The sequence below is a fragment of the Montipora capricornis genome, chromosome 3 (assembly GCF_036669925.1).
Source record: "Montipora capricornis isolate CH-2021 chromosome 3, ASM3666992v2, whole genome shotgun sequence".
Lineage (NCBI taxonomy): Eukaryota > Metazoa > Cnidaria > Anthozoa > Scleractinia > Acroporidae > Montipora > Montipora capricornis.
The window spans coordinates 38236793-38299292 of record NC_090885.1 but is presented as its reverse complement, the minus strand read 5'-3'; the positions used below and the strand labels follow the sequence as shown (position 1 = coordinate 38299292).

Below are 62500 nucleotides of genomic sequence, written 5' to 3'. Positions count from 1 at the left end.
CGGGAATTTGAACTTTGGATCGTTCAAATTCCCGCCCCCTAGGGCTAAAATGGTGTTCAAATGCCCTACCCTGTTATCGGATACCCTACTAAAGAACAATGGTCGTCGGTTCCTCCTGTCTTTAATAAAGACCTTTTAAAGACCTTTTTTGTAAGCCAATCGGTCACAAATGCTACCTCTCTTCCTTCAAACTATTCCATCTCGGCCAAACACGTGTTTGATAGCTGTTAGCAACTTCGGCGCCCGAAAAAAAAATCATATGAAACCTGATACTTCCGGTTTAATTTTCCCCGGTTCAAGACTTTCTCGGAAAGACCTCAAACTCGGTTAAAATGTAGTTAAGAATCATTTACGTTGTTTTTCGAGAAAACGCTAATCGAGAACTGTGAACTTCCACGAAAAAATGATGAGCGAGGATCAATTTTCGAGTTTGGATTATTTCATCGCGCGCTCTTCTCGTTCCATCCAAATTCCTTCGCCGTGAAAGGAAGAGGAGAGACAAATCGAGGTTGGTCAGTCCGGCCAATGTTTATTGTGCTAAATTTGAATAATACAGTAAATTCAAGTGACGTCCACGATATCATTTCAAATGATGTCTCAATTTTTAAAGAGAAATTCTTCCAATCACTACCAAAATACCTACGTAGAACAATTTGAAGCGAAAAGAGCACGCTAATTGTCAAAACAGCATGGTTTTTAAAGTGCCACTATGACGAAAATGCCATCTTTTCTATCGAAGCCATTTTAAGACATAAATAAGTAGCCTGCATGAGAGGAAAAATGCTCTTTACTATTTTCAAATATCTCTTTTTGTTCCAGAGATATTCAAGTTTTTAAAATATGCAAATTAGTCAAGGGATGGCGTCATATTCTCAACCAAATTTTGATCAAATATGATGAAAAAGGATATCTCGGCCAATTTGCATCAGAAATGTTTGATTCTTTGTAGTAAGATGCTACTAAAAGATGCTACTTCAAGGTAAAAATTTGATCATAGTGGCACTTTAAGCCAATAAAGTAAACAACAACTCCGCAATCCTAAGACCCAGGGGTTGCGGTTAGGGACTTCTGCCATCAATCAATCAATTTCCCTTATTTTTACCGGTCAAGTGGACACCAAAGGAATCTCAAGACACAACACCCAAGCGATGCTCATCAGCAAATTTCGCGTTCAAAACACGGATACCTTTATGCTTGTGTTTTAAGCTGCCGACTTCTCTCTTTCCCGAACAAACTGATCTGTCGAATTCCTCTTCTCGGCGTCTCTCCCCTATGAGGACAATAAACATAGACGGAAGTCTCGCCACTAAATTTAGATCTGCATCCCACCATTGGATGCAGCTGTGCGAGTACCTCGGTCGACATCTATGACTGAAAGTTATTTCACGGCAGAATCCTAATTTTCTTTAATAAATTTTAGCAGCCATGCTGAATGCTTTGCAGTATAGTGATATAGTGGGGGAATTGAATGGCCCAGTGGTAGAGCATTGAACTAGAAGGTTCGTACGTTCGACTCCTGCAAAGCAGCGCTCGGATTTTTTTTATTTTATTTTACTTGACTTCGTCCCAACAAATGTGGGGCAGGGAAGCCACAACAGCATAACCAATTACTGTGGTCCCAATATTCCCGTCTCAACAAGGAAAAAATATATCCTTAAATTTTAGCGAACGTGTTGGCATACATGATGTTATCGAACAATTTCGTATTCCGGTAACTTCAGTAAACACTTCCCATAAGGAAAAACACCAAATTATCGTTATATCTATATTTGTCGATAGCCCTTGTTATGCTGAACGCTCCATTTTCAACGAATACACAGGAACTCTTAAAGTCAAGTCGTGCTATTCAAGTTTGGATCGGTTTTGGGCTGCATTGAACTTCGATTAGGCCTTGAAAAATAAAAGAAAGAACTCGCTAAATACAGATGGCTTTCTGTTTCTGGCAAATTTATCAATCACCAAGTACAAACAAGAAAACAGCTCCTTGAGCTGGCATGCGTATTTTTTCCGCTATTCTCTACATTTCTTTGTTGTTATGTTTCTCGTTATGTAACCTTCTTTTCGTTTTCAGGCAAATTTGGCCAAATTCTTAATGCTTCGCTGGGGTTGCCCTTTATCCACAGAGAAGAAAATAACATGAATCAAAATACAATGCAGGTTATTAAATAACAACAAGAATATTAAGGAACTGCTCTCTGCTCACGCTCACAATACGGGAATTAATGAATCAGCTGTGGTTATGGCGTAAAGTGCGCTGCAACACGTACTGTTATTTTCACTTCCCGTTTCAAAAATACACATCTCATTAACTCCCTTTCGGGATTCAAAAATTTCGGCGCGAAAACCTCGCAGAAAAAGTTGTTTCGACGATAACCGTGTTAAACTTAAAACATTCTCACCGTGAACGCCGAAAAAGTTAGCCGGTTTTATTCGATTATATTCTGCGTTTTAGACATCTACCCAAATGAAAGACAAGCACTGAGATGGCCGGATAAACTTGAAAATTTCTTCTTTACTGTATTTAAAATAATGTCTTTAGTCATATATCTGGTGAAAATAGTAAGTTTATGAATAAATTGTTTTCAAGGAAAGCAAAGCAAACAACAGCTAAATACAAATGTAAATGACGAGCCCGATATACTGATTTGACAAAACGCAACGCTTTTCGCAACACAAGGAGACACACACAATGTTTGACATGATATTTGACAATACAAAGAAATTTGCAAATTCATTTTTTATGTACAAAAAGATCTGCTAGTTTATGGATATCGTCATTTGCGAAGTCTATCGGGTGATCAAGAAGAACACGAATGACCGTCTCTTTGTCAAGCTCAAAAACTTCCTCCAACTTTTCAACTATAGAGTCAAATTGTTCGTCGATTGTGCAACTCTCCTCCGACTTAGTGCCACTGTCCACTTGATCCCGAGGTCTCAGGCCTTTAAAATTATCATATGGACCTTGTGCAGGTTCATAATACGCTCCTCTGTAACTGCACTGTCCCGTACCCGCGAAATATCCCGTACCGACAGGTGGAAGAATCTGATGTTGAGGATATGGCAGCCATTGGGCGGGTGGAAGTGGAGGAAACTGGGTTAACTCAGGACGGTATACGTGATCCTGATACTGCAAGTGCCTGGTCGAGTAATCTGAAGCAACTGGGTGGGAGTAGTCGCTGTAAACATTTCCACCAAAATAAGCCGGGTAATACGGTTCGCCACTGAACTGAGGAGTGCGAGAGTCGTACGACGAACCAGTTGCGCCAACTTGGCCTCTTCCACGGGCAACAATGTCGTGAGGCCTGGTATGATGGTCAAAACGCGACTGGTAAGTCGGGATGGAAACCCTAGGATCTCTTACGTGACGGTTTGGAGTATTCTCATGCAATGAAGCTGTTTTTGGTGAGTTTGATGAGTTACTGATGGTGGAAACAACATCCAAAGGTGGCTGCTCAACTTGAGGTTGCGAGGAAACTCTAGGGTCTCTTACAGAGTTCAAATGCGAGTTGCTTGGCGACTGACTCAGGGATGTCTTCACACCAACTCCAGCAGAGCAAGTGGAAGAGGGTTCGGAATTCTCGGGGGAGTTCCTCATCGGGGATTTCTCGCGTTGGTGTTGCGTGTCTCGCTCAGGGTGGTAGTACCTGCACTTGTTACCAAACGTACAGTTTTTTAAGTGGGGACAGATAAATGGATGCGTAACAGAACCCCTTCTAAGAAAATCATCCAAAGAGGGTCCCCATCGTCCTAGAGGATCATCCGCAGGCATGAAGAGATCTCCACAAAATATGTAGCCCAGAGTCCTCTGATCGATAGTTTCTCTCCATAGGGGATTCTTACTGTGTAAATCGCGAAAACTGTCATTGGATACAACGATCCCTTTGTTCTTTTCGGCTAATCCGACTATAAAGTTGTCGTCGTAGCACACGATATGGCGATTTCCACTCCACCGAGAAGGTGTGAATTTGAGAATGTCTCGTCTAGCAAGGTCTTCCAGGATTTCTTGTTCCGTTATGGGACTTTCAGGACGAGGCTTTTCTCTTCTCCACATGGGAACGAAGACGGTTATGTCATTATGTCCTCTTGCTAAGAAGAACTCAACACATATCTTTATCCCACGACAGGAAAATATCTGCTGATTTCCATGATGCATAGCCACGTTGCTTCCATCGATCACGATAGGTCGCAAATTATCAGCTTGGAGCGGCTTCACGTGCTGGTCTGCTAATTCGCGAAGTTCACAGTTTCGAGCCGATACCGACTGCGAAACACCTCTTGTGACCAAGTTTCGACGCGAGGGATAACTTCCGCGTGCGATTGGAAGCATGCTCGCGTCCTCTAAAGAAGGACTGAGCTGATGAGTCGATGCGGAATATTTAACAAGTTCGTTGAGAAGTTTATTAAAATTGATTTCCGTTCCAAAAGTTTTTATGACTGCGTCAATTTCTTCATCTTTGTACAAGAGTTTGCGCGCTAATCCCCTCATGGAAGGTGGGATGTCTCTTGTGTCACAGGTCGAACCTTCGGCAGAGTTCTCAGCATCGTGTTCAACATCATCGCTTCCTGTGGGTTGCGCCGAAGTCTCGCTTTGTTGCTTCTGTTCGCCGAAAGCAGCGATTTTATGTTCAATTTCAGAAAGTGCCAAGGCAATTGGAATGTCCTCACCTTGCAAGAAAGGTTTCGAGTCGTCGAACGACAACACGGCACCAGAGTTTTTCTCGATGTCGCTGCGTCCACTACCGTTTTTCAGGTCTTCAAAAACACTCGGTGGTATATCACAATCGACACAGCGTTTCGGTTTACTGGTGCAAAGCGAAGTTACATAAGTCTTTGCTTTTTCACGAAGTTCTTTAGTAGCGCCTGCAAGACAAACCCACTGATTTCTGTCATGTGGATTAACATGCCCAGTCAGTGATACCTCAACCCCAAACAAAGTACGCACTCTTGCAACATTCTCCTTTAAAATGCTGATTTTTTCGGCTGAGATGACGAATTCTACCGTACTTTGATGATTGGCCATTAACGAAGGCGATTTATTTGCTTCTTCACGATTTTGTTTTAGGTGACATCCGCGGACGTTCTGCTCCTTTCAATTCGACTTTCAAAACTCACAACAAGGAAGTTTTTGCGCTTTATGTTATTTATAGCAGTAACCAATCGAAGTACAGCAACTCCAACGGGGTTTTCCCGAGGTTAAGTCTTCCGGTGTTTTCCAATCAATCAATCAGCCGCAAAGGGCAAGTTTCAACTTGCCATATGCAAATTACCACCGCTTTAAACTGCAACACGATTAAATCAGCCTTTCTTGATCGCAAAGTACGAATAACTTGACAATGCAAGCGAAACAGCAAGTTAAAAATAAGTTAATGAAAAATGAAGCCTCTTATCATAACAATTTTCTTGGAAGAAATACAAACTCGTGATATTTTCCGAGAACGGCTAAAACTGGAATTTTACTTAAGATTTAAAAGCGTTGTCAATAGGCGTGTTCTGCGAAAAAGTCTGGAAAGTGAAGTTCATTTCTCTCGGCTCACACGAGGTCTGGTCACCAATAAACATAGTAACAGAGTTGTTTATCATGAATCATCATAATCTGGCAAAGGTAACGCAATCCAACGGGGAACTTATTTCTATTTTTAACCGACATCAATGCTTTCTTTGTATTGACTATCCACATTTATAGCTCTGATTAACGAGCGCGGAAAAGGAAACCGAAAATCTACAGTTCATTTATTCCGGCCATAACATTGTTCCCTGTGTTTTCATACATCGCAAGTGTTGAAAAAGACTGAACGACTCGATCGGCTGCGATTTTTTTTTTTTTCTCAATCGTTTTTCTTCGCCAAGCCTTATTCACACCATTTCATTGCCAATCTGCCTTTATCACTGCAAAATGTTAGCTACCTTCTAAAAGACATAAAACAGTGTGGTAAAAAGAACTGAAACCCTATCGACCGTCCAAAATATCGATGAAAACAAAGGTACGCCTATCAGTTTCTACGTTGTTAAGGAACTGAAGACAAAATATGTGCAAATCTGTGTTTAGATCAAAATCAGTTTGTCGTTGCTTTTTCCTTTTTTGGAGAGGTGGGGGAGGGAAGCAGGGAGCTGGAGGCGGGGGGGTTTGGTTTTTCACAGACGCTAAAAATGAGATCCAATGGAAGGAATTCCGTGGTTGGGCTTGAGTCAAAGCCAGCATTGTTGAGAAAGAGCACACATCGACACCGATAAAATCGGAATCTGTTTTATTAATGACACGGGTTATCTGTTTAGAGATAATAGACGCTTGAGACGCTTTGTCACCATAATTTGATTAACCGTAATCCACCATACAAACCAAACAAAAGATGAAAATGGATTTGGAAAAAACTATTAAAGGTGATTTGAAACCACCTACAGCGGGATACTATTTGAGCTCGCTCGTAATCGCACAGCGCACATCCCGTTCACTGATTAAGCCGTGATTCGTTTAGGCTAACATGCAAAGTTGCTTAGCAAACTTCGATAGGGCTTCCAAACTTTTGCTTCATGTTCATTCCGAAGTTCAAATATATGGCATTTTATATGCTCTAAATTCATTCAAAGGTGATTTGCTTACTTTCTTGAAGACCTGGCACCAACTTGAAAATAATATCTTCAAACATTTGATCAGACCTACGGGTACAAATGGAGCAAAAAGACATAAATGGTGTGAAAAGAAATCGCGGAATCTGCCAGATTCCGTAAGCAGCAAAACGGTTTTGCTGCTTACGTAGGGAAGGAGAAAAAGTTAAATAATTTATCAGTGCTTTCCTCCTGAAGACATAAGCAGTTCCTCTTCTCTCGCTTAGATGGGTAATCAATATTCCAAATGGGGCTCTCGCGGCTGTAATAAATATTGATCTCTGTATTCGACCGCCATTAATACCTTCCACTCGACCGCTAAACCATCAAAGGCCTTGAAACCATCTCATCTGCTGCTTTAATTTTGTATTTTACTGCAAAACGATGGCACTATCTCGCAGACTATGAACGGATACTCTAAAAAATGTGCAGGGAAACTACTAACGCCAATGCTGTGCACATCAAAAATAATTTTCCGCTTTCCCGCCAAATACTGCGATTTTTGCGGAAATATAATTATGTAGGAACTTTCGACAATATTTGATCAAAATAGATATGGGTGTATTTCGAACACTGTCGTGCATAACGCTAATTACTAATTACAGCGTTGGGAGCGGCCAAGAAGCCATTTCCACCGTGATCAAGGTTTTTTTTTTCCTGTTGTTTTCAAATTCGATTGACGGTTTCTATTAAAAAAGAACTGGCGAGATACCAAACAAAAATAATTTTAAGATTTCAATTTAGAGTCCTTTATTACTCGTGTCACGGGAATATTCTGTCGTCAACCAAGCTCAGTCTCATCAGCGAATGTTATTTTATATGTGGGTGGGGGCGACGTCGTATAAACGGTGTTCCTTGAAGCAGCTGTTTAAAGCAATGATTTTACCCGTATTATATCGGGAAACAATCGTTATTAGTCAATTTGAGTTGGATTTCGCTTGACCTTGCAGGGGCACCCAACGAGAATATAGTTCAAAACCACTTAAACATAGCCTTGTTAAACGCATTTTAGTATTTAAACGACAGATATAGCCATATTTTTATCCGCTAAAATTTTTTCATCTGTTCGGATTCCCTAGCTGAAAGTCAAGTGATCCGAAAATTATAGGGATCAAAACTTACCTTTTCGAAAATTTCAGCCAGGGAAAAGGCTCCCGAAAATTCTAGGTGACCTTTTTAGGGTAAAAATCCGTTAAAAATGGGCAATTATGCCATGTTTTAGATGTTCGAAAATCCTAGGACAGGCAGGCAAGCAAGGAATTTTACAACAAATGTTCCGAAAATTCTAGATCTCAAATCGTCTTCCGAACAGATATTTTCCGACAATTGACGTTGGGTGCCCCTGACATTGGAAAGTTTACGCATTTGAGGGTAAAAGTTTGGTAAATTTACGGGATCAATTCCTAGTGGAACTCGATTGTGTTTCGAGTTAGCGAGAGAAAAGTAACTAAGGGTTGAACTGTTTGAACCGGCTCCCTGGTTCATAGGCACTTTGTTAGGGTTAGGGTTAGGGATTTTGTGAGTCAAAATCCACGAGTGTTATACAAACCAAGTAAGAGCTTTCCATGTACTGATATTTGTTTCATCGTACAGTTTGTTTTCTTCAGTTTAAATGAAACTCTAACCAACTGGTTACTTCCTGATGGCTGCTGCTGAACAAGGCTGGAACCAGCCTTAAAAGGCAATTTCAGAAAGCGTTACGAAAGTCATTAAGTGCGTGAAGAGGGGTTTCCCTTCACTGTAAGATGACGTCACTATGACACGCGTGCTTAACATTCCTTAAATTACAAGGTGTAAAACAGACCGCTATTATTGAAGTATCCGTGTTTTACCTACCGTAGCATCTCAAAAGGGTTTGTTTCATGAATAACTGTGGAGCATTGTGGACAGATATTTTCTTCGCTGTCTTGTAAAAACTGTACAATGCAACTTCTACAGACTGAAGAAAAAGGATAAAAGTTACGGACTACCGCAGCGGCTACTTAAATAAATAACCTTGCAGCCCTTCATGATAGATTGTATATAATTTAGTGTTTTCCTAAGTATTTCGCAATCATTCTATGTTGTTCATGTTGTATCCACTGTTCCCACGTGGTTATCAAAAACTTGAATCTATTGCCGAAGATGTGATTAAAATGCGCTCTCCACATTGAGGCATTGCCTTTATGATTGCTGTATCAGTAGCTGTTTTCTACACTCCCTATCATCCCAACACACTTTTAGTTGTGCAGCCCCCTTTGGCAATGTGGCGGCTTTTTAATTCGGCGTTTGTTTGGTCTGTACGTCTCTCAAAGTAGATCTTTATCAATCCCGCACAAAGGACGCCTCGTTAATTACGCGGTGCATTCTCTAAAAATAAACAACCTATGAAGCAAGCGTTCCAGTGCGAGAGGAGTGCTCCGCCGGAAGAGACTTTCTAGCGGGGCATCAATTTTCTCACGAGCCGCATTGTGGAAAAAAGCCTTCGCAGGGAAACGTGGGCTACGACGACTATATTATAAACTCTTCGCGCAAGCGATAAAACTTCCTAAGTACAACCGCCAACAATGTAGTTGCATAACACTTGGAGTGGTACGGTGCTACGCTTCCACGGACATCATTAGCCCATCATTAGCCCACCTCATACAACAAACAGAAAGAACTTGGGGAGCTTGTGGCTTTTGAGGAGCATGAATACTCGACATATATTTTATTACAAACTCTCAGTAATATATAGGTTTTCATGACTTAACACAATATTCCCAACTCTAAATGAGGCAGAAAAGTTCAAAATACTGCCCAGCAAAATGGAAATCGGAACCAATTTTAAAGAAAGGACGCGTGTTTTGAGTAAAAGGAGCCTCCGATAGCGGTGACGGGAGAACGTTGTTAAAGGAGCTTTCCCCTATGGCACTAACATTGTCAGGAAGACAATTGCTGTAATCCATTATGTCCGTCGATACTTTTCCGTTTGACACAAAACAAAGATTGTTGGCTAGAAATCTCGTAGATTTCCGCTGTCTCATGGATCAGTATCCGAAATAGTTAACAATTATTCGCCGACGACGAGGTGAATATCGTGAATAAAAACCTTTTTTTCAAACTTCATAAGAAGTTTATTTTCTCCAAATTACGTATTGTAAATTACAATATTATATATATATATATATACTTTTTTGTATTAATTCTCTCCATTAATTCTCTCTTTTTCCTTTTTTTTTCCTCTTTCTCTATCCCTTTTTATTCTTTTTAGGAATGGAGCTGGCCCCCTGAAATAACCTACAGGCTAGCGAAATCAGGGAGCCAAGACGAGACGAAGTCGAGGTTTTCACCGAGCCTGAGGTGAATAATTGTTTTAGCATAATTTCACAGGGAATTATTTGAAAAATATACATTTTCTTTAAAAGAATTAATTTCTTCGTCTGTCACCTCGACAAAAGGGCTTGTGGCCATTTTGAAAAACCGCTAGGTGATTATCCCGTAATAATCACCTGAACGGCAGCCAATCAGCGCAGAGAATTTTCAATAATCACCCGTGTAATTATACTAAAATAATATATTGTTCATTGACACGTTTTCAGCAACACACCTTTTTCCAAATGGCTGCCATTTAAATATTCTTTTGTTTTTATTCAAATTAGATCTTGATGCCTCGTTCAAAGCAAAATAGTCTTTTGAATTTTTAGCTTAAGAACGAGGCATCAAGGGCTAACTTGAATAAAAACAAAAGAATATTTAAATGGAGGCCATTTTCGAAAAAGGTGTATGGAAATCCAGCGAAAAAAATTATGAATATGCACGTCACAGAGCAAAAATGCTAAAAGTACTATTGAAAAAGGTTTCAACTCGACAATAGCGAAAAACTTCTCTACAATCCAGAACGTCAGATAACTCATAAATAACTTTTAAGTTAAACAGAAACTAACTCGCAACTTTGGTAATTTGCCAGGCATAGAACTTTTATCCTCAGCTATGCTTTCAATGCATGGTTTTCCTTGCTCAGTAATTTACAATTTTCTGAACCTAACGATCCAAACTGGTTTAAAAGTATTTCTCAAATACATAACTCGCCGTCAACTTATTTACATTTTGGGGATATCTCAAGATTGGAGCACCACATGATACAAAACGTCCCTGACATTTGACAAAACTCCGCTTTGCCATTTTTGTGTAGAGGAAGAGGTTGCGTTTGGACAATTTAGAGATTTTAAAGACAAGGAGGCCACAACAGAGAAAAATACCTTACCACGGGAAAGTCGGGCTAAACCTATTTGATTCGCTTCTGTTTCCATCTTTTTAAAATGCAACAACAAAAAAGCACAGGTTTACCCCAAGGCTAACTGCAATAGCGATGTTTCTTGTGACGTCATCCATTGTTATATATGCCAACGAGAACCTAAAAGCTGTTGAAACAATGACTTCTTTTGTTCCTTGGATGGTAATTGGAATATCAAAGAGATGTAAATGTTTGTAAACAAGAAATATCGCTATAAGCGAGTTCAGCGTTTCAAAAAACGTTCGGGATTCTGGTTAAAACTGAGCAAGGACATATTTTAAACTAGGGGTTCCCTATTGGAAGTGAAGTGCTACCCCATGTGGAGAACGATTGTGGACGTGAGACATGAAGATATCACATGGTGTTGGAGATGGTTCGATAAAAATAGTAAATTAATGTCGTAGAAATAAGCAAGTTTGAAGTGGAATTCTTTTGTAGTTTTTATTTAAGCCTTGTTTTTTATCTTGACGTATGCGTTTTTAAAACTTCGCAAACAAGAGTAATATTGATTTGAACGATTTATTTTTACTGGTACATTTGATTTTTTTTTTTTTCACTCATTGTAGATTTCTATTACTTGCAATAAATTCTGATGAAATCATTATCAACAATAATTATTCTTCTCATAAACTGCTATAAAAACGTGATTAAACGTTCGCTACCATGATGAATACTTCCCGAAATACTTAAATTTACACCTGATATGACAAGCTACCGAGTAACTTACCGTTTTTAAGAAAAAGCTTCCCTTCGAACGCTTCCCTTTGCACCAATGAGTTAATATATAACACTCCCTTCAAACGCTTCCTTTCACATCAACGAATGTACTCAAACACAACATTATGAGCAATCGCAGACTCAAGTCTGTCAAACATAACACTGAGTTCACCAATCGCAGACTTTGTACGCAGTGGGGTCTGGGACGCGAGATATCAGGGCAGAAATAGGAGGATGCCCTGTGCGGGCAGCAAAAACCAAAAGATTCCTAATGCAAATTCTTGTAGCTATTTACAAGAACAAAAAAGACAATTAGAAGCTTTTTTTATCCCGACGCGCACATTCGTTTCTTGAAACTCTGAGCTGGTTTATAGGACACTGACCCTTCCCAAAATGAATAATGAAGAGTGCTATGCGAGGATTACTCACGCTTTGTGGCCTAGGCGGCTAGACGAAAGGCCAACGCGACATTTCATATACCATCAACAAACATGCAACATGGCTAGACCTTAATGTATCACCAAAAAACATTAACTGAATCGATATTCAACCGTTAACGTTAGCATGCCACAATTCTTAACAGCTGGCCTAACCTTGGCTTCTCTATTTACTACAGTGCCCCATTTTGTTCCCAGCTATAATGCGAGGATTTAGAAGTCATATCCATCTATCATACTTAAATTCCCGTCAGACAAAAGATAAGTCTGGGAGGTTTAATCCATTTGACCTGGAGGCTAAGTCCTCCTGATATTCAAGTCCGACCAGGAGTGATAGCCCGCCGTCAGCAGCTATAATGAAAAAAAACGCATGATGTGGATCTTTCATTATATTTCTTTCACAGGTCAACTGCTCGCTCAATGTTTTCTGCGGATTTTGAGTAAAACGTCCTGAAAAAATTCCACCGTGAAGTAAATCAGTCTTTTTACAATCTAAGAAGGTATTTATACATGAGACCGGGTCGAAGTCAGTCCGGTATGAACTTGTGCCGGCATAAAATTTTTGTAGCTGTTTACATGAAACCGGGACGAGATGCTTGGTGCCTGGTTTCGGGATGAGACGATATGTTTTTTTTTTTGTAATAAGTATAAGACTGATCCAAAAGCATACTGGCTTCAGTGAAATTTCTGGACCCGGTACGAATTCAGACCGGGATGAGAATTACTCGTCTCGGTTCAGCAACGGAGACAAAGTCAGTCCGGTCTCAGAGTTCATTGTCAGGCCAGTCTCATGTAAACGCATAAAAAGAAATGTTTGGAGGCCTATACAAACTCATGCTGATCTGACTTCGTCTCAGTCTCATGTAAATACGCCCTAAGTCGTTCCGGTTTCAAGTCTCCCCAAGAAAAGCCGCTTCTTCGCCAAGTGAATCGTTCAATTTTTGCATCAGTTGTCTAATAATTTATTTATGTATATGTGTGTATGAACTTAATTGATCGCTCCCCTAATTTTCATGGCCAATGAAACCAAAGAAAAAGTACTCAACACTCTGTGTAAAAAGCAATTGCACTGTTGAATGCAAAATTGTTTGACACAAAGTCCTTTCATCCGAGCAATCAACATGTCACATAGATAAAAGCAATTAAACAGTAATTTATCCGTAATTCACGAGTTCAGTGTCGACAAAAAGACGAAAAAAAAAGACAAACTTTTTTTCACATTCGGCGTGTCCGACATGTAGTCGAAAGATCGCGATTTCAAGGAACATTTATCAAAAACGTCTATAGCAATGAGTGTGTTACCCTGTTTCGGCAAATGGTGCCGTCGAGACTCCATTAAACATAATCTGCGGTTTTAAAATTAGTAATCTGATAAAGAGATAAGTTCTTGTTTGAAGAGATTAGCAAAACGCTTTGGTTGATTAAACACATACCATTCTTTCATCTCTATCCCGCAAGAAAATCCATGCAAAATTCACAGCAAACTGATGTTCCTATAGGATTAGTGTTGCTTCAATCTTCGCAGAACTTTGCCATGTTATTTCAGAAATACGTCACGACAGAAAATACCGAATAAAGAGGAATAGATAAATCTCAACCCCAAAGGTTAAATTTTTTACATTCATACGAGATTAAAGTTAAACTTTGGAATTCAAACTCAAAGATTGAAGATTAGAATATGCAAAGCCCACTTAAAGGTATTGAAAACCATTGACACACTTCAATTGAATTTACGAGGTTCAGCGTCTCTGAATTTGTAGCTAATCACGACGGGTTTTATAAAGATGTTCGCTTTTCAAATTACAACATTTTTGTCGACTAACCCTTTCCATCGAATTATCAAGATTTGAAGAAAAGCGATGATCTTGTGAGTACATGTTGTTTACATTTATGATAAAGTTATCTCACTGTGTAATCGCCTTGTTCCGAAAGCTGACAACGTGTTTTCTTGTTTTGACTCGTAACAAGAAGAAAGCACAGCAGGGAAGATAGATTACAACAAAAAATTGATTCTCGATTCAAAACAGGCGAACTTTCTTTTGTCTTACAATGTGGATTAAACACATTTGCGCGAATGAATAAAGGCTTACATACTCTTCAATGCTTGGATTATAGCACAAACAAGTTCGTAACCGCAGGGCACCATTATATTGTGCAATTTTGTCTCCCCGGGGCTGGTACTCCATTCAAATAGCGCTACAACTTAATCCATTCACGATGTTATTTAAGAGCCCCAAATAAACCCAAAAAGCGGTAGAAATGCGCCCAGAACTGCTGAGAATAAGACGAAGAAACAGTCCATCTAATTTGTATGCAAAACGGAGCAACATATACAAAACGAAAAACTTTATAGAAAGTAATTAAATTTAATCACACTTCGCTGAAGTGCGAAAGATATCACTTGTAGCTGTCAAAATCCAGCCTGGGGTATGTACAAAAGCGATAATCGATTTTCAAAGAAGACCAATCCCTGGTTGTTTTCGCGGGCAAAGTTCTTGCAAATGATAAAGGTGTGAGGAGAAAGATTACACAAAGCCTCTTCACATTGTCTACGCGCGTGCCACACAAAATGACAGCTTTCGAGCGTGTTATTTGTAGGCGTCTGTACGCATGGCGTCTGTGATAACTTAAACTAATAACAAAATAAATAGCCTGTGACGATTGTGCATAATAAATGAACATCTGTCACTTTGCCTTGGGGCACAACATCTCGACTGCGAGAACCAACGCGACCGTGCCCGTTTTTTTTCCATTAATTTCCCCAATTTTCTGCGCCTTGGGGTCCTAACGAACCAGAGGCGTGAAACGTTTGGGATCACTTTCACAGTCCGTCACAAACTTTTATGGCTCTTACGGTATCAGTACCTACATGTATGCAAACATTCAGCAATTGTTGTTGGCTTGATCAAATACCCCTTGCAAAGTTCACACGTTATGAACGGGTTGAGGTCTTCAAGCTTGATTCTTTGCTCCTTGTTTGACTACAAAACACAGATTGTTTAGCGGGATTTTCCGAAAGACATGACAACATTACTGATTTGTCCCAATTGCCGTCACCTTTCACACGAGAATCACACTTTCCTAAGAAAATACTCAGTTCTCTTTTGGTCAACATTAAAGATCTTAGAGTGAATTGTTGTAAGCCCGAATAAACTCATTCGAAAATTTGTGTCAACATCTAGATGATCTTACTTGAGTAACGGATAATGAGCAATCTTAATTGGCTTTTTCTTAGGCATGTTGCAACCGATTCACGTTAAATACTAAACTGATAGGAATCGACTATCTTCGGTGATTGAATTCAGTTCGCAGATTCTCTTGATCACAGCTCTGCTCTGTTCACAATTCACACCTTGTTATCGCTTCTTTGACTGAAAGAGGATTTCTCTTCATTCCAAGGAAATGCCAGTGAAGTTCCTGACTAAAACCAACAAGGGTCTAGAGCATGCATTTGATGTTCAAAGCCTTATATTACATAATTAAAAACCAGCCTAGTTTCTTCAAGCCAAATGGCATTATTTATAAGCTATACCCTGTCCTTTAGCTTTTCCGCTAGGTGAAAATTTGCCCGCATGATTAACGCATGACCAATCTAGACAGAGTGTAACATTGGCAGCTTTAAAACGATGCGCAGACAAGCCAAACGGCTAAGTTTGTTTGCGCTCGCTCACAGTCACAGATTCATTTTCACGGGAAGGAAGTCTGCGAACATTGTTCTGCATACAAAGATTCTTGAAAAGGGATGAATGATTGGCAGATTCAGGGAATACTTACCCGTAAAATTGCCATTTCCGAATGGTGGAGTTTCAGGCCTACCACGATGAAGATTCAGTGCTATTGACAAACCTTGATCGCGCATTGTGGATTGCGGTTTCCTGTGACAGAGAATCCCGGATGAACAGCCGAGTTCGTATTTGTCAGGAAATCAAGGAAAAAGGAAGTGCGTATTTAAAGAAAAATCGCCCACGGCGTTCTAAAAGGTCTCTTTACGAGTAACGTTCGCAACAAATCGTCTCAAAATTCTTGCTCGCTTGGTGAAGAATAACGGAGACCTCGACATTAATTTACATCTCTCCGCTGTTAAAACGAAAATAGGATAACTTCCCGTCACAAATTTTGACAAATGGTTTATGACAATGATGATCGTCCTTTAATTCAACGCGTCTCTTACTTTTACCGATAAACTTATAATTAAAACAAGTAGCAATGACCAGCAATGCAACCGGCCGCTGAATATGCAAGTCGGCTTGACATTCTATTGTTTGATTTCAAGTTTATCCAGCAAATGTTTCATTTAGAGTCTTCAAGTAACAGAAGAAATATTCTACAATAAAGACAAATTACAGATAAAATATATCTAAATTGTTAGCGAAGGAAATTAATCATCATACAAAACTATGGCTAAACTGGCTTCACAGGAACACTAAAACTGTCTCAATCCTCAGCGTAAATGTAAATCATTCTTACCGAAATTAATATAACGTTGAGTTGACAAAGAGAAAGGTTTCCTGAAACAAAATCATAACTGTATAATCATTTGTAAAACGAAACGTGAACACCTCCTCACGGGAAAATGAGGTCTTTTTCAAATTACCGTTTCTTTACACAGGAGTTGTGATTCGCCGTTCGATAATAAAAAATGCCCAACAGACGCGAGTTTTGTTATGAAAATATTCTCACGAAAAAAAGCCACACGAGACCAGTTTGAACTAAATAGATCTATGTACCACGCGTTTCTTCAAGCTATGCTGTAGCCCCGTAAGAAAAAAGAGCGTAACACAGCGTGAAAAATTGGTCATTAAACACCTCCCGGCTTTGCTTTATATTCCCGCTGCGGAAGTCAGCAGCCAACGTTTTATTTTGTTGTATTCAGTGGCGACCATTCCAGAGGATTAACGAGTTTACGCAAGGACGACGACTAGGCCAAAGAGAAAGACGTCTAATATTATTTCCCGTTATTGTAATAACTTCGTTATAACCCCAAGTCGTTCGGAATGGAAGGTGTGTATCAACATTACAGGAATAAAATTGGCATGAATTGTGTGGTTGTTTGGGGAGAAAATTAAAAATGTCTCGCCATGTCAGTTCTCTCGTCATAGCACTACAACCCGAAATTTGGTCAATTCACGTCGTTGTCAGGACGAGGACAGCAAAGAAATGTAGCAAAATGAAAAATGCACGTGCAGTGCGTGCAGAGCTTTTGTTTTTGCTCTTTAAGAGCTATTGTTTTGTGGCGTTCTCGCAGCCTTCGTCGTCGTCCTTGCGTGGTCGATTAGTCGAGATAAAAACACAATTTAATCGAGTTTTGACCGCAATATAAAAAGTAGACCTTCGGTGAGATATTTGCATTGAATACAAAAGTTCAAACGATATGCTTATGGCGTGTTGAGTACGTCAGAAATTTGGCACATGTAGCTACATATGTTTTCCCTGACGCCCGCTAGGAAAATGTCTACGATATGATCTCGTGAGGGTGAATCTACTTCTAGGGTCCAAGATACTGCCACAGGTGCTGTCGGCATAAAATGACATTTGATTGATGGCTATTCATGTTTAGCGGAAACAATGTGCGAAGTTTGCCATTAACATTGTCTTCGTGCGGCTTCTAGCTGTATCAAATGTACCGCTTTTCGTAAACTGATTTAAACGTGAATTTGAATTCCTTGTTTATTTTGTCATGTAAGCAGTTTGGCAAAAAGGTCAGTTCGTCTGTAATGTATGAAAACAAAAGTCTGGTAGCGACAAACGATAATTTAAAGACAGATTCTCAAACGGTACCAATGTTACTTACACAGAAAACGAGTTGTATGCAAATCAGAACACCGCTACAAACGTGATCGGCACAAAAAATATATTCTGCCACGACTAATTTGACAAATTACGCCTTCTGTAAGAGCATAGTGCGAGATCTTGCAGCAGTGCAAAGAGGGGTGAGCACCTTAAAAAGCGCTGTGCTTCCTTGTTGTAAATGCATGCAAGGCATTTTGAAATAAAAGAAGTTGTTGGAAAAAGAATGAAGAATACTTATTAAAGCGGTGGTGTGGATACAGGAGGAGTGAAAAATTCTATTTAGCTGGAGTTAATTAACCGTTCACCGTTTATGCATTGATTTTCACGTTTAGTTCGTCGCCGCCATGTTGGTGAACGAAAAAAAAATCTCTCATTTATTCCTTTTGTTCGTCCACCTGCAATTGTACATTTTTACACAGCATTGTTATCTGTCTCTCTGGAGATTGGTTGCAAGCCGTGAATAGATCCAGTTTTGGTAATATATGAATCAGATCTTAGTGTTCGGTGAAAGATGTTTTTGTAAAAGGAAAAAGTTATTTTCTGATTGTACTGAAGTCTCTGCTTTCTCCCTGTCGATGAATCGCACTGTTCTCTGAGTGTTTTTCATGGATAGGGCGCCTTGATGGAAATACTGAGGAATAATTTGTAGTTTTTTAGCACAGTTTCCACCCTGCGAGCAGAGCCTCCTTTTGTCTTTTTCTTTAACGCCAAAATCGAGCAAGCAAAAGAAAGGCTCTGCTAGCAGGGTGCACAGTTCCATTTTGACTTCAAGATTTCCTCAGTCCCAAAATGTCATAGAATGCGATCGGAGGAATTTAATCTCATGCTGAAAATCCTTTGTTTCCCTTTTACACATTGATGTCAGCTTGCAGTGAACTTGTTGCTGCTCAGGTGGAGCATCAACCGAAAAAATGCGATTTTTTTCAATTCAGTCCCTTATGCAAGAGAAATTTTGAAAAGTTTCGATAAATTCTCTCGTGTATGTATTTTCAAGCTCTTTGAAAGCTCACAAGGCATTATTCTCAGGAAAGAGTTTTTCAATTTTTTAGTACAAGAGAGTACAACTGAAACGGGAGAAGACAATGTTGTTCATAAAGACGGTGGGAAGGATTTCAGCTCTGAACAGTAGTAAATCTTTATCATGCAGGTTCACCACTGAACAGTTTACGGCAACTGCAAAGAACAAGCAAACTAATAATTTAGCACGCTCTCGTGTCCACTGAACAGACTCTTTCATTTGGATCGGACTCCTTCTCTCGCTCTCTCTTGGTAATAAAATAAACTAACTCGGGAGGGACAATGAAAATATGTATTGACGCAGTTCTTAGCGGAGATGGGGAAAGACCCAAAAAAAAGTGTTATTTTACGTTAACAGAAAAGTATGAATCGAAAGAAATAGAGCTATGCAAACAGATATGGCGGCATTGAAGAGTACAGGTGACAGACGAGAAAAAGCCTCAGGAACCGTTTTAAGAATAATCATTTCCTGACTATTATTGGCGAAGCTGCCCCGGTTGACTGACCCCTTCGTAAGTTTTCTTGTTTACAGTCTCAAAACAATGCGCTAAATCGTCACTGATTTCATGGACGTGTGACTTGTTGGAAGTCAGTCATAGTTTCTAAAACAAAAAACGAGGATTTTTATCCTCTATGTAATAATATGCAATCACTTCATTTAATTCTGAAGCGTATAGAGCCGTGCACATGCACAAGTGGTCAGCTAACTGGTGAAAGTGTAAAGCAATCAAATAAAAGGGTTTACTGATATGAGAGGGGAAAACCGGAGTAGGGGGAGAAAAGTCTCTCTGGGCAGAGAAACTCGGCTCTTACATGACGCCGAGCATGAGCAAACCATTACTAATCTTTGAGGGAGCAAATGGTAGAGGAATCATCAGTTGTCGTTGAAAACAAAAGAGATTGTTATATACCTAACCTTTCACTCAACAAAACGAGCACTGTGATTGGTTGGTTCTTGCATTGGTCACATGCCCCTTATCAAATTCAGATGTATCCTGATCGGGATACAATTCCACAGTTGTTGCCCGCTCCGGATGTTTTGCTGCGATTGTTGACGGAAACGTCTAAATATACAACAAATTAAAGCACTTAATGTCTGGTCCCTCGGGAAACTAGTTAGTTTTGTTTTCCCCCGAGTCCTGATGTCAGGACTCTCGGGAAAACAAAACTAACTGTTTCCCTCGGGACCATACATTAAGTGTATAAGGTTTAGACACTTTTGGAGGTCGGGAAAGATTTAATATGTGGTCTTTTGCAAGGATTTTGGACCATTCTCTCTCTGAATTACGATCTGGTTCATAAAAAGCCAAATGGTACTAAAAATTTAGGCTTTTTTTATATGCAAATTTTATTTGGCTTACCTAAGGTCGTTAACTTGACAAGCAGGCTGCTTCGCGAAAAGTACTACACATTATATTACAACTTTGTTAAAGGGAGGCCAGGCTAACTGAACAAGGCAGCAAATAAGGTACCGGGTTCACTGATGTCTGGTGGACATGTTTCACCGAAAATTGCAATGAAATGAAGTAAGGCTAAACCCGGCGTACGGCTAAGGGTTTTTTTTTTCGTCAGTATTTTACCGACTCCCTATAAAAGCGAGTCTTTGTCCGACAAGGTATTGAAAATCATGTTTAAACTGAAAACCTCAGTCGTACAGCCAGCCCTACTTCATTGAAAACTTCTAAATTGAAGTGTCTTTATTTGACTTCTATCTGTGCTTTTTTATGTTTCATTAAAATTGTTTTTTTTCCCCAGATGAGCAGGTGACTAATTGCATACGCCCATATACGGTTACCTCCGCCCCTAAGTTGCACAGCGACAGGCCCTCATGTCAGACATCCCATCAGTATAATTGAAAACTGTCTTTCGCCTGAATTTAAAAGAGATTTAAGTGCAGCCTCTGCATCTAAGCCAGCCTCGTTCCCAGGTCCAACTCTCAGCGGAAAAAAGCCCTGGGATCGAGGTTGCATTTAAATAACCGCAGATCTTATTAATTCTTCAGTCTGTCTTCTTAATTAATGAACATCTGAGTCAACTCAGTGGCATTACTATCTAACGGTACAAGGATATCAAATTTCATACCCACGGTCAAGGTGCTTAATACTGGTACATTCACAAAAAAATAATTCACGGGAGAATAAGGAATAAGGCACGAGATAATCTTCACGTATGATATTTTAAAAAAGTGACCCTCCTTGCAAAGGGACTACGGCGAACCTCAGCCAGACCAGGGGTGAGGTAAGACAAAATCTCAACTGGAGCACCAGGGACCTTGCAGATTTTGGAATCGAAATCATGTGTACAAAGTGTTTTAACTCCCTTTTTTTTTTTTTTTTAATTTTTATGCTTGACCACGAACGTTTTCGCTGTGTTATCATACCAAACCAAACCAATTAAACCAAAGATTTTAATATTTCCAAATGTCATTTCTAGGAAACTGCTTTCAGATAGGTTTTTCCACTGAGTTTACCAGAAGGAAAAATCTCTGGACACAATTCGTCATTTCTTTATTATCATTTCATTTGACCACGAAAAAGTCCAGTTTCAGATTACAAGCCCGAGGTATCTGCAATGTTCGACCGTTTACTAGCATAAAACAAATAGCGACATTGTGAAAAAGTGAACGTTGTTTTTGTCGAGGATCGACCGGTTTAAGCAGAATCGAAACGGTCTTTGTCGATTAATATAGCCTGAGCTTTTAGTACGAAGTTTCACCTCTTTGCGTTGACTGGAAAGCTGTGTTGACTGTTGAAAACGCAAATACCTTCTCAAAGTTGTTTGCGGAAACCTAAACAAACGCAAAAAGAAAGTGACAGATGTACGTCGTGCTCAGCAGCGTGCGTTGGATATCAGCTGTCTCGCAGTCCACGACTGAGAATCTCACGAGCAGCTCAGTTATGTTGGTATTTAGGACTGAAATATGTGAAAGAATGGCACTCTCTTTGTCGCCCTTTAGAATATGATAGGGTTAATTCCACGGGGTTATTATTTAAGCAGATTCCAGCCCGCGGGGTGATTAATAAAAATAATTAACAATATTTATATAGAGTAACTTTGGCAACTGCAATCAATGTGTTTTAAAAAAAAATGGCAAAACCGGGTTCCAATTAATTCTTATTTTCATTTCAATCCTGTTTATGAAGAGTGTCCATTTTTGAAAATATTGTCGAGAAGGCAAGAGCAAAGGTGAAAAGCGTTTGTCTACTTGAAGCCGGACACTTTCTTCTAGACAATTCTGAAGGTAACTAAAAATGATTTTGGAACTGAACCATAATCAAGGTTTTAGGCTTTTTTCTGTTTTGGTCATAAAGCATGCCTTAGGTGCTGTTACAATCGGAAATTTTTTGTTGCAACAAAATTTCTCACATTGCGAGACAACGCTTCTTGCAACTTGTCTCTCTTTCGATGATCACATGGGGTTATAAGAACACTTTTATTGGCTGGTGCCGCAAAACGTTGCGACACAAGTTGCAGGACAGATGTTACACAGCACTATGCTTGAAAAACTCGTTCCGACGTTGCGCAAAGTAGAACTGAATTGTCTTACAACTTTTTGGCCCGTTGCAAGCCGGTATGATGCATTGGGCAATGTTTCATGCAACTTGTCTCGCCATCATGGCGTTTCGAGACAAGTTGCACGAAAAATTGCACAGAGAACGAACAACTCCTTTAAGCTGAGAGATGTGAAAAATGAAAATGACTCGAATGTTCATCTGCTTTCGGCTTGGTAACCTTGACGTTTTCGAATGAGCTAAAATTTGTTCCCACATGGTCCTGAGATAAGAGGTTTGGAGCCCTAGCGTGCTGCATTCTCTAAGTTTGATCAAGATTGGCTTTTAAATTCTGGCGTTCTCTGAAGTTCTACTAATCTCTTACAGCCTCAGAAATGGTTAACCATGTTTTAAGACTTAATGCTGACAATGATTGATTAGTTATTGTCAGTTTTACAGGCAAATAGATTCAGTTTTTCAGTCCTTCAGCTTGACAATCCGTCAGTAACAACGAATCGTTAAACACCGAAATTGATTTTCGCTGTACAACCGGGGCTTTTGTTCCCGATCAAACAGAAATGCATAAAATTTAAGCCAAGGGGGAATTTATTTCAACAGTGTGGTCTATCAATAGTTCGGCAGGCGGAAATAAAATCCCATAGGCAATGGCTGTTCGAGTTGCTGCTAAAATCATGAAGGTGTTTATCCATCTACACGTATACTTACGGCCCTTCAACAGCAAGAAGGGGAGGTCAGCGGTGCTCCAAGATGGCGGGAGTGCACTTCTTAATCTCCGCAAATTTTGTTCCATCACTCCTAAATTTCTCGTCTTTGGGAGATTTAGTCGATACAAATCTCCTTTCAAACTTCAATGCTATGAAACTTGACGGAAAGATAACTCGGAATGAACTTTTATTGCTTGTTTTCACTCCAAAACTTTCTACGATAAAGTCGCTTCCTTGGATTGTCGGCCATCACAATCGATCTTCTGTTGTCTTCTTCTTCTGCTAAGCGGCAACATCAGCCAAAATCCTGGTCCTAGATGGAAATACCCGTGTATGCTGTGCTAACAACCGGTCAAAATAAACCAGAAAGGAATATTCTGTGACTCGTGCGACCACTTGTTCCACACTAAGTGTCTAAACATGGACGACCGTACATACAATAGATTTTCTACCGTAACACAATTGATAACCGTTCTGGATGATTGGTTCTCCTCTCTGGACAAGCGTACAAGAACTGATGTCCTTCTGCTTGATTTTTCAAGAGCCTTTGATAGTGTCCCTCATCAGAGGTTACTGCATAAGCTCCATTACCTTGGTGTCCCAAATAGGACCTTGGAGTGGATTAAATCATTCCTTCTTGGCCGCTCTCAACGTGTCCAAGTAAATGGTGAAAAATCAGGTTGGGCTGATGTCATATCCGGTGTTCCCCAAGGCACAGTGCTTGGCCCCTTTTTGTTCATCACTTTTCAGTATAAATGACATTGTGCAGTGTGTAACTTAAATTCCAAGATAAAGCTGTTTGCTGATGACGCTGTAATGTATCGTGAAAGGCGGAGCTCTCAGGATGAAGTCATCTTTCCAAATGACATTGACTCTATTACCGACTGGGCCAAAACCTGGCAAATGAGCCCTAATTTTGATAAATGCAATGTTATGTCTATAACTAGATCCAATTCAACGTGCCGCTGCTAGGTTTGTTTCTTCTGATTATTCTAGTTATTCTAGTGTGGCAGGTATGACGCACTGACTCACTGGGCTGGGATAGTTTAGAAAACCGTAGATACGTAGACTCAGTAACTCTGATGTATAAAGTTTTCACAACCTAGTCCTTATACCTCTTCCAAATTCAGTTCAGTCTTCATATTCTAGAACTCGTGCAAAGTTTATGCACATATTTGCAAATTCAAGTGCATACAAGTATTCTTTTTTCCCAAGGGTAATTCCCCTCTGGAACAGCCTGCTTAGGCCGGGATGCTGTCTGTGCAGAATCAATTAGGTCTTTCCAAGCTAAGTTAAGCCCCATGTAGGAACTCCATTAATTTATATAAGTATTTTGCAAGGACGATGATGATAGTCAACCTAAGTATTTTCCAATAACCTTTATATGTCAGGCTCTTATGTAGCCTTTAAATGTACTCCCGTCGGAAACGTTTGACCTTTTAGCATCCTGTATAGTGTCTCTCACTTAAAGGATCAATAAATATGTACGTATGTTTGTAGAACAGTGAGGCATAAGGATTGCGGACCAAACCGAACCCGACGAATAATCATGTAAACTGTATAATACCCCGCCACTTATTTGCACATGAATAACGCGTACTCTTCTTTTTTCAAGTGGAGCCATGATCCTCGCATTTATGAACGCAATAGAGAAGCCTGAAAAATTCAGGACTTCGACAGGGTTTGAGGCCGTGACTTCACGATGCCGGTGCGACGCTCTAACCAACTGAGCTATGAAGCCACTGATGTTGGAAGCTGGTCATTTGTGGGTCAAATATTCCAGTGATGAATGATTTAATGAGTGAAATGATTTCCTATCTCTGAACAATGCGTAGTTACCCCCAATTTTCTTTTTGGATGCTAAGAGCACTTGCTAAGTTTTGCTTTCTCCACATAGTTTTGAGCCGTGCAAAAATATCCCTGTTTTAATAAGCACCAATCATAGGAAATCTCGAGATGCGCAGAACATATGCGCAATAACAATAGTAGGCACCGTCCTTAAATCAGGAGCCCATGAGTAGTTGGGCTTCTCCCTAAATGGCCTCAGTACTCAGGGATCTCAAGGAATTTCTTTAAATATAATTTTCTCTCATAGAAGCCAACTCGATTGACAGAAACATATGCATGCTTATACACCAACTTGGCAAAGAGTGATGCAAATCAGACTTGGCACAAACCGATGTCAGCTGAGATGAAAAGAGACGTCTGCGCTATTTATATATAATATTATATATAAAAAACAATAGTTTAAGGCTACGTGCATGTACTTCTTGAGATGGTTTTAATAAGCGCTGAGTACTGAGAGTCTCAATGGAGGCATAGCGTTCACGGCAAACGGTTAAAAAATGTTTTTTTCCGTCAAGGTTAACTTACATGAAAAACAAAGAAGAGTCTCTCGTTGAAAATGAAACAATTTATTTATTTATTTTTTTTTTTGCTTTTGGGGATTCTTTGTGTTAGTTAATAGGGTCTTAGTACACATATTGAATAGAATAAGTAATTGGTCATCAGAATGTGACTTACATTTTTGTCAAGACCTCCAACTCGGCGCAACACAGGATGAAGTCAGAACGGAGGGTAATTCCCGTCTGGAACAGCCTGCCTAGGCCGGGATGCTGTCTGTGCAGAATCAATTAGGTCTTTCCAAGCTAAGTTAAGCCCCATGTAGGAACTCCATTAATTTATTTAAGTATTTTGAAAGGACAATGATGATAGTCAACTTAAGTATTTTCCAATAACCTTTATATGTCAGGCTCTTATGTAGCCTTTAAATGTACTCCCGTCGGACCCGTTTGACCTTTTAGCATCCTGTTTAGTGTCTCTCACTCAAACGATCAATAAATATGTATGTATGTATGTATGTAGAACAGTGAGGCATAAGGATTGTGGACCAAACCGAACCCGACGAATAATCATGTAAACTGTGTAATACCCCGCCACTTATTTGCACACCAATAACGCGTACTCTTCTTTTTTCAAGTGGAGATGTTATCCTCGCATTTATGAACGCAATAGAGAAGCCTGAAAAATTCAGGACTTAACAGGGTTTGAGGCCGTGACTTCACGATGCCGGTGCGACGCTCTAACCAACTGAGCTATGAAGCCACTGATGCTGGAAGCTGGTCATTTGTGGGTTCAAATATTCCAGTGATGAATGATTTAATGAGTGAAATGATATATGAAAACAGTTTTTCATCACATATAAATAGATCTTAATTATTGGATGTCAATGTGGAAACCGCTCCATGTGTTGTTGATTTTGAAAGCCCTGTCTACTAATGTACAAATGAGGGCATTTTTTTTAGAGAAGACTCTGAAACTGAGAAAATTAGTATAAGCAGCCAAGTGTAAGTTTTCTTACGAAACACAGAAGTAACTCGGACTAGGAAATCAGGGAGACTGTTGTAAATAAGGACATCTAAAAAGGGTAATTGTTGGTTCTCCTCTTTTTCCATAGTGAACTTGATTTTGACATGTTGTGAGTTGATATTATCAAAGAACTGTGAGGCATCAGTGTCGCTGATGGATAAGCAAAACGTGTCATCCACATGTCTGCTATAGAAAATTACCTCAGGACCATTGTATTTTTCCAACAATTTTTTCTCGTGATGACTCGTGAAAAGATTGGCAAGAACGCGTGCAAGACGGGAACCCATAGCCACAGCCATAGCCATAGTTAACGTAATACACAAAAATTTGGTTTTATCAGCGGAGTTGATAATGTAAATTGGCCACCGCACAGAGATTCTAAAGGCTGACGTTTCGAGAGTTAGCCCTTCGTCAGAGCGAATCGAGGAATTGTGGGTTACGTGTATTTTTTATAGCAGAGTAGGAGCTACGCTATTGGTGGTAACATGGCAACGTGAAAAATAGGAATATATTAGTTTAATGAAAAGCTTTCGCTAATACCATGAGGATTAAGGGTGCCGATTTGGAAGATGAATTTGTGTTCCAGATTCTTGCGGCTTTCCGTCGTACCTAGATGTAGGGAAAGGCCGCAGATAGCCATGTGTTTTTTGGAGTGGTTAAGGAGATTAAAATGACGAGCGACTGGCTTAGATGCATCCTTGTCATTCTTCTCATCATCGCGAAGGTGTTCGTGGAATCGGTCGCCTAGTCGTCTGCCTGTCTCGCCAAATGTATGATTTATTGCATAACGTACAGGTTATGCAATAAATGACATTTGCGGAGGTACATGTGAAACGATCGGTGTTCGTAACAGATCGCTTAGGTTCTGTCTGATATCTTGCTAGTGTTACCGATGAAAAGACAAGTTTTGCATCGTGAGCGCGCACACTAGTTTGAAAGTTCCGGGTTGCGGGTAAACTTGCTGGCCTTTAATTATTAGTTAATACTGAGATATTCGTCGATAATCAATCCACTTGTAATCTGTATTGTTAATTTGTTAAACTAAGCGTTGTTGTGTGTAAACGAAGTTTTGTTTATTGTCTTTTAATACGTGTGTTCTTGTATTTGGCTTGCCCCGCCTCGATTAGCTCTTTCTAGCTATTTGCGGGGTAAGCCATCCATTAACTATCATATTTAGCTAAATAAAGTTGTTAATTGTTGTTGTTTCTGTTAAAAGAGAAATGAGTCAGCCGGCAGTGGCAAACAGAAACAATTTCTTGGGACACCATTTAATTCAAGATGCACGTTTCCCTCCAGTCACAGCGGTGTGGGCTCTCTGTGGTGAATCGCTAAGCCAGTCAGCAGATTATTCGAGCAGTATCTTGGTAAATTAACTTTGTACATCGTAGGAAACTACGAATTTACCACGAGTAGGAATATTGACTATATCACTAAAAAAAGAAAACGTATCCTGTGCACTCTATTGTTGTGAAATGAAAGGCCGGATATTTAACAATTATTCCTCGAGCCCGAATGGGCTCTGAGTCAATAGCCCCACGAGGCCGAAGGCCGAATGGGCTATTGACTCTGAGGCCATGAGGGCGAGAGGAATAATTGTTTTAGTAAAATCCAACTAGTTGGTCAAAGAAATATCGAGACAAAACATCTTTCGCTAGTTAAAGCTAGACTTTAATCCTTTTCTGCCGCCAAAACATTACAAATATGGCCGGCGCTTTCGCTACTAGTGGACTATAACAAATAGCCTATTAGTAGCTCAACCAATCAAAACACAGCATTGATAATAGACCACTAGTTGGATTTTACTAAAAAAACATAGCTAACTTGTAATTGTAAGTGCCGATCGAGAAGATTATAGGAGGAGGAGCAAACAAAGGGGCAAGAACTTTGTGCATTTTGGGAGGACGTAAATTCTGGCAGGTTGAGAGCCGGTAGGATAGATTACACCTTAGTCTTCACAAACAACTACTCTCACTAGTGAAAATAATCTATCCCACTAGCTCTCAAGCTGCCGCAATATTATACAAAGGGTAATGAAGCAATACTCTACTCAGTTTATAACAACGTCTATTTTGGCGGCTGAGGCATGTTCTTGGTCAGTCTCAGCCTGAACATTGTTATGACAAAGAGTATATTGATAAAAGTCTCGCTTTTCAAACGATGCCCCTAAAAGAACAAGATAGTGGCCGGGTATTCCAACCTCGTTCCCAGGGCTGTCTCCGCCGAGAGAAAAGCCCTGTGATTGAGGTTGCGGGTATTTTGCAGTTGATCTCTCCACCTGAATTGCCATTTTCTCCCGGAAGTTTTTGTTTTAATCTATGGTTGCCAATCCGCTTCTCATGAACCATAAGTTTGCTGTCTCAACGTGTTCACGTTTACTTTTGTTCTGTTACCTTGACCCGTCAGATACGGGTCCTAATTCAGTTCTTTTATGTCCTTGATGAAGACTGGCGAAATCGCTGTTTTTTTTCCAAGTTCTGATGAAAGTTAAAAATATTTGAGGTTAGATGCAAACCAAACCTTATTATTTTCACTGCATGGCACCCAGATCATAATATGCTGTGGTATGTATTCCTTCTTTAAAAGGTGTTATGCGAAAGCTGCAACAGTTCCAAAAAACCGAACAGACAGGAAAATCTCAATATTTTAAGAACGGTGACTATTAATTCAAAGGTATTTTTCCGCGGTTTACTGAATATGCGGGAAAAGCCGATCTTAACAAGTGTTATTGAAATCCAAAAAGAAAATTGGGGGTAACCACGCATTTTTCGAAAATAATTAATCAACAATAGTTGTAAAAAGCTTTAACATACAAAGCAATGTTTGCAAATGGACGTTTAATTATCTCTGAAAAATGCGTAGTTACCCCCAATTTTCTTTTTGGATGCTAAGAGCACTTGCTACGTTTTGCTTTCTCCACATAGTTTTGAGCCGTGCAAAAATATCCCTGTTTTAATAAGCACCAATCATAGGAAATCTCGAGATGCGCAGAACATATGCGCAATAACAATAGTAGGCACCGTCCTTAAATCAGGAGCCCATGAGTAGTTGGGCTTCTCCCTAAATGGCCTCGGTAGTCAAGGATCTCAAGGAATTTGTTTAAATATAATTTTCTCTCATAGAAGCCAACTCGATTGACAGAAACATATGCATGCTTATACACCAACTTGGCAATGAGTGATGCAAATCAGACTTGGCACAAACCGATGTCAGCTGAGATGAAAAAAGACGTCTGCGCTATTTATATATAATTATATATAAGAAAACAATAGTTTGAGGCTGCGTGCATGTAGTTCTTGAGATGGTTTTAATAAGCGCTGAGTACTGAGGGAATCAATGGAGGCATAGCGTTCACGGCTAAAGGTAAAAAAAATTGCCTTTTCACTGCTAACGGTCATGTTTTTTTCCGTCAAGGTTAACTTACATGAAAAACAAAGAAGAGTCTCTCGTTGAAAATGAAACAATGTATGTTTTGTTTTTTTTGTTTTTTTTTTTTTTGCTTTTGGGGATTCTCTGTGTTAGTTAATAGGGTCTTAGTACACATATTGAATAGAATAAGTAACTGGTCATCAGAATGTGACTTACATTTTTGTCAAGACCTCCAACTCGGCGCAACACAGGATGAAGTCAGAACGGATGCCGCAAACGTCAGCCTCATCCAATGATAGTTTTTTAAAATCTAATTTTAGCTACGCATCTATTTTTAGAGAGGCACCTGATTGGAAAGTCGTAATGACGTAATGAAATTTTGAATACGGGCGGCGTTGGGAACAAAAACTTAAAATAGCTCTGCGAAACTAGAAAATTATAGATTTTAAAAAACTAGAATGGGGCAAGGGGGATGGGATGGGAGACCATCCAGAACATGTTCCTTTTGTAAACGCCATATGCATTTTTTTTTTCAATCGGAGTACTCGTATTTAACCGTCGGGAGTCTTGACCATTCATCACTTTGGTACAGCGTGGCATTTTTCCTATTCGTATTTAAGGAAAGGAACTTTATTTAAGTGTCTACTCGATTTTAATTTAGCGCTGGAGCACTAATTAAGGACACTGTAAAGTGAAATTAACAATGAAAGTAAATCAAGTCAAATGTTGGTTTTTGAGGAGAGGGGAAACCGGAGTACCCGGAGATAACCTCTCGGTGCACAGTAGAGAACCAACAAACTCAACCCACATATGACGCCGAGTCTGGGAATCGAACCCGGGCCACATCGGTGGGAGGTGAGTGCTCTCACCACTGCGCCATCCCTACACCCCAAAAAGTTTATATAAACGGATAAAGGAAGCATCAAAGAAACGAAATGATCCAAAAGACTAAAACAGAGCTGGCTGCAAGCTTCTGTGCTACCCTTCTCATTAACGAGCAAGGTGCTTACACATGATCATACCGCGCATCCTGATTCCTCCATTCGCAAATAACCACAAGTCCTCGCGTTTCGAAGACAAATATGTTCTTCTCCCGATTGGAGAGCTGCCTTGTTCGTTCGCTTCAGGCTCACTCACTGCGGCAGCAATAAAAGTTCCTTTCTTCCCTGCATGATGCTTGCCTGCGGATATCCATGGTGCTGACCAAAAGGACCGCGGCCGCTGGAGACAAGCACTTGTAGCAATTGAGCGTGAATTGTATTTTTGGGAGTAATCGCCGTATATACAATTTTAAAGAAAACTGTCCTTTTGTTTCATTGTTGACTTATTTTTTTCTGATAATGTATCACGGTTAAAAAACCATGAAAAAAGAGCCCGTATTTAAACTCCATGGTTCATAATAGAGTTTTGAATAAAGTTTTCAAAAAATTTCGATTTCCAAAGCTCCTGTGATTTCTTAATGCACCACAACTCCTTCCTTGTTGTAAAATATTGAAGGGCTTGCAGTTTATCATCGAAATTGGATTACTTGAAAAACGGAAGCTGTGAGTGTCTCTCTTCAAGATCCAATTCAATTTCCTTTCATTATATTGGCAGTGGCAGTGTTTCGGATGACAATGGAAAAAAGGGATTGGAAACAAAAAACGGCTGATAGAATCTATCAGATCGGCGAAAAACAATGCGGGTAGAAATTATCATAAGGCATGCAAATGTGGCAACGAGCCCATTTGTAAGGCACTTGTCGACCGGAAAAGATTTATTCTGCTCATCAAAGTTCTGCATTCCAGAGTTCAAGATAAGAGTTATGAGAGAGACGCTTACGCCGGCATTAGTTCTCGTGGTTACCTCAATTTTTACTTAACTGTTTACATTTGATTTAACTAATTACTTGTATACTGAGGGAAAAAAGGCATAAACAAAATTTGTTCGGCCGAGTCTGTTTAGTCGCCGTTTACGCCTACACACAATTCCGCCGTCGTGTTTGAAAGTTATGTCAAATTTTGTCATACAAAGTCTAGCGATATCTGATGCGTGCCGCTTGATGTTATTTGACAGCCATCCAATCACTATTTCCGGTCTCTTGGAGTATTTTCACCTTGTACCTCAAGGAAAAGTTCACTCTGACGGTGTGTATAAATTGACTTTATTGTCGTCTTTTACCGTCTGTAAGTGACTCACGAGCTCCCCGTTCCTAATTGGTATTCAGCATACACTAAAGGATATTAACATTGTTTGTCTTCTTTTGAATAGCAGTTCATTACAGAGAGGCCGTGGATTCTTCCTACACAGATAAGAGACCGCAAGCTTCTGGCAGCGTCCTACGTTGCCTTGGCGCAAGCAACCACAAGATACTCCCGACAGGAAGAGGCAAGAGAAGTTAGCGATTGCTTCTTTCGCTTGCGTTCTACGCTCTTGTCCGAAAAAGTTGTTTTTGTGAGCGTGTGCACTTAGGAAATAAACGCGGACATGTTGCTTTCAAGAGCTCAGCCTGAAGAGAAGGTCCCATGAGAATAGCCTGCTCTCTTTGTTCTTGGATATTGTTGATGATCGGATAATTTTTATGTTGACCGCCCACCGCTCGGAACAAGTCTGCCCTGGGGCTGTTGCTATGTTTGTACGTGTGGTCTGATCAAGGCAAACTAACCACTTTCGTCGAAGATTGATGCACGTTCATCGATTCTCCGTCCTTCATTAAAGGATTTAGCAAAGGAGTTTTGCTTGGAGCTTCTCTCAAAGCGACGTGTTGACAGAAATTTAGCACACCACTCTTCATTAGCGCCCGAAACTGAACGGAAGGTGTCGTTTCTTGGCCTTTGCGGTTTCACGTAACCTTTTCTGATACAAGCTCTGGATTTATCGACACGTAGAATTTTAGTATCTTTACAAGCCTGCTCCAGTTATGTACCAAACACTGAAGTTAAGAGAACTCAATCCTTTTATTACCTGCGGTATATGTGGTGGGTACTTAATCGACGCAACTACCATAACGGAGTGCCTTCACACATGTAAGTAAGCAACCAATCTGTTGTTTTCCACCGCCTGAATTTCCATCTTAAGTTATTATTGAACCTGCACGGGGTGCCTATTCCATCGCCTTCTGTTTAAACTTAGTTTTACGACATTTTTTGTCGGTAGAGTTACGGTTTAAGGAAAGGCAAACCGAACAAACGCGCTCCTAGTCGACGAAGCGTAGAAAACTTCATGGAACAGTGTTTAGCGTTTAAATCCACGCTCAAAAGCCTTTAAATCTTGTATGTCCTACTTTACGCGTACAGTGAACATTTTTGCTTATGAATAACTAGCGAAATTCTCGCTACAAAAAGCCATCCCACTGTAAAGTGTAAGGGAGAGATCGTCAACCGTGACTTTCTCATAAGTTCACCCGGACTAGACCAGCTTTATCACAATGGTTCCTGTCGTTTCACCTTTCATTTCTGGGGTAAATTTGGTATTTTTTAATTCAATTTATAACATGAATTTTATCCACAGTCCTTTGATTGATCTCCGGCTTTTCTATGGTTCTAGGAACCTACTGTGCGTAGCGGAGTGCTTCCTTCGCACATACCTCGCTTGACTACTCCCACGTTGAGTTTATTACAACCGTTCAAAACTTTCCCCTTATTCTAACATTAACCACCTTTCGGCTTCACAAAGGATGTTTGATACTGAGTGGCTTATATTTAAACAAGAAGAATGTATATTTTGTCTCTCGAAGTTAGATTGTCAGGAAAGGCGTTGCCAAAGATTCGTGGATCCGACCGTCTTTATTCTTCAAGTATCCAGATATTTCACACTTCGAAAAAAACCATTAAAAACATCATCTTGTGCGGTGATGTTGCTTAGATAAACAAAGATGCTTTATTTAAATTTCAATTCTCTTTGCTTCCACCAGTCTTCAAAATGAAATTGACTTTAAACGTTGTCCTACGGAGCGGAGACAATCATGTTTCCTTTTCTTGATAGCTTGTTACCAGTTTAAAATAATTAACTAGGTCTTTACATCTAATCTTCATTTATGTTCATGTGTATGTTTTGGCGAGGACGTGTTTATCGAGCTTATTTTGCTTTGCTTTCCTCACAGTTTGTAGAAGCTGCATTGTGAAGCATCTACAGGAAGACAATATCTGTCCAACATGTAAGATAGTCGTTCATCACAGTTACCCATTGAATTACATAAGGTGAGTGGTAGATCTTAGCAGCTGGCAAGAAAATGTTTGCAACGTCATCTTTACATCGGTCTCAAGAAGTGTACAAATCAAACGAATACAAGTCATTAACATGCGACATTTGGCAACTGAGAAAGCGGTGACCTAAAAACGCGAATATCATTCTTGGATGTTTTTCAGGAAAATGAATGGTCAGTCTACAACACTGAGAGAGCTCGTCTGCAACTTCAGGATTCAAAAACTGTTATCTTTGAACTATTTACTTTCAAGATTTAGTGGCCTTTGGTTTCGTAATTATATTGTAAATGAATTATAAGCAATTTTCAATGGAGATTGAATCTGATGTCCGAGTTCAGCGTTAAAACTTTAACCAAGTCATCCGAGCCGTACGATTTTTACTCTCTACACCGCTAGAAACATCTCCTTACTATTTTTGTTCATATTGCTTCATATTCACTTATTTTATTGGTCGTCTCAAGAGTCATATGTTTTTGAAAATACATGCTGAAGGATAAGTATTGGTGTCACGGTCGATTAAATCATTCACGGATAGACTAGCTTTTAACAACTAGTGCTACAAGTACGTTATCTCAGGCAGTTCAAGTTAAGTATTTTGACCCGAGATTAGTTTATTTTTTCAACCGTAATGACTGAGGATGAGGAATTGAACAATCTGGGTTGACATATTTAGAACTTAATATTGCCCTCAAAGTTAGTTATCATTGTGTGTGAGAATTGTAGCAAATATATTGAATGAACTCTAATGTGGATCATGCAGGTCAACATTAATATTAAGTGAGATATATGGAGCTGATTCAACATAACTAGAATCAACATAACCCTTGGCTACATTTATTTCGAAACGATACATGTAGTGGTGAGATTGTCTTGTTTTTAATTGGGGTTTGAAATCAAACTGGATTTTGTCACTGAAATGGGCTTCATTCTTTATTGGATTTGAGTTCATTTCACAATTTTTTTTTTCAAAACCGTTGCCAATTGATACGATCGGGCTGCATAAGGTATTAAGACTTGTTAAGTAGTTACTCTAAATGATTTGATTTGTATCAGAGACTCTGCTGTATGACAGAACAAAGAATAGAAGAACGCTACCATATGCAGAAGTTTATTTTGTCTTCTGTTTTGTTTTGTTTCGTTTTTTCTCTGTTATCGTGGGTTTTCAGTTGTACCCCGAGAGAAACGTGATTCTTTTGTCTTCCAAATCGAGTTAAGAGTTTCCTTATTTCATTGCAGTTCCGACCGCACAATGCAGGAAATTGTATACAAGCTGGTTCCTGGACTTCAAGAACGTAAGTTCTTTACAACTTTTTGCTTAATTTGTGGTGAATTTTTGCATGGGACATTTATCCCAAACAAGGCACGCGTTCACCTCACCGAGATGTATTTCTGTGAAAGGCCATTTTAAAACCGATGCTGTGATAGTGGGGTAATTTCTGCAACTGTCTCCTGTTCTAGTTAAACAAATGCTGCTTTTTATCAAAACACCTTTTAGTTTTTACGATCCTCTTGATAATACAATACAGATACCAAATTTTAATTCCCCGATACTGAAATACAAAGTGGCAAACATGGAATTATAATCAGTTGATATCAGACCACGACTGTCCTCCTCGTCTGCTGTTCAACGCGCTAAGGTTTGGACAACTTTGAAACTGGCAGCAAAAACATCGCAAAAGAAACAAATTCTCCTTCTCAGAATCATCTGTTCCTTTTGTTAACCACGTCACCTCGTGATTATAACAAAACTGTTTAAATGCTTTACATACGGCGCACGACTCATGTGATAACAAAAATGAGTTGATTTAAATGTTTTTTTTCCTGAGCCTTAGATCTCTATCATCTTTCCTTGTCCATCGCAAAGTTTCATTACTGAAGAACGCCTCACACATACGTAGCAAGGAAAAATGCTTTAATACCTTTATTAAAGTCTTCCAGAATTTACTGTCTAGGAAGTAAATATTTAGCTTATTTCCTGGGGATAGCAACCTTATAAAACTTCTGCTTATTGTCGATGAAATATTATTTGGGGCTGACAACCCTAGGAATGAAAAGTTCCAAATTCACATTTGGCTTGTTATTCTTTATATTCTATCCATTTTTAATTCATTGTATTGACTAGCTTACTCGCACGTTCTTCTGAAAAGCAATCATCAATGCACATTCAGTTGTTTTCGTTTACGTAATCCAAGTTTTTTTTTTTTTGCGGTTGCGGTTGTTCATCAGGGGATTTCCGATTTCCAATTTCGACATTATAATTTCATTTACACGTGTTCTAAGTTTGATAAAAAACAGATCCTTCACTTAAATTGCACTTTGAAAACACAAACACAGTTGTCGAGAAGTTAGTCAAAAAATGGTGCTCTACCTTCAAAAAAACCTCTAAACAACTTTGTTGAAAGATTCTGTTCATGTATCCCAAACGTGCCGGCCTTTGACATTTTCCAAAGTCATTTGACTTCCATTTGGAGTGTAAAATATGCTACGAATTCGAAGATTTCAGAAGATGGCACTTTTCTTCTTAGCCAGTGAAGAACTCAATTTGTTTTAAAGATAATCCCATAGACTTAGAATTTAAATCTTTAATCCAGTTCGAAAGAAGAAGACCAAGGCCAAACGAGCAAGGCGCATCTTCTCGAATATCTGCCTCTTTGGTGCTTCTCTTCAACCCGAAGAGTGGACTCTGAAGGAAAAAACTGTTAAACGAGAATTTATTGGCTATTTCTTTAATAGTTAAATTGGATTTGTCCATTCTCTTTTTCCAGGCGTCATTGGGAAATTTTAGTGACGCGAAGCTCAATAACGTCCCAGATCAAAATCGCTACAAAATCAGTTTTAGTATTTCAAATTTGGCGACATTTTTCTTGCCTTTAATTGTAAATAGCATATGTTGGCTATTGAATCGATTCCGATTTATTTTTTAAAAAGCATCCCTGAAACATCTGCGGGAAATTCGTATAAAAGGTCAAGAAAAACAGGTCGAATTTCTCGAATTAGCAATTAATTATTTCCGCTGTTTTGCTCTCAACTAAACTTAGAGAAGGAAATTGCAGAAACTATCGTTTTGTTTGGCTCTTGATTTATTAGACAACCAAATTAAATTATGGTGAGAGAAGAGATGTCTTAGCTTTTGTTTCACATACTTTCAAAACTTACTGAAAACAAACTTGAACGTTACATGTACAATAAAAAGATTACTAGAACCCTGGTTTGAGGACTCAAAGTTGGAAAAGGAGATTCAACTGAATCTTCTACTTTTCTATGGTAAACGGAACCAGGGAATTTGCGGAGCTGCGCCCTCCGAAAGGTGCAAAGCATTCGTCAAATGAAAAAATTTCCTGATTTATCGTTCGTATGTTTAGCCTGGCCGCAAATTGTGCGGAAAAACAGGAACTAAAGACTCAAATAGCAACAAAGGAGGTCTCAAATCCTCTGGGCTTGTGTGGTTGTACCGACAGCTGTTTGTCTGTGTTTTATAGGAGAGCTTCAAAGACAAAAGGAATTTGAAGTAGCCATGTTTATGTACCGGACAGGAGAACAACAGAACGCTTACAACGCCATGAATTCGAGAAAAACGCTCGGTAAGACGTTTTTCCTATAAATTTTGTACTTTTTTCATGGATTGGTTCTGTACACCTTTTCAAGAAATGCACGTCTCAAAATTAAAAAAAACATGCTTTTGGGGCCATGATCCAAGTTCACTAAGAACAAGATCTTTGGAAGGAAAAGGAGGAGAGATGGCGAAGAATATTCAGTCTCTAAGGGAAAATTAGAGGTACCACCTTAACAAAAATAAAATACTGAGTTCCAATTAAACTTTAACACGAATTCACGAGGATGACAGACAACAGAATTGCAGCATAGTTAGATAGCATGCGTAAATAGAATTTGAAAAGAATTCCTTAATTTGGACCCAGAATTTACACGTTGCAGAATCTTAATCAATCCCTCACGTTTTCTAGATGTGTCCCAAATAGGAAAAAAGCCATTCTTACGACTCATACAATCATTTTTGCAACTTTTACAAGTGCATGTCATATTGGCGTCACATCTGTATGGGCTTTCAATTGTCTGAGTGGTTCCCATGCCCCTCTCCATTGCAAAATTGTATTTAATCAAGTGAAACGGGAAGAGTTCCGTAAGTTGGGGCAGTTCGCTATTTGACGAGAAATAGGACCCGAAGGTCGTGGGTTCAATTTCCACCCTGGTCAGAGTTTTTCTCTGTCCTTGCGTGGGCCCGTTTCCATTTGCAGGGCTAAGGCTCACATGGGTCATATGGGGTAGAAAACTAGCACTTCACATTACACTCTAATCAGTTATATCTTAATGAACATCGAACAAAAAAACGTTTTTCACCTCAGCAGAGTTTTGTCTTTGATTCGTAATTTATTCTACAGTTGACAATCTATCTCCATCTTCGCCATGCTCATCAAACGAGAAAGAACATGAAGATTACCATCGGGGAGACGAACAAGTTGCCATCTGTATGGAATGTTACAGGTACCGTGCAAGTGGGGGTCAAGACAGACATAATTAATTGTTATTCGATTAGACATTGAATTTCTCCATGGTAAAATCTCCAACAGTTCTTTAGCTCAAATTTTGCGGAATTGTAGACAGTCGCTTTCGGTCCGTAGCCCCTGTGCCCCTACCCAAGGTGTCAAAATGTGTACCGATGAGATGCCATCAGAGGTAATCCTTCAATAAACAAGAATATCGTCCAAGGTAGGGCAAAATTCCAAGTTGCTTCTTGCAAACCGAACTGACCGGTATAAGTTCCAGCCGTGTGAACCCGCGTGGTTCCTGTCTTAGTTAATTGGAACCTCACAGGTTACAAAGCTACGCTGCATTTCCTCTTTTCGCAAGGGTAAGTCTGTTAGTGTTAATAGCTTTGTGAAAATTAAGTCGATAGCGTTTGTTAAGAGTCTGGATTAAAGGAAAAACAAATTCACTCTTTTAAACTGCAGCGATAAACATGTGAACCGTCACCGGACCTGTCGGGCTTCTAGATTACACCTGAGTCAATCGTTGGGTTTTCCCAATTTGCAATCACTCTGACAATCACCAATCACCGTCAATTTGTCCTTCGTTACTCCATGCCCATGTAAGTTAAAAAAAGAGTTCTGTCCATACTCTAATGATGTAATATTTATTTCCTTTGCAGGGCAAATGGGAAATATTCACTCAAGGTATCTAACTCTATCTTCTCCCACTTGTTGGCAGACATCCATTTGTATCTATACACGATGTCACCTCAGACGTCTTTTGACCCCAGTTTTCCAAGAATGTGTTGTGGGGACTTTTTCTGGCCTTTATTAATTTTACTTTTCACCGATAAACACGAAAGTTATTTGTTTAGAGAAATTGGTACTTCGAAGAGGTGGCTGGAGTTACATTTTGCTGTAAGCTCTTCAAATTTACTTATTTCTTGTATTTAATGTGTTTGCAGCCCTTACCACGGAAATATCTTCGGTTATCATCTCAAGCAACAGTGTTACATCTCAAAAAATTTCTCGCCAAGAAGTTATGTCTTGATGATCACAAAGATGTAAGTCTTGTCGTTGTTATCACTCCTTTCATCTGCTGTGAATTATAGTAAAGGTTATTTGTCTTAAATTCTGCGAGAGGACGCTCTGTATTCCTTTTCATCCCAACATTTAGGGAGAAAAGCAAACAGCGATCTTCCCCCCCCCCCCCCCTAAAAGTGATTCAGGACCTCCCAGCCACGCTTGTTTCCCAGGTAAAATGTGCATCGGGGACAAATTGCTGCCATATGGTCACAGCGGAGTTATAAGCTGATGGCCCTCCTGTAATTGGCCAATCAAAATGGAAAGTAGGATTTTGAGGACTGGGTTAGGGTAGAAGAAAGGATGAATGTTCCCTCGGCAGGTTCCCTCAGGATTTCTCTCAATCTTTATAGGACACTGGATTTTCCCGCCTTCGGTACAATTCAAACCCTCACACTTTCATTTTTCTCAAAAACAAAAGTCTAGTTCACAGTCCCTGGCAGTAACCCAACACAAGATGCATTTTCCCATTCTTTCGTTTCAGGTGGATATCCTTTGCAACGACGAAATTCTAGGCAAAGATCACACACTTAAATTTATATGTGTGACAAGATGGAGATTTAAGGTATGAACAATATTAAAGGAGAACGGAAAGCGAAAAACTTATTTTTAAAAAGTCGTTCTTACGAAAGCACATAAGACGTTGTAATCAAATCGCTGTGTTTTAGGATGTGAACTTACCATTTAACCTCATTGTAACAGCAAAAAGCTCCGTACCAAAACAATTTGAACGTCCACCATTTTGGAAGCCACGTTGAAGGCTTGGGCGCATAGCATGACGTCACTGCGCACATAGAACATCAGCTCCAAAATGGTCGAATGTGCCGTAATTGGCTGTTCAAACAGAACGGTCACAGATTCCAAAAGAGGGTAAATTTCCATCGACTGCCCTTAAAAAAGAAACCGCTTCTTAAGGAGCGGCTAATGGGTATCAAACGGCAAATTTGCCCAAACTTAGCCAGTGCAGCATTTGTTCGGAACACTTTGAGAAGGAGTGCTTCAAAAGTTGCAGTGGTGTAACCTCCATCTATGGCCCGACAGAAAACGTAAACGCGAGTTAAACGAAGACGCTGTCCCGACAATATTTCCTCATCAGCAAAAGAAAAGCAGAAGGCTTGCAGGTGAACGTCGGGTAAATAAAGCTCCTTAGGAAGAGGGAAATAGCGCTGTAAAAAATTAAACGGTGGTCGCTTATACAGTCATCACTAGATAAATAAACGCTATTTGTGTGAGATTTATTCTGCAGTATTAGACAAGCATGTATAAAAATTAATGCACCTATCAATGTTAAGCCGCTGGGGGGGGGGGAGGCCGGGCATAGGAGGGGGATTTGACGTTACAAGTCTGCCCGTGGTAGGGAATTTTGATCATTTGTTGAGTTCCGGGGGTCGGGACTTTTGACTTTAACCGTTCGAAGAGTGGGGTCCACTGACGCCATCTTGGCTGCTCGCCATCTTGAATGACCGAGAAAGACCGACAAATAGTACCGCCATTTAGGAATTACCCAGAAGTCATTAGAAGCAAACCGATTCTCTGCGATTACCGATGAACGCCATGGACTGAAACTCTAAAGCCTTATATGAGGCAGTCATCTAGACTATTCACCTTGTGTGCAGTGAATTTTGTTTCCAAGCCAGCTTACATAATACTAAAAACGAGACCGAAATACTGAATTTCATTTTTATCGGCTCACTATTTGTCACATCATACTGTAAGTCTTCTTATGGGGCTTTTTTGCATATTGCTCTCTTTTATATGAAGTTTAATATTTTATTTCCGTTGTTCCTGTTTACAATTTAAGTAATTAACATGTCATATTCTTTTTTCCTTCACAAAGTATGTGGTTCTATTTTTAGTCAGTCCTTTGGGGCATAGTTTCAAGTTTAAAAGCGGAAACGTTTTAGAAACCGAGTTTTTAGCAGTAATATTTGCTGTCTTAATGATTAAATATAGATAATGGCCATGAGCTATAAAAAGATGGCAATTAAGGTAAACAAAAGTAGCATAACAGTTCATGAAAAGATACCAGAATTTCCCTGTTGTACTGCCTTGTTTAGTAGTATCAGTTGAGACAGTCCTCAAAATTTAAAGTCATTGCTTTCTTACCTTTTAAAAAATAAAATGTATAATTTCTGTCCCTATTTCTGCTGTTCTTTTTTACCCATGCATTTTTGGGAGGAAGCTGGGGCTGGGGAATTTGCACTTTTTTGACCCAGGATGACTTCCCTGGGGCCGGCCATTTGAACAGAAAAACTGATCTGAGTTCAAATCCTCCGCCTATGCTCGGCCTCCCCCCCCCCCCCCCCAGCAGCTTAACATTGATAGATGCATAAAACGAACTAAAAATACTAAAAATAAACACTTTCTTATCGTTTTCTCAAAAAACGTAGACTGTGTATCACATTTTCGATGAAGCCGATTGCAATTCACCTGAGTCCTGAGTTAGCTGCCTATGTTGATGTCGCGACCTCTGTATCCAAGGGTCAAGGCACGCAAAGTTCACACGCTTCTAAAAGAGCATCAAAGAGTCAAAGAGAAAAAGATCTATTGCTTGCTCAACGATCAAATCTTATGTTGGAGGATTAACCGAGCTCAACGAATCGTTCGAAATAAATCTCAGCTGGCAAATTATTTGTGACTATTTGTGTACATAAGCTTACATGTTATTTAGTTCTCTTGTGGTGCTCTCATTCCGCGCACTTGACACAAACCCTCGATAGCGGTCTCTATAGGACTTCCCTTTGTAAAAAATATCGTTTGAAAGAGAAAGTGCTGTGTTATACATCTGTGATTCGGTTGATCGGCCTCTATGTCTGAACCAAAATAATATAGACAGGTTATATCGCAACCATTTCGCTGCCATTTGAGCCTGCCACGCACGCCACGACAAAATACGAAATAAATTAAATAATCAAGCAACAGTTTCTTTCCACCGAATCTATGGCCGTTGGCCGTTTATTACAATACAATACAATACAATACATATTAATTGACCGCTCCCCATAGGGGCTTTTCAGGGCCAATGAAACACAACGTGGCACACCACGATGTATTTCCTCTACTCCGCTCATCTTGACTCTAGTGAACATTGTCTTCCTCTGACTCCAAACTGTCTCGCATAGGTTCAAAAGAATAAGGCTCGATCTCAGCCATAATCGAAGCTAAATGCAGTTTCAACCCGACACAAGATTCTTTACAAATTTTGTTGACATGAATTTTGTTGGCGTGAAGTTTGGTAACCGACCTTTTGCAGTGTTTAATATTGTTTGTTGCCAAGTGAGAATACGGCGTTATTAAAGTGTGTTAAAAATATTGTCACTGAGCAGCTAGCGGTATGTTGGTCAAGGGGTTAGGTGACGGGTTAATCAACATTCCCAGGTTCGAGTCCTATGTCCATACATTTGTGTTGTCTTTTAAAAAATAATTACGTGACCATTTCCCAAAATTCATATCGAGCTTTCAATCTTCTATTTTAACGATAAAAGTGAATTCAGAGCAAATTACGAATTATCTTTAATTGGTAATTCAAGGTAGAGAATGGGTAGAATCAGGAGTCCATGAGTAGGAGCTTGCCTCTCCCATACAAGCTCGATGAGTCAACCTTTGTGCTTATCTTTCTATTTTTAGAACGCCACGAGTTCTTCAGCTCTGCACGCACTGTTAAGAATGGCCAATCAGAATAAAGATATTGTGAAACAAAGACAAAAGTAGCCCAAACAATGTATGGAAATTGCGCAAATTGATGTAAATGTGAGTCTCCTGCTGAAGGGTTAGTTGTAAAAATAGAAAGATACGCGCAAAGGTTGACTCAAGGATACAGTACATAGGAAGGAGGCTCCTACTCACGGGCCATCGCTCAGAGGTTCTTGAAAAGAGAAAATGGCGGCGTCCGTGGAAGGCTGATGAATATTTATTTTCTTTCAAACATCAGAGCGAGGTAGGCATGCATGCGGACGTCTCGGAAGACAGACTTCCGCTAGAACAAAGACTTCCGCTCGTCTAAAAATAACATTCGTAGACATGACATATCCCAAGGGCTGGACCGGGAGCCACCCTCTCTGTCCCCTCATTTTCTCTTGCTCGTGCCTATAAATCACGAAATGTACTTATGGAAGGCCTTTTTCATCGAATTTCTCAGTCGTAAATCAGTTGCGATAATTTCCTTCACAGGGCAGACCTATGCTACTTCATTACAGACAAAGCCTCAAGGTATTTTAGCTTGCCTCTGTAGTGGATTACATAGGAGCTAACAAGATACGCTACAAGCTTGGCTGAACGCAAATTGCAGCAGCTTAAAAAAGCTCGCGCATGCCAACAGGTCACGAAGAACGCCTACGAGGAAGTCATATGGTCACTCGATAACTTGATCAAGAATTTAACGAAGGACGACCCACATACCACGGTTTGCGACAAGCACAGAAAGCCAAATAGAGGTGGCGAATTTTCGTGGGCAAGGACAAAGTTAAAACTAGGAAAAGAATCCGTGACTTAAAATTTCAAAAGGAAAAAAACGATTCGAGCTCAGAATATAAATTTGTTTTGATAATGGGTTTCTTTGGACAGGAATTTGCCCACTCTCTTTTGAAGCTCGTGGATTTTCACACATCTGAAACGAATCCTATGAGAACCGTCTTCTTAACCTCTTTATTTTGCTCGTGTTAACAAGCTTCTCTCCTTTTATCCTTGTTGCATGAGCCCGAAATCATCTTGGTCATCGGCTTTAAAAAGGAAATATGCTTTTTAAACTTTTGCAGACATGCGCATTTCATGGGGACGAGAGTTCCATAGCTCGTCAAGGTTAGCACTCGTTCGCAAAGCTCCAAAGGACCTTTCCTTCATTTTCACCTCTCTATTACCATTAACGATACGGGTTATTTACCAGTTCTATACTTGTCTTTCCTTATTTCAAAAGTAATTAAATTCCAGGAGGGGACGGGTGCAGCTGCGCGAGTAGCTGAATTATACCGACGAATGTCTCTGTTGTGTTGTTATAAAGTACTCCGCAACTTTCTTACCTAATCACGAAAACCGAAAGCCGTAGAATGACATAACTCCGAACGCCTCGCAATTATGACGAATTGCTAACTCTGTTTTTGATAGAAAACAGCACTTCACGTTGAATGATCTCAGAACATGTCCCTACTTCATGCAGAATATATATATATATATATATATATATATATATATATATATATATTTTTTTTTTTTTTTTTTTTTTAAACATAATTCTCATTGTTTTCCCCAACATCACCTAGTAGACTTTAATTGGGGGATAACAATACTACAAAATTCTAATATTAATTATCATACAAGTTCAATTGACTATCAAGATATTCCCGCTACTGTCTTCAAGATCAATGTGTATACCCAAGCGTGTTGAATGTAAACATCCATAACATTTTTTTTTTTTTTTTTTTCTTTTTTTTTTTAAATTTTTTTTTTTTCCCTTTATTTCGTCACAAATACAACAATTACAACACAAGTAAAAACATAGGAAGTAGCTAAAACAGCTGCGCATTTGCTGTTGTTAGCATTAATTATCAGTTAATTATATGTATTCACAATAATACTTAATTAATAATTAATTAATGATTAATTAAATTACAATGACATTACATTGACGCTTACTATTAGTATTCTAGAGTGGAAAATTGTCTGTCCATTTTCTATAAAAAGTTTCTAAATCATTATTCTTAGTTGCAATATATTTTTCTGTTTGATATTTAATTTTAATTTTAAATTAAACATCCATAACATGCTCTCACAGATTAAAGGTCCAGTACTACGGGCAACATTTTCCTTCAACTTATCTCGCAACATTGTTGCATTGCAAGTTGAAACCCTTTGTTGCTCGTCTTATCGCGTGCATGACCAACTTGTCTCGCAGCAAAATATGGTGTTGCAAGTTGAGTCGGCGTGTTGCGACAAGTGGACTCGAGTTCTACTTTCTGCAACAAATTTTAGTTTTGTTGCTCGTATTACCACTGAAGCTTCAACTTGCCTCGCAACAAGTTTGAATTCAACGCTTGTGATTCGGCTGTCAGCGAAGCGCTCCTACGCGGCAAATTAAAAGAAAAATGACGGAAGAAGAAGACGAGCTTGAAGCTGTTGAAGTAGACCAGAAACTCTCGGAAAGTCAGAATTTGCCCTATACAAAGACCAAAGTCTTTGGGACACCTCGTATGTCCCTTCTAAAAACAAGCAAAAGGAAAAAAGCTTGGAGGAACTGTCACAAAAACTTCAACTTATCCCCGGCTGTCAAAGTGTTTGGGACACCTCGTATGGAAATCCATTGTCGCATGTAAACTTTTCGATTTCGCTTTCTAGGCCTTTCCTCGTCTTCACTGAGCAAAAGGCCCAAAGAGACACCGGCAAGCGCTCGGCTCCCTTTCAACAAAGAAAGAGTTGAGAAGCCGCCATCTTTGATTACACTTGACTGACCAATCATGCACGCAGGATTCGGGATTCAACTTGCAATGCAACAATGTTGCGACACAAGTTGAAGGAAAATTTTGCCCGTATTACTGGACCTTAACTTAAAAGCGATTTTTCCTTCCTGTTCTTTTCCACGGCCCATAACGTTTGTTTTGCCACCTTCTGTTTCCCAACCCTCCTCTTCCTCCATTCCTTGAACGGACGCTTTGATTTCAACGTTTCGTTGATTCATTAGAGACTTTTAGATCCACGTTTGCGGCTAACCTCAAACTGCTGGAAGTCACATGACTAGCGCTTGCCGTCACGTTCGAGGGTAAGTTTTGACGTTTTCAACGGCGGAAGGTAGGTTTTCACGTAAGTAATTTACCTCAGCTCTGTATGGCATGGAAGTTACATTATCCCACGTATGAACGGGGCAGATATAAAAAGCAACTTTTATCTTTCATTTCATGTGAATTAAACAATCAAAGGAGCCCTGGTTTTATTTATTTCGTTGACTGAAACATCAACGCTGAGCATCGAGGAAATTCAATATGGCGGCCTCCGCAGCTTTGCACTTGTTTACTTAAATCTAAATGCACGAACTATCACAACTTCTAACGCCAAACCGCAAATCTCAAACCTCAGTTTGCGGTTAGCCGTAAACGTGCATCTAAAGGTCTCTATTGACTATAACACACGGTTTTATCAAAAGTTGAAGCTTGGGGTACCGTGCGTAGAAACAATTCAAACACCGGTATTCAGTTGGAATTCCTCTCCCCGTTTTTCGAAACATAAAAACTGAAGGGGTTCGAGTTGACAAGTTTTTTGGAAAAAACTGAGCGAACTTGCCACATCGGGCCACACAAATTTCGTCGATGAATGATTACCAGCTAGGCGTTTGTCAAGTGAGTGTAGTAAGATCCAAACAAATATAATCACTCCAACTAATGAAAGCGACTGACCGCTTAAAGTGCCACTACGATGAAAATTTTGCATGTTCTTTTTTCTTTAGATTTTGAAAATAGACGTACTAAATAGGTATCATGCCAATTTTTATCTCAAAATTCCCACGGGAAGTATGATTATTTTAACATAGTTTTTCGGTTTTCGCTGTCCGCCATTACTCGAAGGGCAAATGACCGTGAGCGAGGAAAAGGGTTGGGTTTAGCTGGATCGCCTGGGGTCTGACTTCATACGCGCGACGCTCAAAATAAACGCGGCTAATTTCCCTGCCATCTATGAGATGTGAGAGATCGCCGAGTTGCTTTTTGCTGATGTTATATCTTTAAAATGCCTCCACGCCGATTTGTAGTCCAAGATTGCGAGCGAATAGCTGATTCAGAATTAGGAATTTCGATGCATGGTTCTCCTCCGAGCGGCAGTGTAGTTACAAAGTGGAAAAAATTTGTTTCGACACATCGCAAAAACTTCAGTCCGACAGGCCAGTTTGGCGTATGTTCCTTGCATTTCACAAGAGACTGTTTCACTCGCGCAGTTCACGTAAAAGGCACTGAAAGAAGGATTAAACGAGGATCTGTTCCGACAACAAGTAATCGAAGGCATCGGCAGGTGAGTGATTTACACGCGTGCATTTTCTTAAATGCTCTGAGATTAATTCAAACATAGTAAAAGAAGTTACGGTACAGAGTCGAAGCATAGCTTTTCATGAAATCTGTTCTTTAAAAGGGATTTCTTAGGCTAGTACATTCTTTTCTAGTTACTGTGCCATGTTGTAATGAAGGGGAAGGTAAATAAAAGCACAAGACTTGCTCATGTGCAACCGGCTTTATACGCCCAAAGAACGTATCGATCCACAAAAATGAAAACTATACTTCGGGTAAGTAAACTTAATCACAAGAACAAGAAACCGTCTTTATTTTCCCTCGCAAAATAAATGATATTTTCTGCATGGTAACGAGCAAACTGCATTATCTCTGTCAATGGGCAATGCTGAATCTGTTATATGTTCTTCAATAGGCACATTGCAGAGTTTTACAAACCAAAACGTACAGAAACTAAAGTGTCAGTGAAGATCCATCTAAAACAGAATAATTTCCATTGGTCACGGGCGCAATGAAGTCGAAAAAGCTCAGAACAGCGGGACAAAGCAACTCCAGTTATTGTTTCGACTGCTTGACAGGCGACCCTACTTGATTGGACACGTATTTGACAAATCCGACAGTACGCAATTTGAACGAGCAGTTAATTTAAAAAATATTATTGCACAAAAAAGAAATGGCATACGAATCTTGCGGTTAAGTAAAGCTTACTTGCTTTAAGACTATAAAAATGGCTCATCGCGCTTTTTTTAACTTACCTTCTGTAAACAACTTGTTATTTTGCTGCAGCTCCCTCCGCCTCTAAATTCCTCTTTCACTTTGCCTTTGCCTGTTTATTCTAGCCCTTTCTCGTTCCGCTTGGCGACGTTTTTCGCTACAATTTTGCATCCTAAGTCTGTTTCTTTCCTGCTCCGCTTCGCGACGTTTTGTCTCCGTTCACTATCCCTATCTCGCTCCTTTTGGCGATCCTCTTTGCTAGTTCTTTGCCTATTCATTCTTGCTCTCTGCGGCTCTCTTTCTATTTGCTATTCACATAAACCCTGTCTTCTGCCTGTTGCATTTACTCTGCTGTTACCTGTTGGCATAATAGCTATCGTCTTTCGTTTTTCTGAAGATTAAACCTTTAGAGTCAACACAAATCGTTTACCTAAACTGGCTTTGACTGAGCATAAAATCCCAACCGACGAGGGTCAATACGATTTCCCGCCAGAATAACGCGGGCGCCGCCACGCGATTTTAGTCACTGAAATCCACCCCGACAGTCTGTAGGGGCGTGCGTGTCGGCGTGCGTACACTGACGTGATAACCATAACTTCTCGCATAGATAGAGTTCCCAAAACATTTTACCCATGGTGCTCCGCTATTAATACCTTCTAAATTTTTCAGTTGTAACCTTCGACACGCGGCCCTGTGCACTCGATCACACGGTAAAAACTACCGAATAAGTGCAGAAATGCAGAATATTGAGATATGCCTCCAGAAATATCACTTAAGTGTTTTTCCCACTTTGGCACCCAAACGAGCAAAAGCAGTTAAAAAACAACCCTACCCTTATACTCTTCACTTTTTCTTCTCTAAAATTCAATTTTCTGATGGTTGTAAAAAACGCCACCAGTCAGACCAGAAATCGGAATCCTTCGCCGGCAAAAACTGAAGTTGCCATTATTTTCCAACATTACGCTTCTCAAGAAAGGAGGTGAAATAGCACATTGAGTAACAGTTGTATTTCTGACAACAATAACACTTGACCAAGTTTTCAAACTGTTATAGGTTATCTTGCAGAAAAGTACAAATATATCATTTGCAAGAAAGTTATAATATATCTCTAATATCTTAACAACACTTAGTATCACCCAGCTAGTGGACTAATGCAAATCCTGCATTTTGATTGGCTACGCTACTAGAGGACTATTAGTAATAGTCCTCGAGTAGCGAAAAGAGTGACGCTTTTTTTCGTCTTATTCCCAAATAAATATTTCTTTAACTTGCATTTGCTAACTTTATTATTGCCTTTTCTGTCCGACTAGTTGGGTGATACTAAAACAATTAGACAAATGACCCGTAACCCGCAAGGGCTACGGGTCTAATTGTTAATTAGCAGCAATTAACGTATTCTTTCAGACCAGAAGCACATGACCTTGAAGCGCGTAACTTGCAACTCTTTTAGGACACCAATTTTATGTCCAAATATGGACAAAAATAAGATCGAAGCTGCAGGAGCGGGAAAATGCGCGACTACGTTACATCCAAATAAGGAAATTTTACTACTCAAAAAACCCAAGCTCTGAACCAGAGTTAGACGCTTCAACCGCGCACCGGTGGCTCAGTTGGTTGAGCACCGGGCTGCCATGCGGGAGGTCGTGAGTTCGACTCCGGCCGGACCAACACTCAGGGTCTTTAAATAACTGAGGAGAGAGTGCTGCCTTTGTAATTGCATCCGCAAATGGTTAGACTTTCAAGTCCTCTTGGATAAGGACGATAAGCCGGAGGTCCCGTCTCACAAAAATATCTTCCATGTTCATTAGTTCCCTGTGGTTCGTTAAAGAACCCACATTGTATTCGAGAAGAATAGGGGATGAAGTTCCCGACGTTGTGGCTGCCCTCTATGTGTATATGGGTGAATAGCTGCCAAAAACTCCCACCTGCTCAAACAAATAAATATCAACAACAACAAGGTCAAGAGCTTCTGTTCAGACAAGATAACATATTCGGACAAACTGCAACCAACAATTGTCCTGGCCTCCGTAAAACACGTCATTTTCTAAACCTGACGACGTAAATCGAAGTTGGGTAAAAAAGAACGTAAGCTTGGCTTAACGTCTTGAAAGCTGCTAACTTTCTTGTAGCCAGAAAGCAAGGCTCTTGCGAATGGTGGGTAGGCTACGCATACAAGTCCCTGCCTTACAAAGATTTTCAGGCTAATGAAGGACTAAGGCTTTATAAGAGCGCCCTCAGCTAGGTCTTGGTGAACTAACTGGCTGTCATCGCAACATTTTGCGTCGTACCACGTACACGGTAATAAAGAACCATTGGTGGTTCCTAAAGAAACAAGCAGAAAACACAAGTGTTTGAGATTTTGGTTTTGCCATTCGCAAAGAACGGGTTGGGAATGTACCAAAATGCACGCCACACGTGCAGCAGTATTCTTTTCGCAAGAAAACCTCGTATTTCCTGGCTAGATGCTTTCTTACCACGGCGAATAGGGGGTGGGGCCCATAAGTAGCCGTGGAAAAGCTTACCTATGTCACGGTAAAAGGTTGGTATTTAACACAACGCAGCAGAGTTGAGGCACGGGTTTGCCTCATGGCGGGGTGGAATGGGGTTAGCTTGATGCACTGGTTCACCAATGTGTCAGGGTTCTGCACTCTTCTCTTAGCGGTTTTCCCCGGGTACCCCGGTTTTCCCCTCACATCAAGAAGCATTTTAAGTTGATTACAAATTTCCCCAATTGGTACAGCTCTTGTGCTGGCCCCAGTTGTTCAAAAGGTGGATAGTGCTATCCACCGGATAAATCAACATCCATTGGATAGCGCAATTGGTTTCAATATTACTTATCCACTGGATAGTGATTTATCCGGTGGATACCGCTATAAAAAAACTGGGGCCTGGGCTATAAAAAGAGCTTGACCCTTGAATAAAAGATTACATTTTCATGCATTTAACAAATCGAAAGTGGTTCGACGATGTCTGTACTCTTATCGACAACGATATTCGTCATCACAGTGGTCAAAATGATGTGGGTGCGCCTCGTGAGTCCACGACAAATTTTGACCACTGTGATGACGAATATCGTTGTCGATAAGAGAACAGACAACGCTGAACTACTGTCGATTTGTCTTTAACTACTATATTAAACGCCAAAGAATTTGTTTATTTCAGAGCTTGACCAAAATCATGACACAAGGAAGAGCAAGCGTTGTCTATAACTTTCTCGCAATATTATTGGTTTATGTCCTAAAAGGAGCCTTCCTGATTGGCTATTACATTGTGGCAAATAGACGCGAGTATGACGCAACCATCGTTGTCTAGACAACGGCAAATTAGCCAATCAGCTAACACTGATATGAAACCAGCATTGTTGTCTATAAACGGCAATTTTATCCCTTCTTCAACAATCATCCTAATACCCCAATATCGATATCTTAAAATTCAGTCGTAAACAAAAAGCATCATATCGAGGCTCTGGGAATAAACTCATACAGATCCTTATTTTTATTCCCCAGAGCATTGAAATCATGTTCATTGTTTTAGGTTAAATTTTAATAATCGAAACTGGTCTATTAGAGCACACACAGCAAAAAATAGTACATACCCTGTTTAACCACTGGCTTATCCAAATAAACTTCATTGTTCTAAATGGATGTATGATTTGATCATTACAAACAATGTCCACCTGCAAAAAGTGTCAAAAAGGTGTACGGGTGATGGTAAATTAATGCATCGGTTAATAAATAACGAGAATTCCTATATTAATGACGCCAAAATACTCGTGAAAAATACGAGTGCTCAAGAATGGGAGTAAACCCCGCGATCTTCTGATTACTTTTTTGGTAAGTGAAGTTGGTAACAAGGCAAAAGAGCAGCAGTCTGACGATAGCACATATTCCGGGACGAAATGATATGTTTTGTCTAATAAATATATCGCTGACCCAAAAGCATACAGGCTTGAAATTTCTGGACCCGCTGTGAGATCCGTAGAACTCAGACCGGTACGAGAGTTTCTCGTCTCGGTCGCGGGACCGAGACGAGGTCAGACGTATGTGACTTCATTGTAAGGCCGGTCTCATGTAGACGCAAAAAAAGAAATGTATGGAGGCCGACACGAACTCATGCCGGTCTGAGTTCGTCTCGGTCTCGTGTAAATAGCCCCTAAAGAAAGTCTTTGCTGACGTCATTGTGTACATAAGAGATTTGAGACCTTAAATGAGGGTTTCCTCTAAGATCGCAACCGCAAACGTCGGCCCGCTGTTTACAGTGATCGCCGTACGTGAATAGTCCGGCCTTAGAGATTGAGGGTTACTTTACATCAGGGGATACTCGCAAGATGGCGGCTCCAACAAAGGATAAACTCGACGTAGATGTAGTTGGTTGGTAATTTTTGTCACTTCTCGCAACTGTATCAAATAAACCCCTCACTCTTCAGCAAATGTCACGTCAACACGTGGCTTTAAAGGCTTAAAACCAGCGAAAACATCTGCCGTTATTCACTAACTGCTAGACAGGGTTCTTGCCGTTGAAAAGTGAACCTCAAACCTCAAACGCGACGGCAAGATCAGAGTCCCATGACTTTTAAACGATTGCGGTTTGCCGTAAAAGGGGAAAAACGTCAATCTTAGGTCTCTATTCAGCATCGCGTTTTACTGCAAAGAGCTGCAATTTGCGTTTGCAAAAAATCAGATGTCAAACAAATTCTCACCAAAGAAAGACCAGTTATAATGGAGCAGTTTTCGAATGACTGTCTTAGTACGCTTAGTGATTGGTTTGAAAATTTCGCGCCAGTTTATAAGCCAATGAAAAGGAAGACCAAAACCAATCGCGACTTGCACGCACGACTTTTCCCGCGCTTTGAGCAAGTTACTTGGAATTGGTACGAATTTGGATAGGTTCAATGTGCTCTTTTAATACACCTGCTGTGATTAGTCGAAGTAAATTACTTTGGTATTTGTTTTACGGCACTCAGTTGAAAACCACTCTAAGAGAACCTTCATGGTTTTACAACAAGCAGTAGGCAGCGGTTTGTCATGTGCCGTTTCGCGTAAAGCGATGCTGAGTATCTTCTGTCGTACGAACAAACGAATTTTTTCCTTGGAAGCGTTAACAGATCTTGTAAAACTATAAGCTAACCTCCTCATTTTCTATGCTTCACGGTTTGATAATAATTAAGTGAGGTAGAAGCCGTCAAAAACTGGTAAACTTTTGCGTTGGAAAAGCACTGATGAGTACATACATGTAGAGAGATTTAGCATCAAGTTTATGTGAAACGGCAAACGTCGGCTGGCACGTTTCATGTAAAATGGAGTAAAGCTTGTGACGTAAGGTTCGCGTGACCCACGGAAAATCGGAATGAACTCTGTTAACCCCGAGTATTTAGTTAACAAAAGACAAAAACAAAAACTAGGAGTCTTTTTAAACATTGTTTGTGGAAAAAGACGCCTTATAAAATGAAAATCCTTACCTGTCAAATTTTGCGAGTTTTGATGAAGCTGTTTTGTGAGTCAACAGAAAAAATTGCGATAAGAAGTCAGTTACGAACGATCTAGAACCATGAAATCTATTTTTTCCTTGTTTGACTTATCGGAAATTGTTTTGGGCTTCTTTTTGCCTCAAACAACTTGTTACGTAGAAGAAAAACGAAAACAAACTTCCGAGTACACGGCAAACGCGAAAATGCTTCATTTCACAAAGAAATGGCAAGCGGGAAACGCAAAAAATGGCGGGAAAATCATGGTTACGTGGTCAGTTCGGGTTTCACGTAAACTTGATACTAAATCTACCGATTGTTTTATGAAATTTCGAATCTTTTCAGCAAAATTCCAAAAAGGTTACCAGGAACATTGAGCTCTAGTTTCACAGATAGTTGATTGTGCAATGCACTTTGAATAATCCGTGCTCTCTTATTAGGGGATTATAGAATATGACGACCTAATGCTAAAAAATTAAAGTTTGTCTATACTTAATTAAGGTTACCGTATACCTTCAGGGGTGTCTCGCGTCCGAGCGATGCAGCGCGTCCGGTTTAAACTGTAGATACCTAAACCCCTATATCAAATTAAAGCTTATAGAGCTTTAAAATTTTGAAATTAAGTGAATTGTCGAAGTTTTCACGACCTCTAAATGCGAGCGTCCGAATCACCTTTTCAAAGCTACAAGTCAAAGCAAATTTTGCTTTTCGCTATTTTATTTTGTTCCTCCGTTTCCCGACCCAAAGCGCTAAAACATCGTGTCTGCGTTTTGCCATACTCAGTTACAGTGAAAAGTTATAGAACGTTTTCGAAATAGTATTAAAAAAATGTGAAGTGTTCGTACAAAAATCGCTCTCAGAGAAAAAATATTTTGAAATAAAAAATTCGCAGTCATGTTTTTGTTGTTTATATGTTAACCTAGCCACTGTCAAAATTTGGGGGCAATCGGACAAATTCCCTGTGAGTTTTAGCTCTTTAAAGTGTCCACTTCGAGTGAAAAAATTGATTCGAGAAAACAGCGCTAAAACTGTCAATCAGACGGGTAATTTTTACTTCCGGCCAAAACGTAAAACCGCCATTTCTCCGCCAATATTTAATCTTTTCAAATAATTTCTTTTTTACATTAGAGATCCCATTTCGATCATTACTTTAACCGAAAAATCCAAATTTGAAGAAAATTGCCGATCTGAAGGTAACCTTAATAAAAAAGTATCATCAATTTATACTCAATTTGACACCAGTAATGTTCCTTGTTCAGCTTCCATTTCTTTTTTTTTTCCGGAAAGCACAAACCTGTTTGTCCTCCGGAATATTAAGTTTCATTCTCAACAGTTTCTGCAGCTGAACAACCATCATGCGAGCTGAACACCGAATGTACTTTTTGCTGAGTATCTGCAATAACAAATACAAGAAAAACTAGTTTCCTAGCGTCGGGCGACCTAGATAAACGACCTAGCTCCAGAGGAGTTCCATTGTAGAAAATCAAAAACAAAAACCCTTGTGACTAGACCGACAATAATTCCAGCAATGCGTTGTTCTCAGCGAACACAGTTTCCTGCTGACAAATGCAATCCAGACATTTTTGAAACTTTTCCTTTGCGGATTCGACTTCCGTCCACACGTATCCGACGAATCCGCAACTTTTTGAATCTGCTCTGAAGAGTTGAACTCGCAAAGAATTTGGAATCATCCGGTTACTTTTCAAAAGTCTTTGCAAACTCAGATCCAGTCACCACTGAACGAAATGCCATCGCTTCTCTTGTCGCCACACTCGCACGCTCGAAGGCGCATGCTGTATTGACAATAGTCACCGAGGAGTCCTGGAAACTAAAACGAATCCGGATACTACATGTGGACGAGGAAATTTCTCAATCCGCAGAGATAAAGTTGCGGATTAAACAATATCCGGATAAGTGTGACTTGACCAATAATCACATTCAATAATCTCGAGTTTAATGAAGAACTGACCCCTACAGTTTCTACAGCTCTTTCTGTTTTAGTGTCATCTTCCTCTTCTTCCATGCTATTGAGAAATGTGGGGAAAAAACATCATTTTCATTTGACTATCTTATTTTTGAAGAGATGCTATTTTAACGGTGACTCGGGGTGCTCCACCCTGCGAGCAGAGCCTCCTTTTGTCAAGCAAAAGAAAGGCTCTGCTTGCAGGGTGGGGGTGCTCCTGTTCGACACTTACGACCCTCCAATAATAATTTAAAATGTACAGAGTTCCGACGGTAACCGGTCGTTTCGCCAACGCTTCAGTTCGCCAACGACCTGTTCGCCAACGTATGAAGTCCATTCGCCAACGTCTAATGTCAGTTCACCAATGCTTATATGTCAGTTCGCCAACGTCCAAAATACTTTGTGAAATAGATCTTAAATGTATTTCCAGATTACCAAAAGAAGATAATGTGACAATAGACTTCATACGTTGGCGAATAGGTCGTTGACGAACTGACACGTTGGCGAAACGACCGGTATTCGTTCCGACTTTTAACTGTTAGCGCCCATAAGTACGTGTTGCATTAGTTCTGTGATGATTTCAACTGACCTCTCATCAAATCTCTCAACACATAGTGATACTTGTTCATCATCCCGATACAAGTTCTTGTTCTCAGAATAGTCGCGTTTAACAAAGTTCTCCAAGGAAGCCCTCTTGTTTTCCTTGTCCTCTGTCAATTGAAGGGTTGTTCACTTTGTGTTAAAACGGGTTAAACTTTGTTGGATTATCAATTTTCTTTGCCTCCAAACCCTAACTACTTAAGAATAAAAATAATTAGGGTTAGAATCTAAATTATAAGTCTATTTACAAAAGTTTTGTTGTATTTCTCCGTTTTTATCTTGCCTCAGTGCAAAATTTGTGCCAACTGGAATTAAAATGGCTTACACAAAAAACGAAAGTTAAATCTTGTGTGCTCATATTGTCCACAAAACAACAAATTTAGCCATCTCACTTCATTTATTGAAGGATCACGGAAAAGAAATGCAAAAAAATGCACATGCAGGGTCTGCAGAGCTCATTAAACATACTGTTTCTTGGCATTTTTCTTCCTTGTTGATGTCATCATTGCTTATTATTGAGAAAAATGTACAGCCTTGATTTCATGTCCGCAAGTGGCTCGACTTTCATGTCTTTCAAGTTTTCATGGATAAGGAGGGTAAGGCATAGGCCCTGTTTTGGGAGCCTCATTTCTAAAATACTGTGGGACGTCAAAGAAGACACTATTGGCAGAATAGGGCACAAAAATCCACTGAGTCGCGGGTCATCTTTTCCTTTCCAGCAAATGTGGCCCGCTTGGCATTATACTTGAAAAAGGTACAAGAGACCATGCTAGCAAAGCCAGAAAGAAATCAAGGGTAGTTTGCCCGAAAATAAACAATTAATTAAACAAACAATAATTAAATGAGTCAACAAACTTCACCCAGTGACACTCTGAATAAAACATTCCATTACCCTGGGGTTTCACCATTGCCATTCCTCTAGATTCATAAAATTCTCTTCTTCTTTTATCTTCAGCTGCAACATGGAAAACAATACAATAATGTCCTTGGCACTTCACACAACAGATACAAAAACATGTCATAAAATATGGCAAAATTGCATTACCTTATTTTATAGAAATTCTAAAACAACTTTACCTTCAAGAATACCAGGAACAAGTTTCCCCACAATGTCCTGCATCGTTCTGTCAAGCCTGTACAAAAGTGATCCACAAATTTTATGATTCATCACAACTATTGTAATGATGGTGGTAACCCATTATTCACATTCGGCTCTGTGCCCAATATATGAAATATTGTTGACAAACGACTCCCATTATTATTGGCTCTTATACATTGTAACTGTTTGCACACTCTGTTATATGTTCTGCACATTGCTGGGACAAGTTTGCCACAGTAAACACAAGTCCCAACTTTGTTGGATGTGATATGTACTTTCCCTTTCCATTTGACCCAAGAGACCCAAAAGGAAAGATTCACTGATACCACAGTTTTCAACCGATTTACCTCAGACTGGTAAATTAGAATAAGTAAATTGCTTCAAGTAGAATAATGCTTTTCTCCATTATTCTTACTTTTTCAACCCTGTTTTTGACTATGAACAGTGTTTTTGTACTAGGATACCAAAATAAAAATAACCTGGAATGTAGTTTTACTTGGACAACAACTATGTCCAGTGACACTCCAAAACTCCTCTGTAATTAAACCTTTGACACCCAAACTGGCCTTAACTGGCCAGACTTACATGTAGTAGTTTACTCTGTCTACCGCCAAACAATTTTACTCGTCAATGGGGAACCCCTGGGAGTCAATGGGTTAACCCCACTGTCCTCCCTCCCCCCCCCTCCCCATGAGGATAGATTTTTCTGTCTAATGCCAGAATAACCTGATGATTTTACTTGTCATTGGGGAACCTCTAAGGTTTTTTTTTTTTTGACAAATAACCCCACAGAGACCATGAAGCTCAAGTCTTGGAACTCTTTAAATTTCACTTGGTTGGTTTCCAATCAGATATACCTATATTTTTGGCTGGTATAAGACCATTGTTACAGCCATAACAAACCCCTCTCCACACAGCATATAGTACAGCTGTACTTGGCACAATACATAGTACATGCGAACATTGTCTTAACTTTGAAATTTACCTGATATTGAAGAGAGGCTGGGTTTCATGTATCTGTAAGTTGCACATCGGGCAATTTTTGCTGGTTTGGAAATACTTCACAATACAGCTCTTGCAAACTTCAAAAAATTATTCTTAAATCAGATTTGAACTTACAACATTACAGTGCAATGAGCCTTACCATGGCCACCCAACAAACTTTCACATTTGACAATTACGTGTAAATTCGTCAACTCAACAATCCAAGCAACGGTGTTCATCTTACAACTGTGCAAACTTTGCAAGGAGGCGTGACTGTCAATCAAATTCACCCATCCTGATGGGCAGACAATTTGTAAAAAGCTTTGTTAGGTGGCAACAGTAAGGCTTGTGAAAATCTACGCAGTTTCCAATTGAATGTTTAAAAGAGACTCAAACATAATAGTGCACAATATAGGACAATATAGCACAACACATCATTCTATAGTTATACTTTGTTTACAATGGCTGGTGAGTAATTTTAAGTGAATTACCCCATGGTCTTACTCTTTGTTTTCCATACACCCAGGCCAGTGTATGGAAAACAAAAACCATAAACAAAGACCCTCAGATAATTCACCTGAAATGACTCACTGGCCATTATAAACAACAGGAAAGCAAGAGACCCTGTGTTTTGTCATTTACTCTTTGATATATTTTTTGTGTTGTTGGATCCTTTGTTTTTTGGTCTACATTTTCCACATACCAGCCTGGGTGTGTGGAAGACAAAGATCCTTCAGAAATTCACCTGACATGACTCAAAAGACATTGCAAATTAACAACAGGAAAACAACAGAAACTGCGTGTTTTTGCCATTTACCACTTGATAGGTTAGGTCTTCATCTCCTGAATCTTCAATCTTCATTTTTTAAAAGGATTTTACACTTAAAAGAGGGATACACTAAGAAGAAAGCTTACATACATGTATGAAGACATTCTGTGATAGTCGTAGCATCAACAAAATATCCTGCACACAGACTGCAAACTACATGGGGATTAAGATCACGGATTTTAATGACAACCTACGGGGGAAAAACAAAAACAATGTTAAAAACCGTAATAAATTTTAATCACAGACTACACTTTGCTCAGCCAATAGCGCACTGGACTAATGTGCTGGAACTTATGAGTTCGAGCCCCACTCAGACCAATACGTAGGATCTTAAAATACTTGAGGGGGAAGTGCTTCCTCCTTCATCTCATCAGCACAAAGTTCCAGGTGAGGATTAAGTCTTCTCGGAAACTGCAGGTCTTGTCTCCCGTAACTCTGTAACACATTATTTCGGCATAAGTGATCGACTTGGAAAGAACCTTTTAAATGTAGTACTGATCGATGAGAACACATCAGGATAGTCAAATTAATGTACAGAAAAACTGGTCCAAAGCGCTAACGCAGGATTTCAGCGAGGCAACTTTAGCGTTATTGACTAAAATTGCGAATGTGCATGCATTCATTAACATCCTACTGATTAAACTGATAGCCATCTGTTCTTTTAGGTTATAATCATCAACTAATTGTACCTCTTTGGAGTCCATTTTTGTTCTGCATTCACGAATGATCTATTGCAATCTTTCCGCCATTTTGAATCGATGTCGATCCCAGATTCCGAACGTCCACACAAATAATCATTCCAACTGATTCACCAGTGCATCGGGTAAACCATAAGGCAAAGCCGGAGCTCCCGGGTCATTTTCCCACTGGCTGTACGGTTATTGAAAATAAAGGGTTGTGGAATTGTCCGCGTTTTGGTGTTTCTGGATAGTGCTTGCATTCTCTTATCTCTCTTTTATGGAAAAATTCATTGCCTAACAAATGAATTCCACGATAAATTTCACGCGAAAAACCGATATCGCATGAATCACGAAGCGATGAGTGCAATCGGTTTTTCAATTGAAATTTACTGTCGAATTCACCAGTTAGGCAATAAATTTTTCTTGAATCGCACGAGTTTTAAAACGGAAAGGAAAAAAGCCATTTCAGAGTCAACTGTTAAAAGCTACAAAGGGCCAGGGAATAGTAATCACGCTGAAAATAGAAATCACAGATGTACTAGCTCGTGATGTGACAGATCATTGGGAAACATTGTCAGTTCAGGGCCAAATACGAGTTTTATTGATGTACTTTATTCCACTTTATCTCTGAGAACGAGATCATTCACATTTTGATATTTTCTCATTGAAACACACCAGCGGTAGTCATTTGGGAGTTTCCACAACGCCACTACGGTAGCCGTCGACGTCGTCGCTGCTTAAAACTCGAAACTCTTCGTTCTCTGCATCATAACAACCGCGACAACAACAACAAATGTTTATTTGCACCGCGCACGCGTAAATAGATAACCATGAAATTAATAATAATAATAATAAGACCTAAAGTAAGTTACAACGTTCCCTAGAAAATAACTAAAAAGGTAATCTAGCTAGGAGAGAAAAAAGGATAAAAGAAAGGCAAACACAACAACAAAAGAAAAGCATAGGTCACTTGAAATAAGAAAATTGAGAGAGAAAGAAGAATGGCAAACAATTCCCAGGCTAAATGAGCACCGTGATTGGCTGGTTTTTGGTCGGAATTTTACAGTAAGGACCATTACCAAGGAAACGGCCCGTTTCCGTTTTTATCACAACAGCTAGTACAATTATAGCAAGCGGAAATTAATTTTTAAATGTAAAAGTTTACCGTTCAAAGTTCGCTGATGTAAGACGAAGATTCAGAACATTCACCAAGCAGAGAAGTGTCCGATCGTTCAAAGAAACAATGCCATATAATAAACAACTTATTAACCTCACTTGCTCGGGAACTGTAGTGGCGAATATTGGCCCTCGGTCGTTTTTAGTATGGACTTCCGTACTTCCACGACCTCGGGCCATGCAGTATTCCCCAGAACGGTCCTCACGCTCGGTGAGTAAGGGGTTAATGATACAATTTTTTAGAAACGCTTAAATTTGTAAAAGCAAAGATTGTTTTTAAGACTGCTCAATACTATTCCAAACTTGTAGAACTATTACAGCGGCATTTTGATAACTACTTAATAACCGAGAGTGAGGTCGTTACTGCAAAATCTCAAACTGAGGCTTTGCTATAGCGAGGTCAATACAGCTAGGCCGAGGTTTGAGAATTTGCTGTAACGACCTAACGGTCGAGGTTATAAAGCTTTTTATTACATGCTAACAGAACTGTTCTGAAGAAGACAAACCTAATTTGCATAATCCATAATAGGCCAATAATCACAGCGCGCGTTATATCGGCCAGAAACACTGGCCATATAATAAAGGTTCTTAAAGACCAGTCCAGTTGTTTAAAGGCCAGATAACGTTACCTAGTGGATAAGTCATTATGATCCAGAGTATAAAATATTATTCGCGTTAAACGTTGGCTAAAATTCTCTTACCCACATTTTAACCAGCTGTGCTTAGAGTGTGCATTAAATAAATCGGACTCCCACTACGTGGTCGTCCGATTTTGTTAATCACTCGTATGATTACAGACCAAATTGGACTCCACTAAGTCCTATTAACATTATATATTAGTATTTAATGAAGTGTTTAATATGGAAAGTGTCGGAGTTTGGTTTAGTCCTTACTGAGGGATCAGGCGATTCCTGACGAAATATGAACTTTAATGTTATTAGAAAAGGCTGTACAGACCTTTTAAACAAGAGTCGCGACAATCTACCCTATTCAGTGGAAAACGAAAACGAAAGAGATATGACTAGCCTCTGTGTTCAATTCAGTCACACCATCGGTGCACAAATATCTTTAATAAAGGCGGAAACGGAAATGCAAATGAACCGAAAACGCTTTGTTGCTCAGAAAAATCCCCTAAGAATTTTCCTGGTTGCACTTTTTGGTTGAAACCGCCCCGTGTAAAATTACATTATGAGGAATCTCAAAAGGAAAACGCAATAAATCTCGTGATCTGACCTGATTAGGCTTCTATAATTTGTAACAAAATGACAAACTTGACATGCTTAACTCTCGTGATTTGCTTAGGGGAATCCCTTGTGGAAGTAATAAGTTATTATTATATCGTTTTCACTGGCGATTTTTGTGAGCTATGCTTTTTATACAGTTATGATACTTTTTAGTTCCTTTATAATTTCTTTTTTTCTTAATTCGAAGAAAAAAACTAACATTTGTCATTGGCTTGGCCCAAATAAGCACGTCATGGCAATTACTAAT

The 62500-nt window shown here is 39.6% G+C and overlaps 4 protein-coding genes across 8 annotated transcripts in view; 1 reads left to right on the top strand and 3 right to left on the bottom strand.

The window, feature by feature from the left end:
* LOC138043064 (polycomb group RING finger protein 5-B-like) overlaps positions 1-16194 on the bottom strand; it is a 30975-nt gene extending 14781 nt beyond the window's left edge. Inside the window, exons 1-5 of one of the 3 annotated variants that reach the window (XM_068889177.1) lie at positions 15787-16192; positions 14882-14993; positions 8440-8542; positions 6599-6654; positions 1187-1270 (exon numbers count right to left, since the gene is read on the bottom strand). In XM_068889177.1, the coding sequence (XP_068745278.1) occupies positions 1187-1270; positions 6599-6654; positions 8440-8542; positions 14882-14993; positions 15787-15801 (370 nt within the window). In that variant the 5' untranslated portion in view covers positions 15802-16192. Of the gene's footprint in view, positions 1-1186; positions 1271-6598; positions 6655-8439; positions 8543-14881; positions 14994-15786 lie in introns of all 3 variants that reach the window. The other 2 variants (XM_068889176.1, XM_068889178.1) reach the window with 2 other exon arrangements.
* On the bottom strand, positions 2485-5544 carry LOC138043063 (endoribonuclease ZC3H12A-like). Its single transcript, XM_068889175.1, has one exon. It carries the CDS (start codon positions 5018-5020, stop codon positions 2732-2734), a length of 2289 nt encoding a protein of 762 aa, XP_068745276.1. The 5' UTR covers positions 5021-5544; the 3' UTR covers positions 2485-2731.
* Positions 16195-31501: 15307 nt separating the features above from the next.
* Positions 31502-44489, top strand: LOC138043062 (polycomb group RING finger protein 3-like). 3 transcript variants are annotated; one of them, XM_068889173.1, is made up of 10 exons: positions 31502-31896; positions 32021-32775; positions 33852-33948; positions 35191-35246; positions 37434-37535; positions 38352-38454; positions 39119-39143; positions 39404-39502; positions 40006-40086; positions 43692-44489. In XM_068889173.1, exons 2-10 carry the CDS (start codon positions 32670-32672, stop codon positions 43737-43739), a joined length of 717 nt encoding a protein of 238 aa, XP_068745274.1. In that variant the 5' UTR covers positions 31502-31896; positions 32021-32669; the 3' UTR covers positions 43740-44489. The 3 variants fall into 3 exon arrangements, with proteins under 3 accessions (XP_068745274.1, XP_068745275.1, XP_068745273.1); XM_068889174.1 differs by having other exon boundaries at positions 31556-31896; positions 32024-32775; XM_068889172.1 differs by having other exon boundaries at positions 31888-31935.
* A 4717-nt stretch (positions 44490-49206) lies between these two features.
* On the bottom strand, positions 49207-59967 carry LOC138043061 (polycomb group RING finger protein 1-like). The gene is made up of 10 exons (XM_068889171.1): positions 59843-59967; positions 59244-59343; positions 58326-58422; positions 57319-57374; positions 57134-57196; positions 56231-56351; positions 55648-55702; positions 54973-55071; positions 51810-51890; positions 49207-50536 (listed from the first exon to the last, which is right to left on the bottom strand). Exons 1-10 carry the CDS (start codon positions 59855-59857, stop codon positions 50468-50470), a joined length of 756 nt encoding a protein of 251 aa, XP_068745272.1. The 5' UTR covers positions 59858-59967; the 3' UTR covers positions 49207-50467.
* Positions 59968-62500: the final 2533 nt, after the last annotated feature.

What these genes read in the sequence shown, in the direction of transcription:
- LOC138043062 (XM_068889173.1), top strand. Translation starts at nt 32,670, where the DNA reads ATGTACCAAACACTGAAGTTAAGAGAACTCAATCCTTTTATTACCTGC. An exon ending in GGTTCCTGGACTTCAAGAAC is followed by an intron (nt 35,247 to 37,433) that starts GTAAGTTCTTTA and finishes TGTGTTTTATAG; the next exon opens with GAGAGCTTCAAAGACAAAAG. An exon ending in ATCTGTATGGAATGTTACAG is followed by an intron (nt 38,455 to 39,118) that starts GTACCGTGCAAG and finishes TTTCCTTTGCAG; the next exon opens with GGCAAATGGGAAATATTCAC.
- LOC138043061 (XM_068889171.1), bottom strand. An exon ending in CACAGAATGTCTTCATACAT is followed by an intron (nt 58,423 to 59,243) that starts GTATGTAAGCTT and finishes AATTTTTTGAAG; the next exon opens with TTTGCAAGAGCTGTATTGTG. An exon ending in TAAGCCAGTGGTTAAACAGG is followed by an intron (nt 50,537 to 51,809) that starts GTATGTACTATT and finishes TTGTTTCTTTAG; the next exon opens with GAACCACCAATGGTTCTTTA.
- LOC138043063 (XM_068889175.1), bottom strand. Translation starts at nt 5,020, where the DNA reads ATGGCCAATCATCAAAGTACGGTAGAATTCGTCATCTCAGCCGAAAAA.